This window comes from Rhododendron vialii, chromosome 9a, assembly GCF_030253575.1.
Source record: "Rhododendron vialii isolate Sample 1 chromosome 9a, ASM3025357v1".
NCBI classification, from domain to species: Eukaryota; Viridiplantae; Streptophyta; class Magnoliopsida; order Ericales; family Ericaceae; genus Rhododendron; species Rhododendron vialii.
The window spans coordinates 38,513,603-38,571,549 of record NC_080565.1 but is presented as its reverse complement, the minus strand read 5'-3'; the positions used below and the strand labels follow the sequence as shown (position 1 = coordinate 38,571,549).

The window sequence follows — 57,947 nt, the reverse complement described above, 5'->3', positions numbered from 1 at the left end:
CCGAGTATATGCTGCTGCGTTTTTTGCTCCATCTTCGTGAATACTACTACTTGATTGAGGTTAGACGGCAACGTTCGTTTTGGATTTAAAAAAAAGTTTTTAGAATATTAAATAGAGGGTGATAGATAAAAAAATTAAAATAATAATTAAAAAAAAAATTTATTGACCACAGTGCGTAGAGGAAAAAATTATGAGTCCTAAGACGAACATGGTCACACGTCCCACACCCCACACAACCGTCTCTGTCCTTTATAGCCCACCCGCAACCCCAGAAACACCATGCGTGGGCTCCACAGCACAGGGCTGTTCCGTAACCATTGAAGCGGTACGAAGCCCACGTGTCGCACTCAAGACAAATGGTCCCACTTAGACAGCCACACGTAGTAGGGACTCGTGTCAAACACGCCAACCGGATCTCTCCGGGCCAACCACGCGACCCCCCGAAGACGCTGCAGCAGATAAAAGCTGGTGAGAAAAAAGTAGTAGTAGTTGGGGGGCACCTCGAAAAGGGGGCGCGCGATGAGAGATGGGCGCGGTTGCCCCCACGTTAAATCCTGGGGACACGAGGGATCAACGCCTAACCCCACCCCCGAGTGGTCCACCCTCGTCAAACCACCACCAAATTCGTGGGGATAAGCTTTAGTTCTTTTTTTTTTTTCCCTCAACGGTGTCCGAATCAATTTATATGCATCTTAATTAAGTGTCATTCGGCTAAATAAGTCATTTAGTTTTTTTTCGTTACTCAAATTTTTTTCGCATTTATTAATTTTTCATCGATTTTTTGAGGATTATTGTTTTGTCATGACAAAATGAATTTAAAAAGTAAAAAAATTACGATCGAAATCCAATTTTTTTTAATAAAGATAAAAAAATTGACTTATTGACTTATTTTCGTTTTTATTCAAAAAAATATAGATTTCGATCGTAATTTTTTACTATTTTTTTAGATTTCTCTCCTCATGATAAAACAATAATCCTCAAAAAATTAACAAAAACTAACAAATACGAAGAAAATTAGTAAGAACAAAAAAGAAGAAGTTAAATGGCTTATTTAGCCGAATAAGACCTAATTAAGGAACGCATATGGAATTCACCAAAATTTCTTTACTTGTTGTATTGATCCAAGGGTCAAACCCTGGCCGTACCAAACGAGACGTGAATTTTGACCCAAAATGAAAATGGGCTTGCAAAATAACAATTTGCCATGTTCATTTTGGGACTTTAGATTCTCAATAAATTTTAACTCTCATTTTTCTATCTCTACTCATTATTCCAAGAATCTACCTAAAAATCGAAAACGATCTCTGAGATGCTATGCCATGATAGGGGATATGGAGAGGAGAGGTGTTGGATCGAGGGCTGCTACTCCCCCCCCCCCCCGACACACACACCCCCCGGCCCCACCTTCTTTTTCCCAATTTACCCCCCCCCTCCCCCCTCTCTCTCTCTCTCTTCCTTTTTTTTTTTCCACTTTCTGCTTCTTTTTTTCCCTTTTCTTTTCCAGTTTTTTTTTTCATTTTCTTTCTTTCCGGTTTGAATTTTTTTTTCTTTTTAATAATAGGTTCAAGTCTAATTCTAGGCTTTGTAAAGTAATTGAAAGAAAAAAAGTGTTTCAATTGATCATGTTTATCCCACTGTTTTCTTTTTCTTTTTTTTGTCCTTTATAGATTAAAAAATATAGTTACGAAAATAAGTGTTTCAATTTTCAATCCGTTTGAACTGGTGCAAAGTTGTTATTTTTCTGATCATTTCATCCTAAATGGTCATAATAAATTTTTGGCTCCAAGGGTTTTCAATGGACACCCTAAGAGAGTCTTAAAACTAAATAATGAGTCTTAGGGAGTTTGTTGAAAAGTCTTAAACCAAAAAATTCATTATGACCATTTAAAATAAAATAATAAAAAAACGATATTTGCTCTGATTTAATTGAATTGAGAATTAAAGCACTTAATTCTTGAATTATATTTTTAAATATACAAATGGTGTATTTATAGAAATTAAATAAATAAGATATAAGTAATTAAATAAAAAAATAAATTAAAAAGTATGGGGGACCCGGGGGCTCTGCTGCCTCCATTGACATAGTAGCCCCTAAAACGTTTCCGTTTTAGTTATAAAAAAATAGAACCCATCCATTTGCAATCCTATGGAGTATAAACGTGATTTGAAGCAACATACTACTGAATCAGTTAAGAGGATCTATGCTAAATAATGGTTAACAAATTTATAAAATTGTACTATAGTTAAAAAAAAGTAATCCTGAATATAATATTTGTATTATGGATTAGTATGTCGTTTGCAAAATACATTTCGTAATTAGTTCCCGAACACTAATTGTAATCTTAATGAATTTTTTGCTTTACGACCTTTCAACGAGCAACCTAAGACTCATTATTTAGTTTCAGGACTCTCTTAGGGTGTTCATTGAAAGGCCTTGGAGCCAAAAATTTATTACGACCATTTAGGATGAAATGATCAGAAAAATAACATCTTTGCACTGGTTCAAACGGATTAAAAATTGAAACACTTATTTTCGTAATTATATTTTTTAATCTATAAAGGACAAAAAAAGAAAAAAAAACAGTGGGATAAACATGATCAATTGAAACACTTTTTTTCTCTCAATTACTTTACAAAGCCTAGAATTAGACTTGAACCTATTATTAAAAAGAAAAAAAAATTCAAACCGGAAAGAAAGAAAATGAAATAAAATGAAAAAAAAAACTGGAAAAGAAAAAAAAAAAAGAAGAAAAGAAGCAGAAAGTGGAAAAAAAGAAAAGGGAGAGAGAGAGAGAGAGAGAGAGAGAGAGAGAGAGAGAGAGAGGGAGAGGGGGGCGGGAGAGAGAGAGAGAGAGAGAGGGGGGGCGGGGGTAAACTGGGAAAGGGAGGTGGGGCCGGGGGGGGGGGGTGTGTCAGGGGGGGGGGGGAGTAGCAATTTACTGTTGGATCACAAGCGTGGGACCCATTTTCACGAAAAGGATGCACTTTATCCTTGGTGGGAAATTGTGATGATGAAGTTGAAGCTTGACTTTTGGGAGACTAATCAAATCATGTAACAGCACAGTTAGCACCAAAATGAAACAGTCCGAAGAATAGGTGGGTTTATTGTTAGTTTTAACCAGGGCATCATCCATTCCACTGAGGAAAAACCGGGTCAATATGCCAACTTGAGCACAATTGAACCCATCATATCCTAAATCTTAAGCCAATTTACAGAGCAAAAGTGGTAACAAGGCGACAAAGACACCCATTTCAATTCTAACCCACCCAAAATTGAAATCAAAACAAGAGCAATATATGGAAGAAGAACTCTGTTCAATTGTCTAAAAGCCTAGACCTCTTGGTGCACCATCTTCAAAGGGTTTCTTTCAAGAGGGAGCTGCTTGGTCACTACCAGAACTAACCATAAACTGAAGCTCCTTCTTGTCGTAAACCTCCAAAGAGAAATCCCTAAGCATCTGAGTGGTTGTTGCTGTACTTGAACTTGAACATGGAGCCATAACTGACACTTTCCCACTTGCAGCGCTGCTGCTCGAACCCGACCCCACCGCACCTTGAAGCACCTCCCCACCACCACCGCCAAATCCCACCCCCGACACAAAATTCGAAATGGGCCTAGCCGGAATGGCCCATAATTGCGGCTGGTGGTTCGAGGTGGGCGGGATCATGAAAAACGCCCCGCCGGGGCCGCCGCCCACGGCCCAAACCGGCACGAGCCCTTGCGGCTGCGGTGTAACCGGAGCGTAATTGGACAGACCCGAATTGTTCACGTCGTAGAACTCGCTGTTGCAAGCTCTCTTGCGCTTCTTCTTGGTGGCTTCTCCGTCTTCTGCGGACGGCGCCGTTGGTGTTGTTGGAATCTTTAGGGTTCCGTTGACGGAGACGGCGATCGCGGGGACGGTGCCGGTGCCAGTGGCTTGGATGATGGCTGGCTCGGCGCGCTCTAGTAGCCAGTTGATGGTCTCGCCGTCGGACTTGTGGCCGAGCTCTCGTGTCAGTTGGAAGATCCTGGCGGCGCATGTCGCAGGCATTCGGACTCTCCGGCCGCGGCCTTCTACCTGTTGGGAAATCATTTTGTGATGCTAATGTATTTTTAAAAGGAATAGAATAAGAATGAATGCAGAATTCTGAGAAGCTCTATTAAACGCCAACGCTAATATTTTCATTCAACAAATTATGTGCCTAACAATAAACACATATGCAATTTAAAACTGAGGGACCCGATTAGCTTGCGGAGACGTCAATTTACGTCTCGACTTGACTGATCTATAGGGATCAATTCTAACATTAATTAGCGAGGCCACCATCAAACGAGAGACAAAACTAGCGCGAGACAAAATATTTGGGGGCCCGTTGTGGCCAAAGGACAACAAACCTTGCTGTGCCCGCCCCTCAACACGGGAGACACATCCTGAGCCTAGAAGTTGAATACAACCCATTCATATAGTAGAGCTCGATGATTACTAGATTCATACTAAAATTCAAGTCGAACAGACAATAACAGCCTCAAGATCGAATGAAAATCATTACGAAGCACATTAGCGAGTTTATATTTTCCTTTCACTTTATAAAAAACAATGCTCCTCGATCACTGATTTATCGATGTCCGAGTAATATTATGAACGGCTTGGATGAACAATAATTGTTTTACTCTTTACCAATTTCTACATTATGAATGACTCGAAATTTTTTAACCTCGAGAGGAGTAGGCCTGCTGTAGATTTACACGATAAAAATTGATAGTAGTAATACGTAGAGGTTTTGAAACAGATTCAACCAATCAATCATACAAACGTTGGATGGAAAAAGCATGTGGTTATCATCAGAGTTTCGAAAACAACCTTGGTGTGGCGGTCCTTGGAGGACCTCTTCGGCTGCGCCACCACCATTGACTTCCCCGTCGGCGCAGACATTAAAGGCATGACCCCAACTGGGATTGACCCTTCCAGCTCGGAGTCCGACGGCTCTTCCTTCAAAGACGGAACAATAGCCCCCTGAGACCGCTGCTCCGCCGCCTCCGATGGGGGTCCCACCGCCGTGATAGTATATTCCGGCGTGTCACCCAGCAATGGATCAGATGATAAAATCCCGCTATTCTCATCGTTGTCATCCTCAACAGATGCCATGTTCAGCCTAAATCGAACCAGACCCTAATGATATTGATTGTGTTAGAAAAGTAAATAACCTTTTCCTTCCTGCCTTTCAACTTGGTAACGTAATATTTTCTAATATTATGCTAACGGATTGAAACCCAGAAAAGATCGATCAAAACCCAGAAAACATAGATCAAAACCCAGAAAATACTCACGAAAATCGTTTTTTATTTTTTGCTTTCAAGAAGAAAAACAGAGAGAGAGAGAGAGAGAGGGTCATCGTCGTTGGAAATGGTTGACTGGTTTCAATCGGGCGAGAACAAATAAGAGAGAACAGTGACAGGGGAATTGAGATTTACGACTAATAAAATAGTAAAATAGTGATTAAAATTCCTAAAAACAGAGAAAAGGGGATTTGAGTAGAGAGAGAGAGGAGAACAAACCCTAGAAAAGGAACGGCGGAGCCCACTTATCCTCTCTGAGATTCCTTCCTACCAATTGAGGGACCCCCCTCAGCCTCGTATAAATACAGGCCAGGGAAGTGATGAAATCAACGGCTTGATCCTCTCCTACAACTTGTTTGCGTTTCCAGATTGTGACATGTGGTGTTTACCCACAATGATGGGAATTGGCCGTTTTGGATGGGGTCAGGTCATACTACTAGGTATGGTTTCTTCCAAGAAAAATTGTTTTTCTTTGGGTTCGGCTTTCGAGAGTTTGAGGATTTCCCCTTATTGCCCAGTTGGGCCTGTTTGTGGCCCTTTTACGACTCAAACGATAATCAAAATCGTTTATTATATATATATATATTATTATTGAGAATCTACGTGATGCCACAACTCATTTTTGTAGGTGTTGATTGATATAATTGAAACACATTTTTGTTGCAAATAATCAAAAAATAAAATTCTAGATGTAAGATCGGATGAGAAATAATCCACGAGTTCAAGTCACACTCTAATAGGATTGTAGGTCTTTATAAGGTGTTTTTTTTTTCTATCTTGTCTTCTTCAAAAATGAAATGTAGGCTTTGGAGCACTGTCTTTGTGTAGGAAACGCAAACAAGTTTTAAGATGAAATTCAAGCTTCTACAAATTCTAGCCGATCATTGTTCGAAAGAAAATTCAAGCTATTCATTATTGAAATGAACGGCCGAATTGACCGCATTACATTAGTGTTGGGCGGCCCGGGTCCCTTTGCATATGCTCACAGGTAGGTAGAGGGTCTGATCCCTTGGAAGTCACGTCAGCCTTCAATTAGCTTGACTAATAACTAGACTTTGACACCGGACAAGAAATCAGGAAGGAGATACTGTATTGAAGAGGTTGGCGTATATACGGAGCCAGTGTAAACATGATTTTTACATATCAACGGTTTAAATTTTAATGAAATTTCTCCGGAAATGTTTGTTTAATTAAAAATCAATTTAGACCGCCTAAAACACTTTGAACACGCGAGATTCACCTCCGTAAACAGTTATTCACGAAAAGCTATGTGAAGATTATATTCTCTTTGTATTGAAACCCCTTTTTGCAACAATATATATGAGATCTGAAAGCATATCAAACAATTTTTTTTTATTAATAGAATTGTTGGCATAACCAACATTATCGACGTGTTCTAAAAAGCAAACAATCTCAATTATCAAAGTGAGCTAAAAAAGGACTCACTAACGGGTTGGACTACGATAGGGACAAGAGGATCTTCCTCCTTCCCTTATTTTGTTTTTTTCAGTTTTTGGTTAATTTTGTTGACCTACATTGTTTCAATCAGAGGAATCGACTAGGAGAACATACCGTGAAACATCTCTACGTAGAAATCATCAGATTCGATCATCAAAATAAAACAACTAGTGAAACAAAAGGGTTCACAGAAAAATTGGCGAATGAATGCTCGCAGCAGGAAAATCATATCTGAATTTTATGCGCATATTGAAGTACGTGGGATTTTTTTCTCCAATTTATGGAGATGATCAAAATATGCAGTACAAAATCCTTGTACTCCATGTATTACCAAACTGTTTAAGGCACCTATACTTGTAAGATATAAACCAACGGTCACCCTGTATACACATGAATTATTAAAGATTCGTGTTCACAAAATGTTGGCAGGAAATAATCTGTTATCATATGAACAATTTAACGTTGTCCACATCAATCTATACCATCCACAACCAACTTACTCAAGCTTTGGCTCGTTATCACCTTGATCAAAACTCGTTTGAGATCAGCTAAACCAATGCACGAATTAAGCTCGAACGAACTTCCAAGCATTACACACTCATTCTCCCTTCATAGAACAGTCTTGCTTCTGTAATACACACAAAAGAGATTGTTAGCAAGTCTTTTTGATCCTAGAAGAAAATGGCTAAGTTGGAAATGCTTGATCTCGAAGTACAACAAAAGCAGTTCCTTTATTCACAGCTTTGTCCTTCATTGAGTAACCTGGAAGCATATTAAACGTATATGAATGTGTTTGATTTATCGATACCATCAGACTTCCATAGGACTTGAATCACCCATCACCAACTTCTTTCTTACTTATCCAGTGCGAAAATGGATGATTTTTTGCCCCACAATCTTTTTTTCTCACGCTTGCTTGCTTCTCCTAATCACTATTAATCCACTGTCAAAAGCACTACTTGATCCATGGAAAATTTGATATTGCAAATAATCAAACTGAACGTAATAAATTGTGATAGGTGTTAAAGCATCCAACTCAAAAGTCAAAACGAATTGGCAATGAGTGGAAAGACCACCCAGGTTCATATACTAGTTTTCAAGGTGATAATTAACTAATGTGGGACATTTGCATTTAGCTAAATGAAAATTGTGTTACTGACTGTGTGTGACTTGTCTTTCTCCATTGTGTTTTCTATTCTCTTCCTTTCCAATTTTTTACCCCACTTTCTAATAATAATAGCAATACCACATTGGTCATGATGTATTGCGCAACGAGTTTAACAATGCCAAAATGCAATTGGTGAATTGATGACAATTCAGATACTACTCAAGAAACTACAATAAATTCGAGACTGAAGCTAAGCTTAACATAATTCTGGACAATCTATGACATAACAATAAAGTTTCACCAGATGAGATAAGGTTTCAGCTCCTCTGTTATCTGAAATTTTATTAGGTTTTGGAGACTCTTTACTTTGGTTAAAGCGTGGCTTTTTGTTCGTTCTCTTTGGACAATCTTAACTGGATGGTTGTCGGGGTTTCGTTTTTTGTAAGTTCAGTTGGTTGATTGTAATTTTGATGGTTGGAAACAAGTACTGTGGCATGTTGTGAGTAAGAAAAACATCAATAAGGATACAAGGGGGAACCTGACATAGAAAGTGAGACAATTCTCACATTGTTGAAGGTTAAGTAATTTGTCATGCCGAAGACCTTAGTTGGGTTGTTTACAGTCATCTATCAGCCAAAAGGCAGATGTAAAATGGAGCACGAACTTAAGAGGACAAAACCAAGTTACAGATTATTTATTTTTATTTTATTCCTATGACAAGTTACGAACTAAAACAATATGTGAGCAGATGAACTTTAAATGAAGAACTTACCAAGATTGCTGGCTCCAATTAAGTCTGCAACTAATCAAGCAAAAGCTACATCTGATCGTAACACATACTTAACTCCCTTAGTTACATTTCGGGCTTCGTGCAGCATGCAATTGTACCCATGAATGTGGAGGAGAGCCATCCCTTCAGTTGGCGGCACCTAAAAAATCAATCCAAATGCATCAAATGGCATGTGCCATTAACAGTATCAGCTACAAAAGTAACTGACCAAAACCGAAAAGAAGAAAAACATAAGAAAGGGCTTCACCTCAGCAACAATATCATTTGTGGAATCATAGAAGACTGTCTCACCTCCACCTAGAGTTTCAGAAGAATCCTGAGGGCTTATCTGATGACTTTTAGCTTTGAGTTTAAAACCACCACTGAGGTATATTAACAAAGTATAATAGGTGCGCTTTCCCTCTCCAAGATCAGTACTTGCATCAACATGCCGCCCAAAACGCTGACCAACCTTGTACCTGCCAATCGAAAAATCTGTCCCATGAAATCAAACTAAAACATTTAGGCTCTGTTTGTTTGTTTTTTTGATCGGTAGGCCCTGTTTGTTTGCCCGGATTAAAGCATAGGATTGGACTATAAATCCAATGGGACCACATCCCACATCGGATAAGAAATCCCCAAAATCATCGGATAAGCAATACGTTTGGGATTGAGGTATTGTTAATCCACTCAGTCTTCACTATTTTGGGATTATATTTTCATTCTCTCTTAGTCCAACCAGACAAACGAGGCCTTATGACCTAATTCAGCAGATTGTACCCATGCTGCCCTTTGCAACTAGAGAGGCATATGAACGCACAAACTATTAGTGTAAAAGATACTTAAAGAGGATAAAGTCCAAGAAGATTTTCCATAAACAAATGATAGGAAAAGAATGAACGATGCTTTGCAGCTAAGTTAGCGTACTTAAGCCAATCCAAAAAATGTAAAACTCATCCATCCATGTGAAGAGAATAGAGATAAGTAAATACTACGAAAATAAAGATCCAACTGACCGGTAGAATCTGATATTTGGATTCAACCCAACAGCAACTTTGCCACGTATCTTCAAACCAGAAAATAAATCGTTGAGTCCAGATTTCCATATTGAATCTGCAAGAACAGGATCATTCAAAGAAATTCGATCATTGTCTCTGTATGCTTCACCTTTTGTTGGACCAAGACTCCCTTGGTGAACAAAGCCAATCAATTCTGCAGCTTTAATGAATGCCTTCGATTCAACAGATGTAAGGAAATTTTGCACCTGAATATCTTGATTAAATTAGGAACCATTAACTTCTAATAAATTTAATACAAGTAAATAAACAATCAAATGAAGCCGAATAGAGTTTAGTGTAAACTAAAACAACAGAAGTTTCAATTCCTTTTCCTGCTAATCCCATCTCATCAACTACCAGAAATATATTCCTCAGAATTTGTTCAGAAAATTGGAAAAAAATAAGCAGATAACCCAGTAAAGCTACACATCCAAACCAAATTGCATCTAAATTTTCAACAACCTGTCCTTTTCAACTATTTCAATCCATCTATTATTGGATTCCTCACAACACCATTAAACTAGCATAAGGAACACCATCTCCCCTGTATCCATTGCAACAATTAGCTTCCCCTGATAGGCTGATACCACTGATCTATCTCAAGCAGCTCCAATTAGCATTACTTTTCCCTTTTCACAAATGAAGTCCTTTCTTTCCCTTCAAAGCAACAGAAGTTAAAATCCTCATCATCACAATCAATCTTCTTCATTTATGTACCGTAAATCCTAGGACAGATCAAAAGCCCATAACCTCTCAATCTGACACACTCTAACTTATGGGTGGGAAACGGTGGTTTAGGCAAGCTGACTCAGACAATTATCACATCATTAGATTGACATAGTCTGATGATTAGGCACACTTGAAGTTATCAAACTCAAAAAGTGATTGGGAAAAATAAACAAGTTGAACCTTGTCCTTGCTAATTGATAAAATGCTTGAGCTCGGCTGGACCTAGATTCCCTTTACAAAGGAAAAACTCGCACAGACTGAAACTAAAGCTCAAACAAATGGTAGATTCTGCAAATGATTCATTACCAAAACATGGCCTCTATGTAACTGCAGATTATCATCCATCTTATACTGAAATGAACCAACTCAAGACTTAGACCACTAGAGAGCCATATTCTAACAGAACCATTGCTAACTTTATGATATAGTTTGGTTCATTTGATTAGCAAACACCAAGCAACAAAGCGAAACTGACTTCAAAGGACAGAAATTGATGATGCTTGCACCTTGGAAACTCAAATAGTTCAAGTGGGTGTTAAGGAAATGAATCCCACATTGCTTGGGGTGGAATGGGTGATCACTTAATAACATCTAGGACCTCTCCACTCATTGTCAATTGATTTTGAAATGGACATAAAATTTCTACATGGTATCAGAGCAGGGCCCGTTCCACCCCACATTTTAAAAATTAACAATCCATACCCCACGATAACAGACCAGCAAAAAAGCTGCACGATGATAGGATCCAAAAAGTGGCCACACGTGACAGACCTCAAATGCGGCTGCACGTGAGGGATGTTATAATGTAAAAACTTTATGTCCATCTCAAAACCAATTGACAATAAGCGGAGAGATCTAGATGTTATTAAGTTCCACCCCAAACAATGTGGGATTCATTTCCTTAACAGTGGGTCCCGCTGAAAATGCTGAAATTTCAATAAAATCTCCCTATCTCAACCAAAAACAAAGAAAAAGAGAGAGCATAAAATCTACTGTAAAGAATCAAAATGGACGTGAATGGTTTGCAGAAATAATTCTCCATTAACAACGGAGAAACATAAAAGGAAAGTGAAAAGGAAGATACCGTGAAGAGATCGGTGTCTTTGAGGCGAGTAATGGGGAGATTAGACTTGGGTTTGACCGTCGGCCACTCCGTTCTTGTTTTCTTCCCATCCCCTTCTTTCGTTCTTCTTTCTCCCATTTTTCTCTTCATTTTGGTTCAAAATGGTTAGAGGAAGGAAAGGAATGCAATTTGACAAACTTATTCTCTGTGAGAAAGTACATAATAAGTCCCATGATTTAATCCATCTAACAAATTAAACCCACAAATTTTAGTTGCCTCCCGCCAAATACTGGTAATATTTTCAATTCATGCCGATTAAAGCCATCTATCCAATTCTTCACCTCTTCAACATCTAAAATGGTAATAGGTGAAGCCCATTCACAAGCCAAATTCATTGCTTGGTATGAGGTTTCAAAACACAAGCTCTACGGCCCGTTTGGATAAAAATAAAGCGGAAAAGTTTTCTCTTCCTTGTTTGAATGGTTATTAGAGGTGAGAAAAGGTGATAATCAAAAACCTTTTATGGAGTCATTTTTGCTTCTCACCCAAAATGGTGAGATTTGGTGAGAAGAGAAAGGAGTAGGTCTATCCGAATGTGATAGTGAGAAAACATATTTCTTTCTTTTTTTCTCATTATTAAGAGAAACCATACCCATTTATGTTTTCAAGCCAAAAAACAACTTTGCTTTTATATGTCAAAATTGTCGTCAGGAATTGTAAAGTCATTTATTGTCACATCAGCATTTGTAAGTGGCTACTTTTTTATACAAATCCCTATGAAATGAATTTAGTTATCCAACGGTTGGTGTGGATAGTAAAAAAAAAAAATGTCTTTGGAACCATTTGGGAGATTTCACCAAAATTTGACAAAATACTGTTGTAACAAGCTGGAAAAATAGTTTTGGCTTGAAAAAATGGCTCAAACCATTAGATGTGCTCATACAAATGAGCACGGTAATTGGTGTATGTTACTATTTGGCACTTGGCGTCATGGCGTGTGATATCTTACGACCACGTTTCTCTTGTCATATTTTCATTGATCAAACAATGCCTGACGCCCCAACAACTGTCTTGCTCATCAATTTTCTATATGTATATATATATATATATATATATATATATACGGTTCCCTGAGTAATTACTAGTTGGATATTGAGAGATAAGGGGCAGTGTAAACCAGCTCGCCGATGGAGTTTTGAACCCTCGTTCCCATTGTACCTGTATTATTGACGTTCGAAGGGAAATAGCAAATACTGGAGTATGAAAGAATCATTTTACCATCTTCTCCCTTTGATCTTTCACCGCCTTGAACTGTCTTTTCCCTCTACCACCGCCGGCACCAAAAAAAAAAATCCCACCTGAGATCTCACCGGTGCAACAGGAGGCTAATATTCGGACTGGTAGATGAAATTCTTGAGGAAATTCTGAAGATTCCCTAATTAGTGGGTCACAATTAATTGAGACGATTTGGTTGAAAATCAGCAGCTTTCCCTCAGCAGATTGCAAGGTGCTCGAAGACATCGACGCAATACCAAAAAGTATAGTCTCTCCTTAAGATGTGTAAAGATGAGACCTTTGGTCTCGCTTATTCAAAAGTGCTGAATTGTGAGTGGATGCATGGGAACAAAAAGGATGGATGGCCAGTGGAAAACGCAGATGAAATAACGGCATAGTACCGAAACTAAGCCATGACATAAGACTTACGCTGCGCTTCAACTTTGTAAGTCTTAAGATTTCGAATCACATAAGACTTACAAAGTTGAAGGGCAGCGGAATAAGATGCTTCAAGCTTTTCACGATCAACGAACTGAGACCCGCCCTACAAGCAGCAACTATGTACACGAACACCGAACACCGTCGTCTGCTCTTGATATCCACACCGCAAATCCTAGGATTCGTCGACGGAAACCCTAGAGAGAGAAGATATTTGACAGGAGAATATTTTCTAGAGAAGAAGGAGAGATGAAACTCTTACTCTTTCTTATTGTGTATCTCTCCAAATATCTGCAAGACTATATTTATAGATTACAATCCAAGAGCTCAAAGTCTCTTAATAGAATAGATATAGGTGATCTATTATCTTTGAAGTCTCCTAATAGAAAGAGATTAGGAGTCTATCTCATCCTTCTAACCAATTCAATCACATAACCCATGTGGACGACCCATGTAGGTTGGGTCCGGTCCGAACCGACCCATGTTTCTAACAAATACAACAATGAATTGGGATTAAAAAAAAAAAAGAGAGCAAAGAACCGAGATGTCAGCAAACAACCTATCTACATTTTGGGTCAAAAGACTACATAATGTGAAGACAGCGAGAAAGGTGACATTTCAATTAACAAATGAATGAAAGTAATCTTATGGATTACATGATATACCTAGTTGAGGAGCAGCTGAGGAATCTTTCATCAATAGCTTTTAACATGGAGAATAGATTCTGAAATGATGCTTTCAATTTTTGCCATCCACATCAAACCCAGCCCCGGTCCAGCCAGGTCCTCTACCCTTAGGAACGGCTCCTATTCCCTTTACTCTTCCCTGCATCTGGATCTTCTTCTTCTCTCTTCCTTCACTTTCAGCAGAAGGCTGAGTACTGTGGGCATTAATGACTTCAGCATTTCCACCATTGCCGTGATTGGTTGTGCTTTCTGTTCTGGCTGTTGCCAATGTACTAGGAACTGATGAAGCATCTTGAACTGGACTGATTTGTGCAGGTCCCACCGGCTTCACATCCTAAACATGATATCAAAGTGTAAAATTCAGCACTGTTAAATACTCGTATACGGCTAGACCAAAACAGTTGCCTCATGGCGAAAGATTGAGGGATGAAATCTGGTTGTAAACAAAATATATCAATAAATAGATATTGTCACTTTAAAATACAACATATTTGCCAACCTTATGGACCAACTTAATTACCTAGCTAGCAGAAACAAAGTGCTTTCACATTTGCGTGCACTTACACGTTTGCCGGGGGGGGGGGGGGGGGGGGGGGGGGGGGATATTTAACAGAACCCAAATTGCATAATACATATCCACGAAGAGCACCATTTGCTGCTGTAAAAGCCCAGAATTTCTCAACTACGATTGGTGTACAAAATGTTCCAAGGAAAATAGCTATTCCAGTGTTGTGCGCCTCTAAAATCCCAAACGTAACATATTACTCGTTAAAAACTTGTTCCCTACCTCAAAGTCTCAAACTATATCGATCTAGTATGCCAAAGTTCCAAGAAAAACCTGTTACATCATAAGCTAACGGTCCACAGATTTTGATGGCAGAGTAACAATAAAGGATGAAACTTAGAGCCCATGCTACTTGTGGTTAGGTTTTCCCTTTCATGTCAAGTGTATCTAGGATATTAGCATGAGATTAAAAGGATGGTTTACAAGTTGCAAAATAATGCAAAATAAAAGAGTGCATACATAACCGCCTATATTATATACGAAATAAATTGGGATAAGGACTTTTTCATTAGGAGCACTAGCAAAAACATTATGGTAAATTTTTCTCTCTTTTTCTTGCGCATGTGTTTGTGTATACCGATGCTCTGGACTATCAATGAAAGAAGCATGGTAATGTGCACATAAATTCATTTTGGTCTCTAGGCCTGCCCTCTCTGATGCAATTTGGCTTTGATTTAAGGGTATGGTTCTACAACAAAATGTCCTTGTAGCTCCTCGGTTCTTGGAGGTTTAGGGGGACCATTGCTTCAGTGATATTCTGAGAGTAGCCACTTTGTGTATATATTGTCAAATGTTAGGTCTGTCTACAATCATCCCCCGTCCATACCCCCAATGATTGGGGCCTAGACGGGTTCTGTTATGTTGTTGTTGTTTCTCGCGCATGTGTGGATGTTGGAATTTCCATAAATACACAATAACATAAAACATGTCAAAACAGAACTTATTGGGTGGATTAGAGAAGCAAATATCCTAGGCCAAAAAAATTTGACAAGTGCACAAAAGACACCTCCCTTGAGGGTGAAATGACAAAAAAAAGTTGATGTATTCTTCTGGAAATGTGAAACAAAATACTAATGAAGAGAAATAGTGGAGGACTTACGTAAGGTACAGAAGTGGATGATCTGCTTGGGTTCAAATTTTCAATTCGCCTTTTTAACTCCTCCAGTCTAGCAAACTGAGCGTTGCTACTTTCTTGAACCTGAAAAGTTCATTACATCACAAAAAGATTCAAAGAATGTGACTTCAGCTTCCACATTTCCTAAATGCATACCAGATTGTTCAAATCTTCACATAGCTTCTGCTTAATCGCTTCCTCATCCTTTACAACTTGCAATGCTGCCTCCCACACCTGAGACAAAAACCAAGCATCAATAGCATAAAAGGAGGAAAATATTGGCCAAGAAGTACATAGGAACTTCCATTGCCTCTCCATGCATTATGATTTACGATACTTATGACTCCAAATATTGATTAACAGTACTCTCTCATGTAGCCGCCACTCATCTGACAACAAGTCTATTTCACATCCTAATAGTTGATCACTTCACCATGCTGTTTAGAAGGATTCTTTGGGGCCAAGAACATACATTGTATTGTAATCTTGTCAATACTAAAGGCATACGTGGTGTCATTAGAAAAGAGCAATTAAGGCAAACTTCTACAACCTCATAAATAAAACCATTTATAGTTACTATGAACAAGGAGGAAAGAGAAGCACCACGAATGCTGCTGGCTTCAGCCATACTTGGCTGGACATAGCATCAAATGCCGGTTTATTTCCAAACAGACCTCCCAAAGTCATTATGGGTAAGATTCATCAAGAAAGGTCAACAATATTTGATTCAATGGTATAGTTCAAGTAACTGGTTTGTTTCCTACATAAACAATGACAAAATTAATAATTGTATTTGTTTCCAGATATGAAAAAGCTTTCAGGAGCAGAACCCTCAACATGTATCTACAGAAGGTATTCATGACTCAAACATAAACACATACCGTACACATGTTCTATGATGATTAAAGAACCGTTTTCATATTTTCAAGCACCAAAGCACGTAAGCCATAAGGTTAATCATTTAGTTAGAACTTAATAGCGACAAACCTTTCTTGATTGTTCTTCCTTCATCTTTGCAACTCGAATGCTCTCAGTTGACAATTCAATTTTCTTTCTCATGTGTTCAAGAGCTTAGGCCATACAACAGAGCAACAATCATAAACATCATTATTGTATCCATAAGAAGAAAAGAAGAGGAATTTAACAGTTTTCTAAAAGCAAGTTATGACCAAGACCCAACCTGCTTTTTTAGGTCCAGCTGTTAGCTTCATCTCCAAGGAAAGATTTGCAAGCTCTCGTTCAACATCACGAATTTTCAAATAGTTTTCTTCGATGTATCTGGTCGGAAATATTAGAAAAAAGTGAGCTAAATATTACACGCATTGAACTTCAACAGCAGAGAATCGAAAAGGCAGACTACTTCACCCACCATTGTTCTAGACTTCCCGATTCAAGGGAAAACGAATATGTCAAACTTCAGTTGATTACTCTGGTATGTCGCAAATGGAACTTACTCAAACTGGGCTATCGATGCTATGAGAAAGTCCAACTATATAGACACATTGCCGATTTACTGGTTGTTAGTTGCTCTATTTTTTCTGGACTTTGACTTTGGTGGGTAGAATTTAAATACCTATTCAAGCAACTTGGTTAGCCCAACAGGCCACCCTTGCATTCCTTTTCCACAATGCAGAAGAACAAAAGATGATTTATCAACTCGGGGCCCGAATGGAAACCCAATACCCTAACTGATCAGCTAACTAATTATGGGGGCTCATTTTAGTTGGTTAACACGTAGATCAATTTCCACAATGCAAAAGAAGTATAGATAATTTATCAGCTCAGGGCATGAATTCAAAATCAATTTCCTGACTAATTTTTGTTCTGTTTTTTTGGCTAAGCAATTTCGTGACTGATTAACAAAGGAAGCAATATAAATTAGAGAAAAACTCAAACGTACTTCTTTAATTGAAGCTGCTCTTCCGCAATTAACTGCAACAAAAAGTACACAATCGTAAAAACTAAAAACTGTCAATCGATTCACACACACACACACACACAGAGACATGTATATATTACAGTATATGTAGAGAGAGAGAGAGAGAGAGAGAGAGAGAGAGAGAGAGAGAGAGAGAGAGAGAGAGAGAGAGAGAGAGAGGGACCTTTTCGGTGTAGGCGATGACAGGGGCTTCCCGCATGAGGCCATCGGGTCCGATCTCAGGAAGCAACAAAGAATTAACATGGGTGGTGTTGCTGTTGCTCCCCATTTTTCTTGATTTTTCAACAGAAATGGCCCCTTCTGACTCCGCCGGTGACCGGACCACCACCCGAAACCTACATATACATGATTGACGAAACCAATTTATAGTATATATGTCACGGCACCCACGTCGTGTTCGGGTTTGGCAGATAGATTATATAGAATGAATGATGAGAAAACGAATCTTGGGGTAGATCGGGAAACCGGGTATTTTCGGCTCTACCAGGGGCATTGAATAATTTTCCTGCCATTCGGGTCACTTTCAGTGACGGTAACCGCACGTACCGCGTTAGCGTTCTTGACGGGGATCGTCGGTGATTGAGCGTGATTGTGTGACACTAACGCATTTGGAAAAGTTTATCGTTAAGTTAGCTAGTCTTAAGAAAAATACCCAATACTACAGTTGACTTATGAGTAAAAATGTTTTTTTACATCTCTTGATAAGCGAGTAATCAAGTCAAAGCTTGTGCCCACTTCGACTAATTCTTGGGTATTGAAGTTGGCTATCGGACAAAATTTTGGTGCTGACAAAATGCCTAGTTAGACTTATGTGATTTGACAAAATAGTAAGTGACATTTATTCGATATGATAATGTAAGTTCAAATCATGAACAAAACTTAGACATCTCCTATTTTGAAGTAAAACTCGCGACAGATACTAGATGCTCAAAGGGTGTCAATTTGTTCCGCCAAATACGAACATCGGATTGAATTACATTATTACATAGATCACACATTTGATATTTTAGTGTAACCTATATGACCCGAATTAGATGTCCGATTAGATTAGATTAAATATCTCTCGCAGCCGCAGGCATAATTCCACACTGTGCGGTATATACAATTTCACAAGAATATAGTACTATTATTAACCTGCTCAGTGTAAGTCACATCAAACATACCCCTGCCAAGAATTGTAGCAGGCCATGGATGGTTCATAACCGAACAAAGAGAAACAAGGCATACAAAAGAGAGAGAATGGAAGAAGAAAGAGGTCGCTTTTATCCCGTAAGGGGAGCCCAAATTTACATTAGCCAATCGGAAAACAGATACAAAGAACAAGATTTAAAGCAATAATATGCAAGGAGAGTGGCGGCACAATGGTAGGCACCAAATACTCTAGTGCTTAAGGCTTGGTTCAACCCTCAATAGCAACAATTAATGACTAACAACTAACACTTCTTGCCTTTTGGCCAAAAAAAAAAAAAAGCAATGAAAATTTTCACTCATGATTTGACTTCTGCTACTAGTTTGAGGACTGCCTCTTTTGTTGGCAAGGCAGGAATCGCTCCTTTTTCGGTTACGGTGAGGGCGCCACAAGCATTTGCAAAAAGAAGAGCTTCTCTTAACCGCTCCTCATCCTGCCAGAATGCAAATAACAAGATTTATGATTCGTGCAAGTATGCCCATTACTTATGCAGATGAAGTAAACAGTTACGTCTCAATGACTATGTTCAGCAAGTTCGATAAATTTTATCCTATATCAGACTCTGTAACGAAGTAATTATCCGCATCCTATCTTTGTCTCGACAGCGCTTTTGCACTTAGTAGTATAGTACTTGGAGGTTTTCAGGCTCGAGGCGACCGGTTCTGCATTCGTACTGAAAATTTTAAAATTTTCACAGTGATCCAAGAATAAAAGAAATAAGAATGCTAGATTTTTCTCCAGATAAGAGCATTCGCTTATCTTTTTCAAATACGAGTGATTTAGTTAGTGATTTAGTTACAAAAATCAAGTTTAATGGCAAGGAGCTGTAACTGGTTAAACTCTCGATCCACAAAATTTCTGCCTGAAGTACGGCACTGAGGAGATATCATAGGTTCAGATGTTCCAATATTATGGGTTATCAACTTGTTCACTACAATTGCTACAGATAACACTTAACAGGATAAGCATCTAGTTGTTCCATTATTATGGACGTAGCTCATAGTAACCCCGACGTCAACCATCTCAGGTAGAATCACAAATCCAAAAGTTTCAGAAAACAATGTAAAGCCATCTCATGTAGTTCCCAGAACCACTTTAAGTGACCTACATATACGTAAGATTGTAGAATCGGAATGACAAAAGAACAAGGGATGCGATAAGATTCAGATACATAAGCAGCATGAAACAAGCAAGACATAGCCGAATGTTTCCTCCAAGTTCAAGGAAGAAAATACCTGGTAAAGATTCACATCACAAGCTAAATTGTATAGTAGCCCACCAACAAATGCATCACCAGCACCAGTTGTGTCGACGGCTTTAACTTTAATACCTGGAACTCTACCCTTGAATTGCTGAGAAGAAGTTGATTAAATGTAAGTGAACTCACAAATGAACAACTATATCGAACATCGATAGAAACAATACTTTCATATTTAGCTCAAATTGACAAACTATAAATCAGGTTTTTTGGGTAAAACAATGGGAATAGACACGTGAATTGGCACGAAAATCAATTGACCATTGATGTAGAAAACTAGTCGAACGATGGTTCGTTTTATTCCTTACACAAAGTATAATGTCACATGCATCCAATGTTCATTTAGCTTATAGTAAGTTATAACTTATAACCAAAAAAAAGAAGAAGTGAGATCCATGAAAACAATGCTATTTATAGAAATAGATACCTTGGTGTAGTATCGACAACCCTTAGACCCTTCAGATACAAGCAAAAGCTTAAGATTAGGGTGAAAAAGCTTCTCCAATACCACATTATCATCACAAGGATCATCACCACCCGTCAAAAATGATATTTCATCCTCACTTATCTGCAATTTCAGCAAAGAGCACAACTAAGTTTATGTTTCACTACACTTCCATGCTGACTCATACATTCAACCCAAAACAGGTTGAACCATCATACCTTTATCAGATCTGCTTGGTCCCATATGCTCATTATGCCCTTCCGAGCAGCATCTTCTGAGGGCCACAACGGTAATCTCAAATTTGGATCATAAGAGAGGAAGCAACCAGACTCCTTGGCAATAGCCATTGCAGCCAGATGAGCTGACCTACATGGTTCTTCAATCAAACTAATTGAACCGTAGCTGAAAATCCTAGCCTGGATAAAACACATAATAATAACCAAATTAGCACGAGGAGTGGAAATTTGCTTACATTTCTATGAAAACCAAAACAAGAGAAGCAAACCTGCTTAATAAGGTTTACATCAAGCTCTGATTCGCGAAGAAGCATGTCGGCACTAGGGTGACGGAAAAACAAAAACTCACGCTCGCCATCAGCCCTAAGTGTAACAAATGCTAGAGCAGTTCTTGCAGCGGGATCGAATCGCATGCCAGAATTGTTGACCTTGTTTTGCTTCAAAATATTGGCCAACATGTACCCAAATTCATCGGCACCTACCTAATAAGACTGCAAACATTTTAGAGCTACAGCTGCATTTGAACATTAGCTATTAACACCGAAGGCGTTATGCTTTGGCTTTTTACGACAAGTTTGGTGAGACAATTACATAATCGAACACACATTACTAAGCAGTGCAAACATAAACAGAGATGAGAAGGCCCAGCAATACACTACAAATCCAACAGACCATATGGTTTATGATCATGAGGCGTCACACATTTTTTTGAGAGAAATACTAGAGACCCTCAATTTGCACAAGTACTCACCACACCATAATATGCCTCTTTGTAGCTAAAAACCTAACATGCCTAGCCAGCCAAGGGAGAGCACTATAGTTTCCTATTTTTTGCATACAATCGACAACTTTAATTTTAGCATAGGGATGCTTTAACCCATATTATAAACACTTCCTGGCTTTATTCATTCTTTCTTATGAGGATGAAATTTCCACTGTTATCATCCAATTTGGTCCATTTACGGCATTTCATATTTTTCAGAAAACTCCTGGCTACTCCAGAAACAGAATTTAAGCACAAAATGCAATGCCAATTTATCTCGCATAGGTCTGAAGCAGTTGGGTCAAACCAGTTATAGTAGGATCAAGTGAAACGTAATAACGTGGCAAATAAAGTTCAGAATAGCAGACGGCATATCAGGACAATGGAGAACAGAAAGTGATCAAATGCACCTTGCCAATAAAAGCTGAAGATCCTCCAAGTCTTGCTATCCCAACAGCAACATTAGCAGGAGCACCACCGGGAGCTTTTTTAAAAGCAGGTGCCTCCGCAAGCGAAACTCCATTGACTGTTGGCACAAAGTCAATCAACATTTCTCCGAAGCAAACCACAAGTGCACCTCCATCTGTACTTAAGGGCAGAACTTCAGAACAACCAGCATATGTGAAACTGGTTCCAATAAATAACAACTACAGAAAATGGAACGAGTAGAAAAGAGAGATGACCAGCCTTCTAATATCTCATTCACTTATCAATACCGCTGGATGAAATTAAAAGGCTATAATGATCACCAGAGTATATACAGGCAGTAGGTCTTTTTCGTTCTTGGAACTCTCGGAGGAATGTTGAAAAAGATAATTTTAAGAAACTCCAAAACAAAAATTGGAGCTATTTTTACAAAGTTCAAATCAGCTCTATCAAAATTGTAGAGATAGTTCTCCACGGGGAACTATCTACCCCATTGTCGCTGATTCCAAAAGCTACACAAATTACCCAGCTTATGGAATGCACAGGTTAAATCCACAAAGGCCCCTCATATTAACGGTCTATTTCATTGGCCATGATCAGAAATGAGATTCGACCACGATTCCCATGGGTCATGGGACCACATTTTTACGGGTAACTGCAACAATTGGTGATGCCGCTATCTTCACCCACTTGACAAGATCGGTGAACAATACCCTCTTTCAAATTGGATAAACAGTAGGGTCCTTTTGAATCACCCACCCAACTTGTGAACCCATGATGAAAATCGGTCCGTGCACAATTCGTTGAGGGATTTCATATACATTAGACAACTAATCCCATGAAACATTCGATATTTAACTTTTAAGTACTTTGTGTGATAATCCCCGCACCATTTGTCCAAAGGGTAACTTATACAATTGAATTATGCATCCCTCCTTACTGGTGGCCTAACCAATCTAATGGAGCCTGGAAACAACCTCATCAGCCCACCCAATTCTCCCTATGGAGATATCGTAGGGTAGGTTCACGACGTGTATGCCCTACAAAGTCTACAGTTTACAGACACATGCAAGAAATGTGAAAGGCCTACTATTTACGATGACCAATTTACAAACCACAAAGTCGTGAACACCATAACCCCACTTCATGAAAAAAGAATGTTTCAGAATCTAAATCTATCCCAAATTGATTCCGAATATCCAAAGAAAGATAACGAATCTACAAGAACACTACACAGCAAAGAAAAGGTAATACCTTGCAATAAAAGAAAGATCTTGCATCTTATAAATAAATAAATATTACAACAAAAAACCCAAGTCAATAACTCATCATCACATGCTCAAGAAATCATTTTCTGACCAAATCCATGATTTGAAATATATACACCACGCGGGGCGGATAAAAAAAAAAACCTTATCCACGCGGAGCCTCGATTGCACAGAAGTAGAATTTATGAAGTAAATGGAAGAAAGATTGCGTACCTGAAGTGGAGCTTTCGTCCATTGTATGGTATGAGAGAGAGAGAGAGAGAGAGAGAGAGGCGGGCAAGAATTTACAGAGCTAGAGAAATCAAGAAACTGTATTGCGGTGAGGTAGGAGGAGAAAGAAATAGTAAATTGGAGGGGTGAAAATAAACCAGATGTTTGGTGATGGAGTTGACTACAAATTGTATTCTTTCCGTGGCATATTTGTCCTTCTTGGATTTTTTTTTGGGCTTTCTTGATTGGAATCGTTATTGGGTCTTTATTGCCGATTCAGCTTTCTTCTCTGTTGGGAAATCCCAAATAATGGCAAGTGGTGTATATACAGTCATGATCCCACCGAATTGCCTAATACAATCGTGTGTTTTGGAACCCCAAATAGCAGGAGTAGTAATTAAATAAAGGATCAAAAATAATCCGATCAGATCAGAGGTTTTTGTGGGATCTTGCCCACAGATTTTCAGTTCCTAGTTTGGCAGAGGTCCAAGCGGAGAAAAATATAAGAGGAAAATAGGTGGAAGGTCCTTCTTATTTAACTTTCTTTTCTCCTTTCCTCTCTTTATTTCTTCTTCGTTAGTTTAAGATAGTACCAATTTTATCAACTTTTCCACCTTTTCCAAAGCCGGTACACGTTTTGTGGGAGTTAATAGGTTAGGCTACATATGATTTAAAAGTTGTTATAGTCCTGAACCCCAAGTGTTCATGACGATTAACGGAGCTCGAACTCAACTATTCCGCAAGAAAATACAAAGAAATACCATTGGACTACGAGCCCTTTTCACCTTTTCCGTGATTGGAAAAAGAGAAATTTATTCCATTCACTTTTATTTTCTTTTACTCCTGGAAACTAACATAGGTATCTAATGGAGTATCTGAAATTCCTCCCTCACTTTTAATTAGCTTTATTTTCCTTTTTGTAAGCTCTTATCTTATGCACATCCACCCAAACAAGAAAAAGGGAACTTGACCAGAATGTGGAAAAGATGTCAAGATTCAATTTTGCTGCGTGTTGTTGCAAAACTTTTTGCTAACCGGGTATTTGAATCAGTACCTGAAAACTCAAATATGAAACTTTGTGGAACGACTTGCGCCCGCTCACTTTCCAACCATTAATCTAATTACGCGGTTCAAAAAGTTAACCTCGGATTATAGAATAGTTGGTCGGAATCACTTATATATTACTCTAGTAGGTTCATTTCTCACATTTTACTGATGTGGGACTTATATGCCAAGGTGGGCTCTCACACTTTGAGTATTCATAGATGCTCTTGTTATTCTCAATAAGACATGTCAGTAATAGATCGCCAAACATTTATTTATTTTCTCATGCCCACTTAAAACCATTCTTTGGGGTTTATGTGTTGTTGCAAATAAGGATTGCATTCACCCGGATCCGAATGCCTGTAGCGAGCCTAACTCATTGGATCTTCAAGCCCCTCCAAACCCTGTCGTTTTGGTGGCCAAATTAGGCAACAGCCTTAAGCCCTTTTGCTCCTCCCCTCCTAGTTACCAATGATTGTGTGGAGCCCACTTTTGAGATTCTACACAAATTGATCTTATTCGTTCAATAATTTTAAATAACAACGTAAAAAATCACTTCAATTAAATAATCTTAATAAATTTATTCAATCTTTTAATTTTTATTTAGAATTTAAGACCCTAAATTTATTCAATCTTTTAATGGAATGTACCTCTCAAAGAGAATTGTTTTAGCACTCTGTTTCCATCGATCGTCTGTATTTTTTTTTATTCGTTTTAATTCGGATTCGCTACATTTACTCTTTGATGGGTGAAAGGTAATATCATGAGTTCCCTGATATTAAAAAAGAAAAAGAAGTACAAATATATAAGATACGGGAGCATAAAAATCACTATCTCCCTACTTAAAAAAATTGTCCTTAATTAAAAAAATTAGCAACTTGGAAGGTGAGCTGGTTCTGTTAGGAAAGAATATCTTACTACGTACGTGGGTATCAACAGAGACAACCAAAAAGACTTGTTCAACAGGATCTCGCGTCAAAACTTGATTAGAATGGGTCGAGACTTGATTAGTGAAATATTTCACAAATATTGATCAGAACCTTGGCTAGTTGTTAATTTATCCGATTATTATAAGCATAAATATATTCTCTAACAGCTATTGATAATGTCATCTACCCAACCTATAGTGACATGCCTTCAATGTAATCTTCTTTTATATTTCATTACGTAGTAGACCCCGTTCTGCTAATATTTTTATTTTTTAAGTACTTATTTTTCACTTTACGAAACATGTCATTCTCTCCCAATACATCACTTTTAATTCAAACCCTATTCGTTATGGAATATATATGAAGATTATTTCCCATAATGCAAGAACTATGCAAATAAATAGTTGAAATCTAGAGGTTTTCAATCTTGCATTTGCAGTATTGATGTAATTCATAATAAATGAAAAAAAAACTAACACAGTCTGGCCCGAACATCTGATTGTCAAAAAATAATAATGAGCAAAACAGATGAAGAGAAACGAAATCATCAAATTCATGATAAAGTACTAAACCATCAAATTGGTTATAATAATAATAATAATAATGAAGAAACAGATGATGGAAAATTCCAATCAATCCCCTTAATTTTGACGTCATAACCATTTTCTTTTATTATACTACTACTATGGAGATTAAATTAAAGAAGCACAAAAGAGGCAAACAAAAAAAAGTTACAATCCTCAGCAAAAAAAAAAAAAATTCCTTACCAACAAAAAAGTTACAATCCTTGCCCAAAAAAACTAAATTCCTTACCAGCAAAAAGTTTCAATAGAAATTCTCACCTCCGATTGTATTGTAGAGATTGAGTTCGAAATTAAACAATATTTCAACAAGTAAACAAGCTTATGCAATCACCATTTGTCTCTATGGGACCCGGGGGAGGCGCACAACACCATTCCCCGGTTCCTATCTACCGTTCTCCTTGGCTCTATTTGAGACAACATGACTTCCAGCAGAAATTTCCATCTCATCATCGCCCTCCGTTTCATCTTCAACCACCGGTGGCACGTCTTTCTTCCTCCACCCGGGGCAATCCTGCAGCCATTCCACAACCTGCAACATATTCGGCCTGCTCTCCGAGTGACTATCCGTGCAGTTCATGGCAATCTCGACTATCGATTTCAACTGCGCCCGATCATACTTCCCGTTTAACCTTGGATCCACTATATGTTCGAAAGCATGCTTTTCGACGTAAGGCGTCGCCCATCGCACAATATCGCGCTTATCCCCACTAGGAAGCTTCTCGATAGGCTTTTTGCCACTAACTATTTCGAGGAGTAATACTCCGAAGCTATAAACATCGCAGTTTTCTGAGACTCTTCCCCACATGGCGTACTCGGGCGCTAAGTACCCTAAAGTACCCTTTACCCTTGTGGTCAGATGAGTCACTCCTTCTGGGATTAGCTTTGCGAAACCAAAATCAGCAACTTTTGCTTGGAATTCTGAATCCAAAAGTATATTGCTTGCTTTTATGTCCCTATGGATTATGTGGGGATCCGCCTCATGGTGCAAGTACCTAAATTCAAAACTATAGAAATTCACTATTTCGATACAATAATGATAAGATACATGAAACTCGATCCAAGAAACCGTCCTGGAAAGAAACGATCGATCTTAGGGAAATAAATTAGAGTGCTTACGCTATGCCCTCAGCTGATCCGATGGCGATACTCACTCTTCGCGGCCAATCTAAGGAACAATGGAAAGCTAATTGGCCATGTAAATGGGTGAGCAAGCTATGGTTATGCATAAAATCATAGACTATAAGCCTTTCATCGCCGCCGGCGTAAAATCCTCTTAAACCCAACAGATTCTTGTGCCTCACCCTCCCAAGCATTTCCACTTCCACTGCAAACTCCATTTCTGCCTTTGCAGTCATGGCTTTCAGTCGTTTCACTGCAATCTGCAAATTCAAAATCAGAATTCTTCAATCAACATATACATATAAATCCAACTTGATTATTTCATATCTTGCGTAAGTTGACCTGGATGCGCTCAGTTACTAAACAAACTTGAATATTTCATCGTTTTAGATATGTCGTATATAAAAAAAAGAAGAAGATGAATATAATTGCCTCATCGCCTCTATTTGTTCGACCCCAATAGATGCTTCCGAAGCCGCCTTCTCCAATCTTGTTATCATCGTGGAAGTTGTTTGTTGCATTTTGAAGCTCCTTGAGGGTGTATATATCCCATGGATAATCCTTACAATTATTTACACTTGAAACAAAACAAAAAATAAAATAAAATCAGGAAAGAATCACTCATATATACTTCTTTTTAGCTTCCTCCAAAAAAATTATGAGAATCATATATATATATATATATATATATATATATATATATAAGAAAAATACCTTGTCCCTGCAGGTGGTTGTGCTTGAAAGCAATTACAAGAAAAATAGCTCGTCTCTGCAGGAGGTGGTTGAAAGCAACTAATAAAACATTTCCATGGCATTTTTCCAAGGGAAGAGAGGGGAAAGGATGAAGAATTTAGACGATTTATATATATAAAATGGGTAGAGATCGAGTGATTATTGAGGATTGATTGAGGAAATCATGATGAGCATCTGTTGATCAGAATTTTTGATTTACCAATGGAGAATAATATAGGGTGGAGCTAGCTAGTGATCCTATGGCTAGTTAAGACAATATATATGCAGACTAAAATGTCAATGATTTAATTTGGAGGGGAATGGAATATTGTGACAATGTGTATTAAAAAAAGGGATGGTTATTAGGAGCTTTCAAACTGACGTAACTTTAAATTATTAAAAACAAAAATAATTAACAAAATAGCTGATGCAATTTTAATGCTTGTAATTCTTGCCCAGCTTCTTACGACATCAGAAAGCCTACAACCACAAACACGTTCACACAACCACTCTAGAGGTGTAAGGTTTGTGTGGCACCCACATGTATTGTGTTTTTATTACTTGTGTATGATCGTGTGAATATATTCGTGGTTGTACCGAAAAAAGTTACGAAAGCATTGTGTTCGGTTGCTAGTTTAGTTTTAGTTTTAGTTTTGTTTCCAATCATTACCCTATATATTTTTTCAATCATTACTCTATGTCTCAAATTATTAATTTCATTTCTCTCTATCTCTCTTCAATTATTACCCATCTCTCAAATCATTACCATATTTCTCTCTCTACCCATTATCAAAACTAAACTAAACTAAACTACCAACCAAACAAAGCAGTCGACAACATTGTTTAAGTTTTAAATGCTTCATATATATATGAAATACACACGCACATACACACATATACACACACATGCTTTTATATATAATGGTCCTATTGTGTACTCATCTCATATAATAACAAAGTAGTTAACCCCAATGGGTTGACTTAGTTGCCGAGAAAAAAAAAATGGGTTGACTTAGTTATCAAGGCCTAGAACTTAAGAGTTTACTCATTCTTAAGATTTCAGGTTCGAAATCTCGTGGATGCTACTAACTCTTTTGGGGTCGAGTCATATAGTGCTAGTACGTTGTGGAATTGGTCCTCAGAATTAGTCGAAGTACCCATAAGCTGGTCCAAACACTTGAGTTTTCAAAGAAAAAAAACTATGCGGTTGTCGTACTTAATTCGTCTTAATTGTTTATTTTTTATTTTTTCTGTTTTTTGCTTGGAAAGCTGACTTCTTTGCCCTGTTGGATTGGCTCAATTGATCAACGAACATTCTTAATTATGTCATGGAATTAGTAATTCAACATTAATCAGAGGGCTGAGTAAAATACGAGTCTAGTAGTTATTAGGACTACCATCGATCGCGACATACTTTTAATTATCGGTAACAAGTACAAAAACGGAGTTAGGAGTTCAACTTAGGATCCGCGAACTAGGGGTGAGTATGGTCCGGATTGGTTCGGTTTTATAGTAAACCACAAACCAAATCAATACCTACGGATTATGAATTTGGAGAACCAAACCAACCCACAAAAAGTATAGAACCAAACCAATCCAAACCATTAAATACGGTTCGGTTTCGGTTTTAAACCACGGTTTACTTTCAACTAATCTATTATCTTCAAAAAAAATATTTAAGTACTTAAAATTATGAAGATAAACTAAAGAAAACGTTATATTAAAACCAATTCTATTCAAATTACCAAAACACAGTAACAAATTATCAAAACATACTAAATTAATAATATCAACCAACTAATTAAGGGTAGAATACCAACCATTGCCTCAAGTCTTAACTAAAAAAAATGAATAATGGTAAGTTACTAAAATGAATCAACTAAAAATACCAACTACTAAACACATCTTAAGATAATTTAGCCAAATAAAAGGCCAAAGCAAATTCTTAAACTATTGAATTGAAATGAGGCAGCAAAAGGGTAGCAGCAGCAACATGACAGCAACCAACTTGTTGTGATATATAGAAGTTTAGTCCAAATTATCTTGGAAGGGAAGGAAAACTATATATTCCGGTGAATTTAATAGGATCAATAAATTAGAAAAGTAGTTGACTAAGGCTCCCATATTTATTTGGTCAATCATAATTAAATTTTATATATATATATATATATATATATATATATATAACACTATAAATATATATGTGTGTGTATTATACGGTTCGGATCGGTTTGAAACCATAACCATGAACGTGAATCCACAAACCAAACCATATAATGCGGTTTCTAATTTTTTTAAACCATGACCAAACCATACTTCTAAAAAACCAAACAAAACCTTTCGGTTTGGATTGGTCTGGACTGGATTCGCAGTTTGACGGATTTTTTGCTCGCCCCTACCGCGAACATGCATATTTAATTTGTTGGCGATGAGAGTTGTTGCACATAGCCTTAGTCGATCTGACCTCCTGTTTGAGTACTCTTGTACTCTACGTACGATTTTAGTCATTCATTAATTGTTATATGTGGCTAAGAACGACATTAACCTTCAACTACATTTTTTTTTTCTCGACAAAAGGAAATTTTATTAACCTTCAACTACATTATCTATATAACTAGATGATTCTTAATTTTTAACCACAAGACAAGATATATAGATATACTCCTCTATTTTGTATGAAACAAGCGCATTAATCAATATATTCCCTCTGGAACCCCTTTCACCAAATTAAGACCATGTTAATTTACACTGATGTTCTTCCTTTATAGCTGGATCGAGTTTGTAATACAATCATTCTACCACCACACCCATTTACACACCCAATCACACACCTATACTCACAATAAGAGTGGAATCCGCACACACTACACACCCAGTGTGTGAGGGCCCCACCCTTATTGTGAGCATGGATGTGTAAATGAGTGTAGTGTTAAAATTTTCCTTCAACATATTAAAGGTTTGCGGGTGGCGGGTCCACGCAATTAAAAACCTAGAGGTGGCGGGTCCATAGAGTTGGGGGCGACTATTCGCAGTCATATTTTTTCCCTTAGCCTGTTAAAAATTTTCAATTATACTCGACAGTTAGTTACTTAAATTAAGATACATTTTCAGCATACAATTACCGAAATATAATATTTTGTTCAACAACAATTTATCGAAAATGTATGTTCGACAGTTATTTACCGAAGGTTGAACATATTTTCGATATGTAGTTACCGAAATATAATCTTGTTTTCAACAGCTATTTACCGAAATGTTATGTATAATTTTCAACAATTATTTACCAAAATGTAGTGGACTAAGGGAGAAAATATGGGGTTGCGAATAGTCGCCCCTAGAGTTTTACAATAGATAAGTAAAAATTATTAGCAAAGTAAGAGGGTTTTTATTTAATATATTGGGGTAAAGATCCGCTGGTTCGCCGCTGCTTGTTCTGATCCACTGGTTCTGTCGTTGCCGAATGATCAACTCATGATGTTGAATTGTTGACCGCACATTAATCAAATGAAGGTTGAATTAATGGTTATATGGCCGGGATAGGCTCTATTTCGAACTACTCTATATATTTTATGCTTAGTTTTAAGGAGGATGCATTCCATTGGAGAGATCATGTTCAAGAGCTCACTCACTAATAAATAAGCAAAGCCCTTTGAATAGTACGTTGTTTTGTGTTTTTTGCTAAGGATGTTTTTAGCTTGTTTTTATCTACTATCATTGGATCATCATCTTGTTCATATGCTTTTTGAACTTCGCCATGCTATTCAAATGAAAAATCGAAAAAAAAAAGGTAGTAGTATATTAATACTAGCATTAACTTCACCTAATTGTCATCGAGAAAATAAAATACTAGCTCAAGATATTCACATTATCTTTTTTGTTATCCACGCACCTTTTTTTTGTCTTTTAGCAAAAAAAAAAAAAAAAAACCTATACTTTCAACACTTAAAAAAAAAAAAATAGTGTGGACAACAAAAAAGAGGGTGTGAATATCAATTCCCAAAAATTATCCCATAAAAAACATCCCAAATTTAAAATGTGTCATTAGTAGTATTTCACAAGTCAATGGTCATTAATAAATCACTCATTCGGTTCATAACTGACCCTAAGCCCACCCCATTCAGATAGGGCTTTGGGTTCTTCCAAGGTGCCCCGGTCCATTGAGTTTGCAGGAGCCCGATAAGCATGGGCCCAAAAGGGTCAATTTTACATCGGAAAATTTCAAGCCGGCCCCGTTTTTACTATTTTATCCCTTGTAGACCCTTTTTTGAATTTCCCTTCCGCATAGACCCTAACACGCGTGAAGAATATATTGAGTTTGTGCTTGATGTGGATGTACTTTTTGCATTTCAAACTTTAAAATGCAATATCTTTTATTATATATATATATATATATATATATATATATATATATATATCTGTTTTTTGTAAAATTTAATTTTTTAGAATCTACTTGACGCGATCTATAAAATAAAACACATATTGAATGTGAAATTATGTGTAAAATTATATAATTTTTTGGGTGTGAATTGAATAATTTTGAGGTGTGAATTGTTGTCTCTCTCTTTTTTGTGTGAATTTTCTATTATATGGGTTGTGAATCTTTGTACATGTGTGTGATTTGTGTATAATAGAAGGTGCAAATTGTTAAATAGGGTGTGAATTGTGGACAATATGGGTTATGAATTATGTACAACAAGAGTTTTAATGGGTATGAATTGTTTGTTTTTGTGATTATGATTAATTGTATGATATAAATGGTGTGAATTATGAGATAGATGGGGTATGAATTCTGTATTTGAAGGGTATGAATTCTTTCATTTTGTACATAATTTAAGGGGTGTGAATTGTTTGTTGCAGGAGATGTGAATTGCATATTATAAGGGTGTGGATTCTGCATTTAGTGTCATTAAGGGTGTGAATTGTATACAAAAGAGTTTAAGAGATGTGAATTGTCTGTTATATGAGGTGTGAATTATTGTTTAAGGGTGAATTGTGTATAACAGAAGATGTGAATTGTGTTCAACATGAGTTTAAGAGTGTGTGAAATGTCTATTATATGCGTGTGAATTGTCTGCTATAAGGGATGTGAATTGTGTATAACAGAGGATGTGAATTTCCCATTATAGGGGGTATGAATTCTGCATTTTGGCGTGTGAATTATTTATTTTGATGAGTGAAAGGGTGTATAAATTCTGCATTTAATGGGTGTGAATTCTTTTATTTTGGAGAATGAATTGTGTATAATAAGGAGTGTGAATTGTGTATAACGAAGGGCGTGAATTGTCTATTATAGTGGGTGTGAATTCTGAATTTTTGGGAAGTAAATTATGTGTTTTGAATAGTGAAATGTTTGGAGGAGGTATGAATTCTGCAATTGAGGCATGTGAATTCTTTCATTTTGGAGGATATGAATTGTTTAGAAGTGGTGTGAATTCTTAATTAAGGGGTATAAAATAACCTTTTTATGTGTACACAATTTCATATTCAAAATGGATCTTGTTTGAAAGATCTCATTGAATAGGTTTCGAATTTATTTTTTTCAAAAATGAATATGCACAACAAAAGTTATAATTGTTTAAAATTTTAACTATATATAAGCTATATATATGTTTATGTATGGGAAAATATATGTACGTGTAAAAATGTGACAATTCTAGTGAGAGAAAGAAAAAATTATGATTAGAAATATTATTCGGGGGTTTTCAAACAATACTTCACCACTTATCAAATGCCAAATGTCAATTGGTTTATCAAATCACTAACAAAAAGTAATGAATTCCGCAATATTAACCAATGATGCATGAGTTGGGAACCTTTGGAAAAGAAAGAAAAGGAAAGGAAAGAAGAAATTAAAAAAATTCCCTCCCCATGTTTGATTTAGAAAGTAACTGAGAGAAAAATAAGAAAACCAAGTGTTGAGCACAAGTACATTTTTCTCACACTTTCCTTCTTAATCATTTTTCTTTCCTTTTCCCAAATTCCAAACGGACCCTTACGCCCTGTTTGTTACCTATGGAAAAGAAAGAAAAGGAATAGTTTGAGGAATCCTTTGTTTCGCCAAATTACCCTAGAATGGCCTTTTTTACCCTATCTGTATACCAGCCGTTTCCACTAACTACCAAGGGTAAATTGCTAATCCCCCTGACACACCCCCCGGCCCCACCTCTATTTTCCCGAACTACCCTCCCCCCCCCCCCCCCTCTCTCTCTCTCTCTCTCTCTCTCTCTTTCTTTCCTTACAGTTTTCTTCTTCTTCTTTTTTTCCCTTTTCTTTTCAGTTTGGTTTTTCTTTTTTCATTTTATTTCCTTTTCTTTCTTTCTGGTTTGAATTTTTTTTTCTCTTTAATAATAGGTTGAAGTCTAATTCTAGGCTTTGTAAAGTAATTAAGAGAAAAAAAGTGTTTCAATTGATCATGTTTATACGATTGTTTTATTTTTCTTTTTTTGTCCTTTATAGATTAAAAAATACAGTTACGAAAATAAGTGTTTCAATTTTCAATTCGTTTGAACCAGTGCAAAGATGTTATTTTTCAGATCATTTCATCCTAAATGGTTGTAATAAATTTTTGGCTTCAAGGCCTTTCAATGGACACCCTAAGAGAGTCTTGAAACTAAATAATGAGTTTTAGGGTGTTTGTTGAAAGGCCTTAAACCAAAAAATTCATTATGACCATTTAAAATAAAATAATTAAAAAAAAACTATCTTTGCTCTGATTTAACTGAATTGAAAATTAGAGCACTTAATTCTTGAATTATATTTTTAAATATACAAAGGGTGTATTTATAGAAATTAAATAAATAAGATATAAGTAATTAAATAAAAAATAAATTAAAAATTAGGGGGACCCGAGGGCTCTGCTGTTATCATTGGCACAGTAGCCCCTACGAAGCCCCTGAAACGTTTCCGTTTTAGTTTTAAAAAAAATAGAAACCAGCCATTTGCAATCCTATGGAGTAGAAACGTGATTTGAAGCAACATACTACTGAATCAGTTAAGAGGATCTATGCTAAATAATGGTTAACAAATTTATTAAATTGTACTATAGTTAAAAAAAAGTAATCCTAAATATAACATTTGTATTCTGGATTAGTACGTCGTTTGCAAAATACATTTCGTAATTAGTTCCCGAACACTAATTGTAATCTTAATGAATTTTTTGCTTCACGGCCTTTCAACGAGCACCCTAAGACTCATTATTTAGTTTCAGGACTCTTTTAGGGTTAGGGTGTTCATTGAAAGGCCTTGGAGCCAAAAATTTATTACGACCATTTAGGATGAAATGATCAGAAAAATAACATCTTTGCATTAGTTTAAACGGATTGAAAATTGAAACACTTATTTTCGTAACTATATTTTTTAATCTATAAAGGACAAAAAAAGAAAAATAAAACAGTCGTATAAACATGATCAATTGAAACACTTTTTTTCTCTTAATTACTTTACAAAGCCTAAAATTAGACTTGAACCTATTATTAAAGAGAAAAAAAAAAATCAAACCGGAAAGAAAGAAAAGAAAATAAAATGAAAAAAAAAACCAAACCGAAAAGAAAAGGGAAAAGAAAAAAAAAAGGAAACTGTAAGGAAAGAAAGAAAGAAAAGAAAGAAAGAGAGAAAGAGAGAGAGAGGGAGGGTAGTTCGGGAAAACAGAGGTGGGGCCGGGGGGCGGGGTGGGGTGGAATAGCAGCTCTCCTACAAAGGGTAAATATGACACGTTACTCTTATCAGATCCACTCAAATTCCCATTCTCCTGCATTTACGTACCCCATATTCCTTCGTCGATTTGTGGTGCAAAATGATAACGACGAAGATCCGTCCGAACGAGCATGTCACAATTATTGCTCTAGATCTTGAAGAAATCTGACAAAGAACAGTTCCAACCAAAGTGTGGCTCCGAGATTTTGCAGAAAGCCTACGCCGCCCACCGCTCAAGATTTATCGATCTCTAACCCCCTGCCGCCAATCGAGACGAACGGTGAGATGTTGAACGGTAAAACAGAACGGTGTGGGCGTAGCACCGCTAGCTGAAGATTTACATGGTACCAAAGACATAACAAAAGTGGTGGAATGGGACCATAATGTTCAAGTGAGTCTTTCAATTTTTCCTATTTCCTATGCAAAATTTTGCTTTCGAAATTTGAAATCTTAATCTGTCTGTCTTCCCCTTTGAAATCTGAGATTTAATATCTATTTTTTCATCTTTCCATCTTTTCCAAAATACTTTCGTTTTACATGCACTCGCTTGAGTGTGCCCCGAGTGTCTAGTAGTAATTAAGAAGATATATATGCCTTCGGTTACGGGTCATCGATTCCCCAGAAATTGAGTCCCAATTATTAACTAGTAGTATTTTTGAATACCCTTGATTTGCTCAAGCTTACCCCCGAATCAAAAATGTTACATCTCTCTCTCTCTCTCTCAATAGTTCCGTACAAAAGCCCCCAGAAGATACTAGTACCATAAACAATGAGATCAGAGCAGATTAATTAGTGTCGCTGATTAGATTAGATATCAGTAATTATACCGACACAGATTTTTCAACACAGACAGCCTGCACAGATGGAATTTGGACCTGTTTTGGGTCTCACAAAGATGATCGGAGCCGCTCATTTTGTTCAAAATATCTTGTTTAAGGTCCTCGTAAAAAATCAGCTCATTTGGATATCGATAAGAGGGTTTACGAAACATCCAACTTTGCTTCAGAAAACAGGCTATTTTCTGAAGCAAAGTTAGATGTTTCGTAAACCCCCTTACCGACATTCAAATGAGCTGATTTTTTACGGAGACCTTAAACAATATGTTTTGAACAAAATGAACGGCTCCGATTATTTTTTTGAAACCCAAAATGGGTCCAAATTTCATCTGTACGGGACTGTCTGTTCTGAAAAATCTGTGCGTATAGCACAGTTAATTAGATATAGGGAAATGATATTGGCACTCCAAAAATTGATGTAGGCACTCCAAAAAACAAAGGGAAGTGGCTTTGGAGTTATACTGATTTTGGAGTGTCTGCATCAATTTTTGGAGTGCCAATATCATTTCCCTAGATATATATTGGATTAAGCTAACTTTTAAGTACTACTGTGATCAAGATAGCAATCAACGTTGGTTGTGGCTCTTGGATTAATTAAGTTAACAACTGTACGATTAGGTGTCAGAGGTTTAATTCGATAACTATTCAAAGCAACCAAAGATTGAGAGAGATCCTGCCTAATACGATATGCATGGGTCCAATCTCCAATTACATTTTTTTTTTTATTGTTTGTTTCTAAATTTACTACATTAAACACTGTTTTGCATGATTAATATATAGTCCCAATACGGGGTTAAGGTTATCCACTTCGCTTTGATACGTGGAGGTTTCCCTGAGGGTTTCGAGATTAAAAAAATATTAAAATGTGCGTAGGTTAGTTCGAATATCTGGCTGGGCATTGAAAAAAGAAAATATGGATAAACTAAAATGGCATGGGGAAAAGTACTATAAAACTGAAGTCCTGAGGTTGTCTTTAATTGGCTTGCATAATTTTTAGTCCAATTAATCACAAATTACCTGTAATCCATTGATCCGACTCGATCGATAATGATCATTTGATTCCATGCTTAATTTATTGGTTAGATGACTTTAACAATAAAAAATTCTTACTTTAGTAGTACTTCACATCCTTGTTACAGTTGGCAAAGAGATTGTGGAAAATTTGGGATTGCCATTGGAGTGGAAGCTAGCTTCATCTAGGAGATTTTTATCTTTTAAACTCAGAAGTACATGTTATTATTATTATTATTAGGTTACAAAAGAAGCTGAATCGCAAGTCAAGAAATAAGTTGTTAAAAATTGACCTGAAATTTTAACTAGCTTTTGATATATATATATATTGGTATTTAAGCTTGATTTGTCCATCTCATCAATCGAGCTTTTGTAGTCGAGCCAATGACATGATAAACTTAGGAATATATATCGGCGAATTAGTATAAGTAGCTAGATTTTTTTTCTTCTTATTCTTATTCAACAATGTAAAGTCACCAAGCCGAGTTCGATCAAACAAATTAATCTCATGACTATATATATATATATATATATATATATATATATATATATATTCAAGATTTTGAAATGTAATAAAACTTAATAAGTTTGTTAATTAAACTACACACACAGATATCAAGATTTTTACTTTCGGCAAGGTTAATTAGAGCAGTACGTCTCCTAACCTCCTGCAACATGGAGTTGGAGTTTGTAATTCGATCGTATCTCCATCATAATTGGAGTACGGAGAGATCACTCTCGATGATATATATAGATGCAATGGCTCTACATATATATTTTTCTAATGGGCTGGGTCGGTAAGAAAAGAGTTTCTTAGCTGAGCTTAAACGTGTTTATTCTTGGGTAAAGTACTTCAAGAGGCTAAAGAAACATTTTTTTATTCTTTACTTTTGCAACAGTTCATCGCTAAAAGTACCGAGGTTTTCTAAAAAACGTATGATACCTAAAGTAATACCTAAGCTGCTGCATAACTATTTTCAAGATTTGCTTCTCAATTTCACCTAAAAAGTAAAAAATTACAGAATATGATGTACATGCTCTTAAACGTGTTTATCACTTCTTCCGGTACCTACTCATATGGCCGGACGAGTAGAAAACTAGGTCTTGAAAAACGAGCTATGTCGAAGAAAAAACCTACTCCATAAAACAAAAATAGATTAAAAAAAAAAAAGTTGACAGAATCTGCCTTCTTTTTCTTGGGGGTAGAAAAACTTTACCCTAGATTTACCTTTTCACCGGACGGCGCCAAATTCATGTTTGTCAAGTTCCTTGACATAATCGTTTGATTAATTGGGTTGTACGTTTAAGATTAAAGTTGATAGTAAGCGTGCATATTGCGCATTGATGAATCATAATTTGGTCCTTATATAAGCCGACCTATATATATATATATATATATATATATATATATATATATATATATATATATACATATATACAGTTAACCATCCACGTGGAAGCCGCCAAAACTGACATAAGAATCACGTACTCGGTCTGTCATGGGAGAGTAAAAACCGATGTTACGTATAGTAATTAGTTAGCCTATCCTAAAGCGGACAACACCAAATTCCTGAGATCACGATATTGATCATGAGGATTTGGTGTGAAATAATATTAGTGGTAAATTTTATTCTGTATCGTTCACCTAAATCACCCCAAATTTAGTTAAAAAATTGTCAATCCAATCCGGCTTCAGACCTGTGTTTGTTCCCCCCCCAATTCAGAAGGGAATTCCCTCCCTAAGAAACAGTGCTCGTGATTGAAAATATAACCCTTCAGCTTGGAATCACCAAATAATACGTATCTGAACTTGCTATGGATTTTGAGTTAGATCACACACACGACACCCATTCTATGGCAAGATATATCGTTCCATGTGCATGTGTAAGTAGTTGACCGGCTAGCAGGTCATCCATCCGGATCGTCCGAATTGGGCCTAGCCTAGGGAAAGCCAGGTCTCCCAACAGCCAACGCCCACAAAGCTTCACGGGCGGGCGGGCTGAGGTGTCGGGATAGGTCCCATGGGGAAGTGTACAACTAAGGCGGTGACACGTTAGTGCCGAGTTGTCCGGCCTGGCCACCTGAAGACCCAGTCTTGGCTCGGTCATGTGCAATGTGACAGCGTGACACTCGGCAATTGTCATGCATGACATCAAAACAAAAAACAATTATTCATGACGTCATTAGAGGCACAAACTCAGTACAAGCTATATATCCCGGAGGCGTCCACTAACTCTCTACATAAAGCACAATATTTAACCGTAGAGAAGTACGTCATTGTTAAATACTATGAGATCTATTGTACTTGTCTTTATCCTCTACCAGTATCTAACTTAGGCATCAGAGTGCTCTCCTACTAAATTTTGTTGGACGGCGCTAACTGGTTCTTTATTTTGCAGACTAGCTTAAGGGAGGGATCGGCGGCTTACTCGAAGGATCCGACCCGTCAAAAACCGAGTGAATTAATGACCACCCCACAAGCAATAAGAATCACGTCATATGTGCATGAGTTGGAACTAAACATGCATGCAATTATACAGTTAAGCTACCAGGCCTTCTCATATCGATATGAAATAATCATCTTTCACAGAGGTAAATCTTTACATGCATGTTAGGCAAGACAAGAGGATGGTATATATGTGACAAGTTCTGCCTACGAACATTTATTTCGATTAACTGTGAAATCAATAAATTATGAAGGGTAAATCTTTACAGTCCATATGCCAAGCTCTACTTTTTCCTGGAAAAAAAAAAGTTAAAAAAGGAGAAAAATTCACCTCATTTATTTCTATTTCTATTTCTACACCTTAAATCTTCCTTCTCTACCTTCGATCCATTGATCAAATCACTTGCATATCACGCGTGTCATAGGATGAGCTGAGGGGGGAAAGCGTAAGTGAGCACTCATGACCTTCGCGCGCGTATATACTAGCGTGCACATTCGTCAATAGATCCTACTTACATGAACCTAGCCAATTACATGAACTACCACATCTATGACTCTTGATCCACATGCATGTATGACTCTTCAACTTAAGATACATGCATGCATGCCTTTTCTTTACTCTTCACTTGGATAGATATGATCTGCCTTCTACTTACGTACCTGAACCAACGATTCTTGTACCATGCGTCTACCAAAAGTATAATTTTGAAAGGTCCGAATCTATCTGACATTACCAAAACTATTAGTAAAAGACAATTCAATGGCAGCATTATAGATGAATCTATGACAAGAAGAACTTAATTGCACGTGTACATCGGGAAAACATTGCTACTACAAGAATTGGAAAGCATATTGTTCTTGTACAATATATAGGCGGAGAGTTACAACATAGAGTTCCATTTCGAAAAGCAATGAAAAAAAAAAATCAAGTTTACCTTTCAACAGATGGAGAGCAAAAATGTACTGCCTCTACAAAGATCAGGTAGTTCATGGTTGGATGGTGTAGTGCACATGTTAACCGATGCCTTCAATGTAATGAACTGAGCCATATTCATAGAGGATTCCCAAGCAGTTTCCAAGGATATCCAAAAAACACTGAACCAACATTGTTCAGTAAAAAAAGACTGAATTTGATTTTATCGTTTCAGTCAAAAATTCCAAAAGCTTGTGACAGTTAAGAGAATTAAATTGTCTCGAAAAAATTCAAGCACATATAGTCACTTGAAATAGTTCTCTTTCATGGTAATTTTCAAAATCAAATTTGCAGAACACTTTCCAGAAACAATTTTCAAAAATCAAAACACTCAACATTTTATAGAGTATTAATTTGAAAAAAGAAGTGACTTCTTTTTCGATAGAAAAAAACAAACATAAAACGAGTTGTGAAGGCCATTAACCAAGAATGCATGCAAAGAAAAAAAGCTCTTAAAAATTGTTCTGCAACACTCATGATTTTGAAAACAATCACAAACTAATTTGTTCCTTAATTAAACTCACAACAAATTAATCATATTATTCAGTTTTTGTTGCACTGCGGATAGATCAACGCATGTCGTGTCACTAACCTGCAAGGGAAAAAAACTGCTTGTAAAATTGAAGTTAGCCAACAACTTTGAAACCATAAATTAGTATGCAAAAAAAAAAGATAAAAGAGAAACCCTAAACTTAGAAGTACCTCAGATTTAATGGTGTGAAGAAACCTATCATTAACTTGGGCAGAAACATAGCTAACAACATCCAGTCCTTCTTCAAGCAGTATTTCAAGCACTTTTGAGAAAGGAAAACCTTCTTCTCTTAAGCCACTATTAATCAGAATCTCTACGCCGCCACGGCAAGGGCTCACCGTGATGCTAATGGGCAACAAATTACTTGAGCTCGAACTTGCTGCGGAAAAAAGACTTGGATTGGAAAGCATTTGTAGGCTTTCTCTCTTGATTCCCAGTTCCTTGATTTTCTTCTCCAGGTGTTTTATGTAGTTCACGCTCTCGTGAATGTGATCCGAGATCGAACGCCTTCCCTGAAACACCGTCAAGATATATAAACTGTTTTAGGGACCAAAATTAATCAAACGCGATCGTTCTTTAGAAAGAAAGAGAAGAGAGAGAGTACTCGTTCTTGTGGGAAGTCAAGGGGGAGAAATGATGTTGCAGCTAGCAGCCATTTATATATACTGTTCTAACTCGTGGAATTCTCGAAGAAATAAGCGACCGCGAATCATAAGTTGGAGTGGCCATTTTGACTTAAAACGTAGCTAAAAAACATTGTTCCAATCACTGTGCCCAAAATATCTTGGCATACTTATATATGGCATTAGAAATTGTAGTACTAATATATATTCGAGGGGGAGAGGCGGGACGGGAGGCCGATATTTCTTATGGAAATTTCGCAGGAAGAAATTATAGCACGACCCGTTGAAGCGTATAATCTTGGCACTTTTTTTACGACTTTAATATGCAACTAGCTCGTATATTTTGTAAATGCTAAAGTGGCCTTACTGTTACGATCTACTGAAATTCAGGTGTAGAACATATATCGGAGCACGTACGAAATTCGTCACCTTGATGTATTCGAGAGGGAGTAGAGATCGGAGCGATGCATTAAGGTTACCCATTTCCTGCCTTCTTTTTCGCTCGATCTCCTTGTGAACGGCTCTCTGCTTGTTATCGCTGGCAACAATCTCGTCATTCTCCTCCGGGATGGCAGCTAATTTCTGCTGCCTCTTCCCAACCCTATAAATTGTAGAATATGTGTTGCTTCTTTCCAGCTGGGAGGCATCATCATCATCCATGATCAGATCCTCAAACACGGCCGACTACTCGTCGCTTTCTTTAATCGGGAACATTGCCTGTCCCCAAGTTGGGATTTATTCTGATCACCAAGATTTGGTTCTGGGCGTATCAATGGAGGGTGATAAAGAAGGAGATACGTTAGTTAGGGTTTGAGATTTTCTTGACAGGAAAGGGGGGATACGAGGGAATAAACAATGCCCTAAAACCAGATGCTGCTTGAAAAAGCTTGATGGTGGTACTGTAGTTTTATGCAGCTGAAACCCCACCCCTCTGCATTCACACTTGGTGGGTTATATACTAAACTATGTTACAAGCAACAGATTATAAATGATCAGCTCCAATAATTTAGGCGCCATTTGATTAGTACTAAAATACAGGAGCCGGGTCCCAAATCGAGCCGGCTTACAGGGGAAGTCGAGGTCAAAGCCGTTGCTTCCGGCCCTCAAAGTTTTTGTCCTGAAGAGGCCCCAAAAAATGCATCTAGAGTTCTAAATAAGTTTCAATTTCCTTTCATTAGTAACATCTGCTTAATTAGTCGTGTGGCGACTTATGTTCTTTGGATGCTTTAGGATCGGAGCTGCGTTCCAAAAGTTTCCTCAACATTTTGCAAAACTTAGTTCAAAAATGCAGAGCTAGATGGCCCCTGTTAGAACTTTCGCTTCAGGCCCCAAATATCTTTGAATCGGCACTGCCCGGTCCTATCTAAATATTATGTTTAATAGCGATATTAAGTATGACTTTGAATATTTTATGTATAATGACTTTGTTAATCTTTTTACAATACTCTAAGTAGTCGTAGCTAGGTTAGTCTAGTCAAAATTCAAAGTACTTTTATACCCGTCTTCATATAAATTTTCGCAATTCCTTTCATTATCCTTTCATATAGACAAGAAATCGGTATAAGTGAGTTTAGTTACTAAAGAGAAAACCATATACGGTTTTGCTTTTGTCAATTTACTGGGCTGACGAGAAGCACACTAAAAGACAAAAAAAATACGTATTTATGTATACTTTTTACACCATTTAATACACATTCACACACTTACTATTGTCAGTCTATTGGGCTGATTTTAGAATTTTCCATATAGAAAAACATCTACATACAATTTTTTTTAACACAAGACATCCGGACATGGACGGAAATAGTTTTCAGGCTTATTTGTTACCAGACACATCCGGTTAAGGCTACCCACCTCGGTGGATCTCTAACGGAAAACATTTATATATACATACTATAAAGAGTGCATTTTTTGAATGAAAATTTGTCTCTTACCTATCAAAATTCTGACTCCAATTAATCCTTTCATCTAATGTGGCACACCCATAACAGTTGGTGCGATGGAAACCACATTAATTATAATTTATAACTTCCAATTATTGTAAGCGTGTGCCTGAATTTTGAAAACAAACGTGATTAAAAAAAAATAGAGTTTCCATAGCATATTATTGAGAGAGGTTGACCTAATTAAGTTCAATTCACATTGATGGGGTTTTACTTTTACTCTTCAAAGCAATTTTGGCACGTGGTACAATTTTTTCTTGGGAAGGTAAAAATAGATTTCTATAGGAATGATTATTCAGTGCCCTTAATTCGTTGACCACTGGTGAATTTAAACTTTAGCATTTGCAAATTAAAAAGAAAAAGAGCCAGAAAATATATAATTCTTTTTCCTTGTATCTGTTCATGGGTGTTCATCGTTCTCCACTTAAAAGTTCGAATTCCAAACATCTTTAATTACAACCATTAATTTGAGCTATAAACTCAATTAAGTTTATAGACATATGTTAACCGGATTATAGTAGAAGGGGAAATAGGGGTTTGGTAGGATACATGACAAATATCCATGAAATTGTCTATAAAAGGGTCATGAACAGCTCAGATTCACATCATTGTAAATTATCTGAGCCATTGATTATTTTTTCATGGACAAATTCATAGATACTAGTTATGCATCCTACCATTTTTCAGAGAAATATGGTATAAGGGATGATAAATGGTTTGTTTGAGGGATCGATATAGTAGGAGGATATATGTATATGCTTGGTTTGTTAGAGGGATATAGTAGGAGAATATGTATGTGCTTGGTTTGTTAGAGGGATATAGAAGGAGCATTATGGGTAGGAGATGTTAAAAAAAAATTGGTGCAAATGACCAATTTACCCTTTTAAAAACATGATGGAATCTTTAAAAAATTATTTTATGACATTAATTAAGAAAAATAATTTTAATACTCCACGTTTTTTTAAACGAAAAAATATGCATTATATAACCAAAATAATAGAGAAAAGAGGGGTAAATTGGTAAATGTCTAACCCGGACTAATTAGTGACACCCCGTCACTAATTAGAAGGGCTATGTTATCCGGGTGGATATGTTATGCTCCTCCACATCGCCCTTGCAAACACCGGATGACGGAGAGATGGATGACTAATCTGGGTAGGTACTATATCCCCTTCACTCATAATCGGCCGGGATTTCCCATTCCCTTCACAAGACCTCCAACAAACAGGACCTCACAGTACTAGCGATAATGCATGAGTAATATGCCAGCCTTGAGAATGGTATATTATGCTAAAAATTCGGATCAAGACGCTAAAACGTGGAAATATAATCTACTATAATGCAATAATTAAGTGGTCAGCACCCCCATATGTGGGAAGGCCTGAGACGCAGTGAGTTTGCTCCCTCTCATAAGATCTCAGGTTTAAAACCTACCATATGCTATCAACTTTTTTATGGTAAATTTATACAGAATTTTGTCCGGGGTTGAATTGGCCCCCGCTAGTGGAAGTGGACGGCAGAATTTCGCCTCCAAAATTTGTCGAGGTGCATTATGCATGTAAGCTAACCCGGACCCCTGAGCGACGATTAAACAAGATTTCCATTTACAAGGCATCGGATCCTGCCATTTTGAAAGTGATCTTGTGTTCGCCCTTAAGCTCTGATACTGTCTTTGGTGGTCCAGGTGCCCATATATTGGTCGGCGAAAGGGAGAAAGGAAAAAAGCAGTTCTCACACACAAAGACGAAGTGGGGTATTTCTAATTGGAATGGTTCCTAATATTATGTGAGGCCATGACCCTTGGCCCTTGGGTCAAGGAGGAGTTTATGTATTTTGAAAAGTCAATGTACTAACATAAGACTCGATCGGATACCATAATGAAGCAACATCGGTATCGTATCCTCTTTTTTCCTACCAAATGAAATCCGAACTCATTTGTTTATGTCACTGGTGCGGTAGTGGTTGTGGAAGCAATTGGGAGATTAGGTGATATGGCACTTACAAGGATTGGACCATGGGGCTGGGGCTGTTTTTGCAAAATAGTTGGGGGAATCTTTCCACAAATTGCTTTTTAAAACTACTTAATTGCCGACAAAGAAAAGGGGAAAAATAATTAACTTGATTCTAAACATGCAATAGATGGCATGATACACACTATGTTCCTATGATTTTTCACTTTCTTTTAAGAAGAGAAAAAGGGAGAAAAGGCTGAAAATAGTATGCTGGACTGTCGTTAAGGTTTTACATGTGTTTTGAAACGTGTAAAATGTTAGGGCATGCAAGAGAAACACACAAGCGGAAAAATAAACAAGCGATCGAAAGAGCAAGACAAGCGGTATACAAGGTTTCGACTTAAGCAATTTGTCTAATCGTACTCCACAGGGTGCTGTGGGCCTGTGGGGGTTTCACTATATATGATGAAAAGATGAAAAAGGGGCTGCCCTAACTTTTCTTTTATAGTCCGAGCAATTTAATACATGAGAAAACCCTAAAAATTGCTGAAACGCGCGTTTTTTTCTCGCGCCTGTCTGTCCGAGCGGAAATGGGTTCCGCCCGGGCAGAAGTACGTACGTGTAAAAGTATTAAAAAGTGCGTTAGAGTTAGTTTGTGTTTTTTAGTTTGTTTCCTAGGTTCTTGACAGCACAAAGGACCCTTTAAGAAAAAGGAGAAATCTCTCCCTTTCTTTCGTGTTTAATAACTCCAGTAGGGTATAGCACATGAGAATTTTATGAGTTGTTAAAGCTTGTGGACTTCCTTAGACCTCTCTCATCACTCTAGTTTTCCCATTCTAGGTTTGACTCTGTATATGAACATCATTGATCGGCCGAAATTTGGATCGAAAATGGCTCATGTCTTATGTTACAATTTTTTGACCAACTTTTTGTTTGAATAACAAAAAAAATTCATCAGTGATATAAAATACAAAATTAACAAACACTTGTTGCCCTCCTGAAACCCTAAGCTTCAGAGATTTTCCAAAAACTAGGTGTGAACATTTTATTTTAGAATCCAAAAAGCATGAAAACTGATATTTCTCATAATCTTCTTTTAAGCATTTTTGGAAGTTATCACGGTTTCCTCTGGACGCGATGATCTCAAATTAGCGCTTAGAAGCTAACAAAAACAACCCGAAAATAGGATAAGCATTAACGTGTTCCATCTAAAAAAATTTCTTTTGTTATCGCAAGTTGTGGCTAACAATAGTATCAGATCGCGAAAGTACATCAACGATGATACAGAACATTTAAAGCTTGGGCAATGAGCTTAGTTCAAACATACAGGGCTGGTTTGATTGCTACACTAGGAACAGGGCCGGCCCAACCCCAAGGCCCAAGAGGCCTGGGCCTTGGGCATCCTAAAAATGTTCAATTTTTGGGGCACTCCAATTTTTTTTGTATTTGGGTTTGACTAGGACTCTTTTTTAGCCCAATACCATAAAAAATGCCCATCCAACATGCAAATAAAGGCCTACCATGAAAAAATAAAGGCCCAAAAACACAAATGATCCAAAAACTCGGTGGCAATTTTGTAAATCAGATAACTAATTGGTCCATTTTTGAAAAAAAAAAAGAAAACCAAAGCTCTGGGCCTCTGACACGTTTTTTCCGAGAGAAAAATTATGTCCGGCCGGCTCACATGGAAAACCCTCTCTTCCGCCCCACCAATCAATAGGTGACAGCTCAACCATTGACTTTGGTCGCCTTGGAAAAACACGTGCGCTATTACTACTGTGGTAAAAAGAACATACTCCATAGTAAACTATGATTGGTTTGGTAGGTTTTGATTAAAAAGTTAAGACTGATTTATTATTTTTTCTATTTAATTTTTTTTTTCGTATTTTTTACTTTTGCATTAAACTTTTGGAACTTATTGATTCATCTCAACGAGAGAAATTAAAAAAGTAAAAAAAAAATTGATCGAAATTCATAATTTTTTTTTATAAAATACAAAAATAAGTAAAAAAATACAGCTTTTTGACTTATATTTTGTATTTTTTTAAAAATTACGAGTTTCGATCCAAATTTTATGTTTTTTTAATTCATCTCCCTGAAACAAATCAACAAGTCACAAAAATATGATGCGAAACTCACAAATACGAAAAAAAAAATTGAATGAAGACAAAAAAAAAGTCGTTACATTTTAATAATCTCACCATCCCAGCAGTATATTGTTCTGACAAAATTGGTATGGGTACACCACTTGTACACCTTCTTGTATGAGACCTATTTTGAGGACCCACACAAATATTGTGAACCTTGCAATTTGTTCACAACATTTTTTGAAGGGTCCTTATAAAAATTAATTCACTCAGACATCGGTAAGTGCTTGATCTATACGATATTTTTTTGGTCTATACAAGTAGAGACAAAAAAAACGCAAAGATCAAGTACTGATCTGGCTGGAATGATTTTTCCTAGAAACCTTTGAAAAAAATATTTTGAACAAATTAAACAACTCAGATTATTTGTGTGAGATCTTGAAGACTTTGTATTTTGTGTTCGTATGTAGTAATAATTAGTAGAAATTTTATATTGGTTTGGCTTTCTCGTATTTTGATTGTTACTGTAAAAATTGTTGTGTATTAGGGGCACATTTTTTTAAATTTCGCCTTGGGCACTCAAAACCCTTGGGCCGGCCCTGACTAGGAAGGTAGGATTATGATTAAGAGAACACAAGGGATCATGCTTCCCTTTATTCCTTAGTCCTGTGTTTGGTAACTCCGGGAGTAACCATTGTAGTATTGTACTGGATAAGTTGAGACTATTTTCTCTATCTAGTAACCCATGCAGGGGATTAAGTAATGGAGTACCAAGGGAGGGTGGTATTAGCTAGTTCTCTTCTTTGCATTATCTTCCTCCTCATCCAATAGTCACAAGTAATTTTCATTAGCTTTATCTCACTCTTACAAAACCCATTATCCCAGTATTCATAGAATCTCATCTATTATTCCGAGGACTCCACTTGTCCCCCTCTATCCCTATCCTTAATTCCATCTCTTTTAACCATTCCTAAAAAATAAGTCGACAATCAAAACATGCCGCAAGAACAAACACCCTTTGCACACATACAAGGAGAAGGAAAAATATTGCTGAATTCAATTTACGATAATTTTTGTGGGGTCAGTTGTTAATCCTAGTAGGACCGTACATGACACAAGATGAACTCTGGAAACGGGCAAGGCCTGTCTATTTTATGAAGAACGAACTCAAGGCCCGGGATCCATAGTTACTTGGGTTACGGACCTCATTTCTTACTTGGGTCTGGGCCATTTTTGAACAAAACGTATTTTTATACCTGTTGTGAAGGAGAAATGTTCAAGAGTTCCAGGCCCTCAGGTAGGTCGATGTGTCCATAGGGCCAGGCCTTAAAACTTATGTTGGTCGAAGATGAGATGATCTTCCTGATTAGGCCCCGTTTTTGCTAATCTAAAACACAACTTTTAGGTTAGTGGAAACGGGGCATTGTTCCTCCAATTCAGATCAAAGACTCTCATCCGCGTCTTCAATTATTCTTCTAATTCATTTTGGACCAACTTTTTGTTTATTTGAGTTGAGAGAGAGAGAGAGATTCAAGCTGCTTTCTGCACTTATTTCAGTTGTGTGGTTTTCTGTCTACAGGCAGCCATTTTCCCAAAAATTATCCAATGCCCTTGAGTACCACCACAAAGTTTCCTAGACCCCTTCTCCACCACACATTGTGGCGCTAGCGCACCGAATAATAACTCTATCCACATGAACATAATTTTGGGAGTTAAGAGTAATTTTGGCAGTTAGGCTGGGGCTCCACCACAGCTTTCACTTCAGCTGCCGGACAACAAAATTAGGGGCTGAATGGTGCTGGATTTCCCATGAATTTCCGGCCTTAATGGCCCTAGGTCTTTAGCCTCCTCCTTCCTGAAATTCCCATTTTCCTACCGATCCAATAATCAAGAAATAATAGGAACGAAGAATAAATGATGAACACCAGATATACGTGGAAAACCCCAAACGGGTAAAAATCACGGGAAGGAATCAAGCACTATAGAAAAACATTGTACGGTTACAATCGAACTTACTACACAATTGAGAATCCTCACAATTGACTCAAGAACGATAGTCGAATCCTCGTTCACCGTACCCCGTGCTTGATTGCCGCCGCCTCAAATCCTCAAGCCTTCCAAATAACCCTTCGGAAATCCACCGAACAACGAACCTATGTTTGTTGAAAGAAAATCGAGAACATCTCTTGGAGGTTGACTGTGGTCTCGGAAACTGATGAGAACTCCACGAAATCAAAGGTAGAAATATCCTTTCATCCTTTTAACAGAGACTTACATTTACTCTTTCGTATTGCTGCTGATTTGTATTCTCGGTACCCTAGCTGAAAAGGAAATGCCCCTTTTTATAATCATAGCCTTCCGATTGATCGGGGAATCGATCCGTCACTCCATCTGCTTTTATTTCATTCGGCTGCCACACTTGATTAGTGGGTCCCGATGGATGCGAGTTGATAGGCCGATCAATCCGCTCAAAAGAACACTCACACTCACTCTCAATTACAAATTATGATTCCTTCTACTCTAATCCTATACAAACTCACTCTACTTAGAAAATATTAAAAAAGATACAACTCGATAAAGAAAGGAATACATTTGAAAATCCGTTTTGTCAATGGAATTGCCAACCAAAAAATAACATCGTTTTTTGGAGCTAACAATCTCCCCTTTTGGCACTTCCATGACAAAACCCACTACAAATACAATCCGCTGCAACCGCAACTCAACCACAAAAAAAACAAGGATTAGAGAAACTAAAGAAAGACGAATTCTACTCCCCCTTTTTGTCTTGGAATGACAAACGATATTCATAAACCATAACAACCAAGAAGAATAAATCATAAATCAATAGCCATGAAGCATAACAGCTAATTTGCCCAAACCATAAGCCAAGAACTCTCACTGCCGATATCCAATAACCATATAAAATAGCCAACAAAACTAAGTCATAAGAGAGCCAATAAAACATCCTTCTAGCAAGTGAAAAAATAGATAATGCTCCCTCCCCCCCCCCCCCCCCCCCAAAAAAAAAAAAAAAAAACTTCGTATTCTAGAAAGCCAATATGAACTTAATAAAAATAAAAAAAAAACTTCGTATTCTAGAAAGCCAATATGAACTTAATAAAAATTTAGAGCAATAGAGGCGACACCCCCGATTTTCACTGTCATTTACAACCATCAGCACACTCATCAAGATGAAAACATGAACAAACGGTGTAACGCCTCATCATAGAGATATCGAGAGGACGAATGTAACACAAAACATGACCGAATGTCAAAGTGTGTGTGTGAACCACGAAAATCATATCAAGCTCAAATCAACAAAGAGGTAGGTTCTCATGTACACTTGGAGTTTCAAGACAACTCCCCCTCAAGAAGTCAAACCGAGCTAGGTCCGCAGTGTGGTTCAACTAAACGTGAAAGCAATGCTCCCCCTCAAAGGCAGGCTCCCCCTCTTCATTATAATAATCTTTCTTTTCTTTTCCTTTTTTTTTTTAAAAATATAATCAACCAATGAATTCTTTCTTACTCCACTACTGTTTGACATGAACATTCAGAGGGAGAATACCTCACCCTGATTGCCCGGTTACTATGCAAGTGGTCCAAAAAGCATACCTTCACAAGGTCTATCCACCTTTTGACGCGAACGCTTAGAGGGAGAATACCTCACTCCATTTGTCCGGTTACTCAATGAATGCCCGGATAGGTAGAGAATAAACTAATACCAGTGAGGTGCTTTTAGGAGAGGAGCAAATAAAAATGATACCATCACAAAGGGAATGGTAGCCATAGGTCAATCTCAAAGAGGGATGAACACGAGAACATAGCCATGTACATGAGACTAACCACATGTGAAAACGAAGCAATCTAGCATTTCCGTGAGATGGTGGAAAACACACGTCCATGTAGTATGCAACACTCACCATCTAAATATATCTAAGATAGAGAAAACACATCGGATGCTCATGCCTTATTCTGAATGTCTATGCTCATGGAAAATTAATGAAAGCAATTTGATAGAGAATGCAGCTCCCCAAAAAAAATCTTTTTGGAATTTCTGATATAAGAATTTTTTGGATTTTTTTTTTATAAAAATATAAGATAAATTCCAAGCAGCAAACAAAAAAAAATGCTAAACAATAAAAGCAATAAAACTAGATAAACAACTCAACTCATAGCTCTAGGAACACGTTAATCATTGAAAACCAACCTAGACTATGAACAGGAGACTAAGTCTCAAAAGGAAAAGTCAACATATCTGGATGAACCAATGTCATCTAGAATGTTGATAAAGGAATTCGAATATGATTGCAAGTCTGACTTCCTCACCCAAATAAGTCTGCTCTTAACTTGCACTGCACTACTAGGTTTGCTAGGTATAGGTTTAGGTGACATGCTCCTAGTGTTGACATGTTTAGTGTTGGTACGAGCAAGAGGAGGGTAACCATGCAATTGGAAACAATTTGGTCTAATGTGACCCTTTACACAACAATAATGACATGTGGGAACAAATTTTGCACCATTAGCTTTCTTAACATCATGAGGTTTCTTTGCAATGTCAATGATTTGAGATTTATGAGTTACCGCTTTAGGTTTCACCACATTCACTTTACTTACAGGAGGATTTGATAATGAAGATCCATGAAAGCCAAGACTTGACTTGTCACTTGTTGGTCTTTGAGCACCAAGAATGTCATCTAATTTCTTTGAACCTGTATTCAATCGCTCAAAAACATTGTTAGCATTAGCAAGTTCAGTATTTAACATTTTGATTTTACCTTCCAGTAATGTATTCAACTCACCCAAAGACCTGATATTCTCTTTAAGCTCCACAACTTCTTTTCTGAGAACACCTCTTTCTTCTATGGCCAAAGTTAATACTCCTTTCTGCTCCTGAAACTGGTTTTGCACTTTTGCCAACTCCATTTTTGCATTCTTATACTTCTCAGCCAGTTTGAGATTTGTCTTGTTGATTTTCAGACTCTCTTTGTATAAATAGTCATATTTTTCTCTCAGCTCATGACTATCCTCAAACTCATCGCCTTCCTCATCATCAGTGTCATCAGAAGATTCGTGATCACTAGCATGCGAATGCAATGAAGCCCCAAAAGCAATAAAATTAGAGTTATATTCTCTTTCTTCCCCAGATTTTTCAGACTCACTGTCGTCATCCCATGTAATGTTTGCCTTGAAATTCGTCTTCTTCTTCTTCAGTTTGTTGATACATTCATGGGCCACGTGTCCATACCCATGGCATTCGTAGCATTTTGGTCCTGAGGGTGGACCTTTTATCCCCTTCTTATCATTTCCATTAGAAGAATCAACTTTTCCTTTGTTATTATAATTTTCATTTCTGAAATTATTATCAGTAGGTTTCTTCTTAAAAAACTTTTTGAATTGTCTTGTAAAAATAGCCATAGCTTCAAGATCATAATCAACGTCGCTATCTGAATCTTTATTCTCACTTTGAGAACCAGAAAAAGCAATCGACTTAGCCGAAGGTTTTATTTTTGATTTGTCAGATTCAAATTGCAACATATCTTCTTCATACGTTTGAAGGATACCAACAATTTCCTCAATAGATTTTTCTGAAAGTTTTCGTTTTCCCTGTAGCATAATGACTTTAGTTTTAAACCTTTCAGGCAAAGACCTTAAAATTTTTTTAATAACTCGAAAAGAAGGAATAGGCTCACCTAGGGTTTCACAACTGTTGACAATGGAAATCAGCCTTGAGTAGTATTGATTGAATGTCTCATCTTCATCCATTTTGATCATCTCAAACTCAGTTGTAAGCCTTTGAAGCTTCGATTGTTTGACCACATAAGTTCCTTCATGACATGTAACCAAAATATCCCATGCTTCTTTTGCAATTTCACAGTTGGCAATCTTACAATGCTCATTCACATCAACAGCAGTGAATAAAATATCCAAGGCTCGATTATTTGCTTGTAGCTTTGTCTTTTCTTTGACAGACAACTCAGAAGTTAATTTTGAAACATCTTTCCCATTTACGGTTTTCACAGGACATACTTATCCATCCATACATGAATCCCAGATTTCTTCATCGACTGATCTCATAATAGCTTTTGTCCTTGATTTCCAATAATCAATATTCTCACTATCCAGAATTGGTATATGACTTGATAATTGATTCATGTTCAAATTCGTGTTCATCATGACTAAGGATCCACTCAGGAAAAACTTCCTATAGATAGTGAGCAACCCGCTTTGATACTAATTGAAATTCCTATTTTCCTACCCATCCAATAATCAAGAAATAATAGGAACAAAGAATAAACGATGAACACCAGATATACGTGGAAAACCCCAAAACGGTAAAAACCACGGGAAGGAATCAAGCACTATAGAAAAACATTGTACGGTTACAATCGAACTTACTACATAATTGAGAATCCTCACAATTGACTCAAGAACGATAGTCGAATCCTCGTTCACCGTACCCCGTGCTTGATTGCCACCACCTCAAATCCTCAAGCCTTCCAAATAACCCTTCGGAAATCCACCGAACAACGAACCTATGTTTGTTGAAAGAAAATCGAGAACATCTCTTGGAGGTTGACTGTGGTCTCGGAAACTGATGAGAACTCCAAAAAATCAAAGGTAGAAATATCCTTTCATCCTTTTAATAGAGACTTACATTTACTCTTTCGTATTGCTGTTGCTTTGTATTCTCGGTACCCTAGCTGAAAAGGAAAAGCCCCTTTTTATAATCATAGCCTTCCGATTGATCGGGGAATCGATCCATCACTCCATCTGCTTTTATTTCATTCGGCTGCCACACTTGATTAGTGGGTCCCAATGGATGCGAGTTGATAGGCCGATCAATCCGCCAAAAGAACACTCACACTCACTCTCAATTACAAATTATGATTTCTTCCACTCTAATCCTATACAAACTCACTCTACTTAGAAAATATTAAAAAAGATACAACTCGATAAAGAAAGGAATACATTTGAAAATCCGTTTTGTCAATGGAATTGCCAACCAAAAAATAACATCGCTTTTTGGAGCTAACACTTCCTAAAGAGTAGAGAGTGTGTGCAAGAGACGGAGGAGTGAGGAGAAAACCATACGGCGTGAGAAAGTGAGTTTTTCCGTTGTACTCCATCGTTCCTGACGTGTAAATGAAACTATGCAACATTCTACGGGAGCGAGCATCCCGGCCAAACCACATTCATTTGATATTCATTTGATATACGTGTTATGTGTTTGAATGACCCCTAATGCCCAACATGTGTCGCGTTGTGATATTTCACATGTTCGTATTATCATTCAAATTTGCAAAATGGGTCATCAGTAACTGGAATTACCCAGAACCCGTAGCAAACCTTGGACAAATGGACAATGAGCTAATTCACACAAAATCTACATAGTATTCTAGACAAATGCGCAAATGAAAGGGGGATTGGGGCCTTTGATTTGCCTTCTAAACTGTGCAATACTACATAGTAGTAATAATCATCTCGAATTAGTAGCCAAACTAGAGGAGACAAAAGAGGAAGTAAACTAAGCCAGTGTATACATCGTGTTCATTACAACAACCATCCACAAGAATTAAGAAAGAATCTACAACATCGTTCCGCAATTGATCATTCAAATTGCACCGGACATTAAAAACTCACCAGACCCTCTTCTGTGATTTTAATGGTACGCGCATGGGAGGAGAAGGGGAATACTCAACCGGCAACTGGGGGGACTCCAACTCCCCACAAAGCATTCCCACCACTACTCTCATGGAAGGCCGGCGATGAGGTAACTTCTGAAGACATAGTAATCCATAACAAAGCTTGCTCTCTACACAGTATTCTAGACAATGAGCAAATGAAGGGGGATTGGGGCCTTTTGCCTTCTAAACTGTGCAATACGTAAATAGTAATAATCGTCTTGAATTAGTAGCCGAACTAGTGGAGACAAAAGAGGAAGTAAACTAAGCAAAGGTTATAACAACCATCCACAAACATCATAATAGTATTGATCATATCAATGGAACAGGACATTAGAAACTCACGGGATCTTCTTCTGCGACTGGAATGGAACACGAGAGGGAGGAGAAAGGGAAAACTCAACTGGTAACTAAGGAGACTCCAACTCCCTACAAAGCATGCCGCATATTCATATGGCCGCCATTTTTTCCGTGTGAACATAATCTTGGCATTTAATTTGTATCTTGCCCACCCATTGCCTAAACCAGACTTATGTTGTATCACATTGTGATATTTCGGGCCAACCATGGGGAGGTGTCTTCTATTCTATATTCGACACCTTCTTTATGAAGCTCTTGTCCTTACCGAATCAGCTGTGACACAAATGGAATGCAGATGTCCGTACCATTCAAATTTGCAAACTGGGTATCACTAACTGCAAACCTTGGACAAATGGACAATGAGCTAATTCACACAAAATCTAGTTAGCTTTCTTTTTCTTTGGTACTTCGGAAAGGAATCTAGTTAGCTTTCTAGAATTAGCATAACAAGCAGTCTCGACAACACCAAGCCTCTCTTCACTATTAAAGATAAGGATCAGAATCATACATTCAGTTTCCATACCCCTAAAAACCATGTGCAGCAATATCAGTTGGCAAACAAATATTACTAGAATCACAATAACTCATTAGAAAGGAGATAATGAAAGAGACCCCCGTTTGGTTTGTCTTTTAAACTGAGCAATATATAATCATCTTGAATTAGTAGCCAAACCATCTACATATCTGTATATTACAACAATCATCCTCAGAGAGGATGAAACAATAATCTTCAACAGCATATAGTATTGATCAGGAAAATTGCACCCAACGTTGGAAACTCACCGGACCTTCTTCTGTGATTTTAGTGGAACGCGCATGGGAGGAGAAGGGGAAAACTCAACTGGCAACTGGGGGGACTCCAACTCCCCACAAAGCATTCCCACCACTTCTCTCATAGAAGGCCGGCGATCAGGCAATTTCTGAAGACATAAAAGTGCAATGGTGATGCACAACAAAGCTTGCTCTCTATCCACACACTGAACAGACTTATCCACCAAATCAACAAGCTTCCCTCTGCGAGCAAGGCGTTTGGCCCATGACAGAAGATTGGCGCGTTGGTGTTCAGCCACGGGTGAGCCATTCAACTGAAGTGGCCGTCTCCCGGAAACTAGAACTAGTAACACAACCCCAAAACTATAAACATCGCACTTTTCTGAAGCTTCACTACCTCCGAAATTCTCCGGGGCATTATAGCATACAGTTCCCCTCATACTTGGTGTACTACTATACCCACCAATACTTCTAGGTGTCCCTTCACTACCAGAGTCATGGCTATTGCCACTAAGCTTATCCAACCACCAGTCCACACTACCCATACTACCACCCCTGCTCCTACTCCTGCTCCTTTTCTTCTTCTTTCTATCACTATACAAATCGTCGTCCACCGGCCACCAATTCTCTCCATCGTTGCAATCGCTTATCGACCCTTGATTCTTCTTCTTCTTTTTTTTCTTTTTCGCGAGTTCTTCGCAATACTCCTCCTTCCACCACTCCCTCGGCTGCCTCCTCTTCTCTTTCTTCTTCACATTCTTCTCCCCCTCCATATTCTTCCACCAATCCAACCCTTTCCTATTCTTCTTCCTACCCGATTTCCCAATCGAACTCGAAGAAGCCCCAACCCACTCGTTTTTCGGCCTCTCGTTCTTTATCTCACTTCCAATCCATTCCATCACATAGTCCTTCACTACCCCACCGTTATTATTATCTTGTTTCCACCACCAATCCTTCCCCGAAAAACTCCTCAACCGCTTCCCACCTCCCCCATTCCCCAAACTACCCCTTTCCAAATCTCCCTCTGATAACACACCACCTCTCTCCAAATCCTCCGACCGCGATGCCAAGTCGGCATCTTTCACCGTCTCCGGCGACATCTCATCCACTGTAACCCTAACAAAACTCTCTGGGGACTGATTTACACTAAAACTGAACTCCGTCTCTTCAAAAGTAGAACCAATTTTCTCTCCCCCGTCCCCAGCAGTGCCATTTTCTACGGTAATTCCACACTCAGTGTCTGATTTCAACCTAGCCAAACCGAAATCCCCAATTTTCGGGTTGAAATCGCAATCCAGCAGTACGTTGCTAGGTTTA

The 57,947-nt window shown here is 37.5% G+C and overlaps 6 protein-coding genes, 1 non-coding gene and 1 pseudogene across 9 annotated transcripts; 1 reads left to right on the top strand and 7 right to left on the bottom strand.

The window, feature by feature from the left end:
• Positions 1-3,101: 3,101 nt before the first annotated feature.
• On the bottom strand, positions 3,102-5,687 carry LOC131301535 (transcription factor TCP19-like). 2 transcript variants are annotated; one of them, XM_058327890.1, is made up of 3 exons: positions 5,537-5,687; positions 4,842-5,150; positions 3,102-4,058 (listed from the first exon to the last, which is right to left on the bottom strand). In XM_058327890.1, exons 2-3 carry the CDS (start codon positions 5,124-5,126, stop codon positions 3,369-3,371), a joined length of 975 nt encoding a protein of 324 aa, XP_058183873.1. In that variant the 5' UTR covers positions 5,127-5,150; positions 5,537-5,687; the 3' UTR covers positions 3,102-3,368. The 2 variants fall into 2 exon arrangements, with proteins under 2 accessions (XP_058183873.1, XP_058183872.1); XM_058327889.1 differs by having other exon boundaries at positions 4,842-5,554.
• A 1,450-nt stretch (positions 5,688-7,137) lies between these two features.
• On the bottom strand, positions 7,138-11,691 carry LOC131301563 (uncharacterized). Of its 2 annotated transcripts, XR_009191333.1 has the most exons (6): positions 11,524-11,685; positions 9,669-9,916; positions 8,921-9,131; positions 8,656-8,812; positions 7,584-7,707; positions 7,138-7,403 (listed from the first exon to the last, which is right to left on the bottom strand). XR_009191333.1 is itself a non-coding variant. In XM_058327925.1 (5 exons), exons 1-4 carry the CDS (start codon positions 11,650-11,652, stop codon positions 8,690-8,692), a joined length of 711 nt encoding a protein of 236 aa, XP_058183908.1. In that variant the 5' UTR covers positions 11,653-11,691; the 3' UTR covers positions 7,138-7,403; positions 8,656-8,689. The 2 variants fall into 2 exon arrangements, 1 of the variants encoding a protein (XP_058183908.1); XM_058327925.1 differs by lacking the exon at positions 7,584-7,707 and having other exon boundaries at positions 11,524-11,691.
• Positions 11,692-13,764: 2,073 nt separating this feature from the next.
• LOC131300620 (uncharacterized) lies at positions 13,765-18,022 on the bottom strand. Its single transcript, XM_058326549.1, has 7 exons — positions 17,683-18,022; positions 17,481-17,512; positions 16,761-16,858; positions 16,568-16,650; positions 15,737-15,814; positions 15,566-15,664; positions 13,765-14,235 (listed from the first exon to the last, which is right to left on the bottom strand). Exons 1-7 carry the CDS (start codon positions 17,785-17,787, stop codon positions 13,954-13,956), a joined length of 777 nt encoding a protein of 258 aa, XP_058182532.1. The 5' UTR covers positions 17,788-18,022; the 3' UTR covers positions 13,765-13,953.
• On the top strand, positions 15,060-15,167 carry LOC131302142 (small nucleolar RNA snoR100). Its single transcript, XR_009191617.1, has one exon. It is a non-coding gene; the product is annotated as a small nucleolar RNA snoR100 (small nucleolar RNA).
• A 737-nt stretch (positions 18,023-18,759) lies between the features above and the next one.
• Positions 18,760-23,813, bottom strand: LOC131300619 (probable fructokinase-7). Its single transcript, XM_058326548.1, has 7 exons — positions 23,318-23,813; positions 21,821-21,993; positions 20,917-21,129; positions 20,630-20,827; positions 20,394-20,534; positions 19,944-20,060; positions 18,760-19,141 (listed from the first exon to the last, which is right to left on the bottom strand). The coding sequence occupies exons 1-7, from the start codon at positions 23,337-23,339 to the stop codon at positions 19,007-19,009; spliced, it is 999 nt and encodes a 332-aa protein (XP_058182531.1). The 5' UTR covers positions 23,340-23,813; the 3' UTR covers positions 18,760-19,006.
• Positions 23,814-26,032: 2,219 nt separating this feature from the next.
• On the bottom strand, positions 26,033-28,073 carry LOC131300618 (PTI1-like tyrosine-protein kinase At3g15890). The gene is made up of 4 exons (XM_058326547.1): positions 27,705-28,073; positions 27,423-27,567; positions 26,988-27,250; positions 26,033-26,863 (listed from the first exon to the last, which is right to left on the bottom strand). Exons 1-4 carry the CDS (start codon positions 27,803-27,805, stop codon positions 26,254-26,256), a joined length of 1,119 nt encoding a protein of 372 aa, XP_058182530.1. The 5' UTR covers positions 27,806-28,073; the 3' UTR covers positions 26,033-26,253.
• Positions 28,074-40,508: 12,435 nt separating this feature from the next.
• Positions 40,509-42,765, bottom strand: LOC131301330 (transcription factor bHLH118-like). Its single transcript, XM_058327553.1, has 3 exons — positions 42,265-42,765; positions 41,383-41,724; positions 40,509-41,272 (listed from the first exon to the last, which is right to left on the bottom strand). Exons 1-3 carry the CDS (start codon positions 42,493-42,495, stop codon positions 41,201-41,203), a joined length of 645 nt encoding a protein of 214 aa, XP_058183536.1. The 5' UTR covers positions 42,496-42,765; the 3' UTR covers positions 40,509-41,200.
• Positions 42,766-56,481: 13,716 nt separating this feature from the next.
• Positions 56,482-57,947, bottom strand: part of LOC131301303 (receptor-like serine/threonine-protein kinase At2g45590) — a 2,194-nt pseudogene continuing 728 nt past the window's right edge.

Excerpts from the sequence above, each read along its gene's own strand:
- LOC131301535 (XM_058327890.1), bottom strand. The coding sequence starts at position 5,126 with ATGGCATCTGTTGAGGATGACAACGATGAGAATAGCGGGATTTTATCA. Across the intron at positions 4,059-4,841 it reads CCAAGGACCGCCACACCAAG|GTAGAAGGCCGCGGCCGGAG; the intron begins GTTGTTTTCGAA and ends ATTTCCCAACAG.
- LOC131301563 (XM_058327925.1), bottom strand. The coding sequence starts at position 11,652 with ATGAAGAGAAAAATGGGAGAAAGAAGAACGAAAGAAGGGGATGGGAAG. Across the intron at positions 9,132-9,668 it reads CCAAATATCAGATTCTACCG|GTACAAGGTTGGTCAGCGTT; the intron begins GTCAGTTGGATC and ends TTCGATTGGCAG. Across the intron at positions 8,813-8,920 it reads CAAATGATATTGTTGCTGAG|GTGCCGCCAACTGAAGGGAT; the intron begins GTGAAGCCCTTT and ends TTGATTTTTTAG.
- LOC131300620 (XM_058326549.1), bottom strand. The coding sequence starts at position 17,787 with ATGGGGAGCAACAGCAACACCACCCATGTTAATTCTTTGTTGCTTCCT. Across the intron at positions 15,815-16,567 it reads AGGAAGAACAATCAAGAAAG|GTGTGGGAGGCAGCATTGCA; the intron begins GTTTGTCGCTAT and ends TTTTTGTCTCAG. Across the intron at positions 14,236-15,565 it reads CATCCACTTCTGTACCTTAC|GATGTGAAGCCGGTGGGACC; the intron begins GTAAGTCCTCCA and ends TATCATGTTTAG.
- LOC131300619 (XM_058326548.1), bottom strand. The coding sequence starts at position 23,339 with ATGGACGAAAGCTCCACTTCAG. Across the intron at positions 21,994-23,317 it reads GGACGAAAGCTCCACTTCAG|ATGGAGGTGCACTTGTGGTT; the intron begins GTACGCAATCTT and ends CCTTAAGTACAG. Across the intron at positions 20,061-20,393 it reads GTTGTCGATACTACACCAAG|CAATTCAAGGGTAGAGTTCC; the intron begins GTATCTATTTCT and ends ACTTCTTCTCAG.
- LOC131300618 (XM_058326547.1), bottom strand. The coding sequence starts at position 27,805 with ATGCCATGGAAATGTTTTATTAGTTGCTTTCAACCACCTCCTGCAGAG. Across the intron at positions 27,251-27,422 it reads GAACAAATAGAGGCGATGAG|ATTGCAGTGAAACGACTGAA; the intron begins GCAATTATATTC and ends TTGAATTTGCAG. Across the intron at positions 26,864-26,987 it reads GGATCAGCTGAGGGCATAGC|GTACTTGCACCATGAGGCGG; the intron begins GTAAGCACTCTA and ends TTTTGAATTTAG.
- LOC131301330 (XM_058327553.1), bottom strand. The coding sequence starts at position 42,495 with ATGGATGATGATGATGCCTCCCAGCTGGAAAGAAGCAACACATATTCT. Across the intron at positions 41,725-42,264 it reads TCCCTCTCGAATACATCAAG|GGAAGGCGTTCGATCTCGGA; the intron begins GTGACGAATTTC and ends ACGGTGTTTCAG. Across the intron at positions 41,273-41,382 it reads TTCACACCATTAAATCTGAG|GTTAGTGACACGACATGCGT; the intron begins GTACTTCTAAGT and ends TTTCCCTTGCAG.